Source organism: Mauremys reevesii, linkage group 1 (assembly GCF_016161935.1).
Source record: "Mauremys reevesii isolate NIE-2019 linkage group 1, ASM1616193v1, whole genome shotgun sequence".
Taxonomy (NCBI): Eukaryota; Metazoa; Chordata; order Testudines; family Geoemydidae; genus Mauremys; species Mauremys reevesii.
Genome location: NC_052623.1, coordinates 76,035,796 through 76,107,884, shown reverse-complemented (window position 1 = coordinate 76,107,884; position 72,089 = coordinate 76,035,796). Strand labels below are relative to the sequence as shown.

At 40.4% G+C, this 72,089-nt stretch overlaps 2 long non-coding RNA genes across 2 annotated transcripts; one reads left to right on the top strand and one right to left on the bottom strand.

The window, feature by feature from the left end:
• Nucleotides 1-40,266: 40,266 nt before the first annotated feature.
• LOC120394214 lies at nt 40,267-49,752 on the bottom strand. The gene is made up of 3 exons (XR_005592209.1): nt 49,732-49,752; nt 42,517-42,643; nt 40,267-40,473 (listed from the first exon to the last, which is right to left on the bottom strand). It is a non-coding gene; the product is annotated as an uncharacterized LOC120394214 (long non-coding RNA).
• LOC120394222 lies at nt 43,374-48,956 on the top strand. Its single transcript, XR_005592211.1, has 4 exons — nt 43,374-43,456; nt 43,575-43,636; nt 48,008-48,112; nt 48,825-48,956. It is a non-coding gene; the product is annotated as an uncharacterized LOC120394222 (long non-coding RNA).
• Nucleotides 49,753-72,089: the final 22,337 nt, after the last annotated feature.

The following is a 72,089-nucleotide window of genomic DNA, read 5'->3' as shown; positions in this document are numbered from 1 at the left end:
ATGATAAACTATCTAATGATTTATTATATAGGAAAAGGAAACAACAGTTATTTACAAGATTGAAAATGGTAAACATATATACACACACATGCATTCTAAACTTAAGTTTCAAAAAGTAATAGAAGCTTCTGTGATGAGCAAGCTCGGTATGTCCTTTAGGGATATCCCTGTCTAAGCACTGGAGAACTTTTGCTTAAGCCTAGTAATCCTTGGACTCCCCAGAGTCGAAGCAGCATAAAGATACAATTCCTCCTTGTTAGGGGTGTTTAGTCCCTTCCCTCCATCTCCTTTGAGCTGCAAACTCAGTGGATGGGAGGAATTCACTTGCAAGACTCATCTTCATGGGGAGAAGGGATAAACAAGAAAGGCTTTTTCCTCTTTAATGATTCACTTGAGTCTATCCCTGTTGGGCAGGACATAATAACTTTTGGAGACCAGCATTTCACACTGGTTAACGTCTCTCTCCTGTCTGGTGTTTTACATAGTTATAAAATCTTACAATGCAAATGTTCAGATATTACTGTAGAATATGGGATACAGGCATTAAATGTGAGATTAATGGATGCAGCAACTCACAAACATTCAATAAAGTCTAAACACTAAACACATTCTTATAATTCAAATACCTATTTTAACAATACTAACGCACAGCTGAGCCAGACTGATACCAGCCATGTATTTGTCAGTGTTCAGTTAAGGCATGGGATGTTGGCCTGAGCTGGCATCTGTTCTGCACCCTTCTCTCCCATCAGGTTCACACACACCCCACCCACCCTCTGAGTCCAGATTAAAGGCGCTCTTGTCTGGTGATGTCTACCTCCCTTGAATCCTCTCTGCCCAGAATTCCCAACTTGTTCTACCTAGCTGCTCAGCACCGTAGACCTTCCACTATCCCAGCTCTGGTTCCAGGGCTCTCTATTGTAGCTTAGTCAGGCTCACTATCAGTGTAGCTGGTCTCCTCAACTCCAGCTCAGGGCTACTGCTCTGGCTGCTATACTCTCTGCAGCTCTGCACTGGGCTCTTGCACTCTCCTTCTGCCCTTACTCTGCCCAAGCTGTCCTAGTTCACATAGAGGACAGGCTTTGGTCCCCCAACTCCCTCCTGGTCTGCCCACCCTGTCAATCTGGCAGACTTGCAGTGCTGACCTCTCCCCATTGGCCTTAGGGTTAGAGCTCTTCTGATTTGCCTGGGGACCTCTCAGTCCCAGGATCCTGACTCACTTCCCCTTCCTCCTAGTATTGGGAGAGAGCCTACCAACCCCACTCCCCCCAGAAACAGTAAGTGTAGTATCATGGAGCTCTTAGCCCCTTATACTAACATGGGCTCTGGCAGCAACAGGCCTTCAACTCCCCTACCCCCTACCTTGTTGTTCATCACAGCTTCAGCTCAAAACAAGCACACGGTCTTATGGGGCCCAGTAGGACCAGACCTTCCAACTATACCCTAAGGACTGTGGCCCTCCATGGACCAGGGATCCTGTCAGTTATCTGAATGAGGAAGAACGCCCTGAGACCATTTAAAACTAGGCTATTTATCCAAAACCCTTACTTTGTCTGGTGGTCCCTGAAGAATCCAGTTAGAACTAGTATATGACACAATGCACAATAACACATACCCAATTTCATTTTTAATACAATGAACTCCAAAGATGTTAAAACAAATTCAGTAGGGTTCAGCTTAATTCAAGTCAATTAAGGATATTGCAGGAAATTGTCAGTCTAGCACAGCGGGTTTGGAGATGAAGCAAGTGGGAGCTTGGTGGACAAAATGAGGCAAGCTATTCCTAGCATATGTGGTAGCATGAGTGAAGTTAGGCAGGCAAAAATGGGAGGAGACTATGGAAGTTGCAAGGAGAGAGAGCTGCAGATAGAGTGAATGGAAGAATAAGGAGAAAAAAGAAATGTACATGGGGCAAGATTATGAAAAGATTTGAATGTGAAGACCAGGAGCATGGTGCGTTAAGGGATGGGGAGGATAAATGGTATCTAGGAGGTGATGATGAGGTCAGAATGTCAGAAGAGGAAGATGATTTTAGTAACTATGTTTTTAAATAGGTGAGAATGCAGCATGCTGAGAAGAAAGGAGGCTGGAGAATCAAAGGTTACAGTAATCAAGGTGAGAGATGACCCAGATGAACATGAGTGGAGTTCTGACCCATCTAAGGATCTGCACTTTACTCTGTGAGTATTCCCATTTAAATCAGTGGGATTACTTGCAGAGTAAAATTCTGTTTAGTATGAGCAAAGGTGATACAAGAAGGCTCAGAGCTAGCAATTTAATTTTCTGAATCCTTGTACTGGTTATTTTAATAATAACAAAGAAGTGAAGCTACTTCCTAAGTACCTTACATTAGCTTTTAAATTATGTGCTCTACTGAAACAAAGCAAAAATAATAATATGCTGAATACATGAAATAAATATTCATCCTATAGCTACTTGTCTGCATTTTGGACAGATAGATAATGATATATGTTGTGGAGGACACATGGAGCCTCAGGCAGTAAAGAAAGTTCTACAGAACATATACAGGTTTCTTAATTACTATACAAGTGCCCAAATGTATATTACAGAAATTTCTAAAACTTATGGAGTCCTATTTTTTTCAGAAGGCTGAAAATTGGTATTCAAATCTAACCAACCATGCAGCAGATCTAGAGGCATTGCAATGGCTATAAATGCTCCAAGGAGCCAGATGCTGCCTTTGGAAGAATACTTTCCTGGCCTTTGTATCTGAGATCTGTGATGTCATCCAAATGATTCATATACACTTTAAAAGCTGATATTTTCAAATAACATACTATCCATAATAACTACACTGCAAAGAAATTAGGATTAGATGAAGTTTAAGGCATAAATTGCCTATTTTTGCATAGGAATTGCAATACACATTACATCTCTTAATATTTGGAAGTGGTTCCTTACAAATAGATGCCAATTCTCCATAAAGGAAATGTATGTATTTGTTGTACCTAAGGCTTTTCCTTTAAAATGGCACTCCTAAGCAGAGCCAGGGGACAGTCATGGAAAAATCAAAAGCTGTAAGGTATTATATTGTATCCCAAGTAAATTATACTTTTTAATACAATTAACTAGACTTGGTCATGTGCTGTGATAGCATTGTAAAGACCTGAACATAGCATTTGGAACTGACCACTGGAAACAGAAGCTATCTCTCTCTCTCTCTCTCTCTCTCTCTCACACACACACACACACACACACACACACACACTTTACATCATTCCCTTGGTGTAGGAAATAACCTTCTTGCCCCTAGTGGAAATTAAAGGCCTGCTGCTGTAAGACATACACAAAAGGGAGCGCACAATGGTTGAACTTTTTGGGCAACCTCACCATATATTCCACAGAGGTGGTAATGTTTAGACACTCCCTGCCCTTGCTGGTTGCGGTTGCTGAGAGACCTGAGTCTCTGCTCCTTGTTAAAGGTTTGTGCTGTACCTTTGTATGGACTGAGGTCATAAAGAATCCTGTGTTTTCGAAGGACAGAAGCCACCTTTTGAAGCATGTAATACTCCTGTATCCACTGAAGTTAATGGGAGTTTTGCCACTCCCAGTGAGTTCAGTGGGAACAAAATTACTCCCCTTAAGAGTTCACAGGATTGCTCCTCTGTGTTGCTTCATGCCCTCTAATAATCATGTATGTAGTTCAGGGCTTAGCTTAGCTTAGTTACATTATGTAGAACTGGATAGGAATTTAAAAAAAGAACAACTTTTTTTATTCTAAAATAGTTTAACCTTCAGACCTGGGTTTGAATAGTGTGCAGGATATAATGTGAATATATATTGTATCAGTACTCACCAATGTGAGCAAGATTTTCACAACCCATCCCTTAGACAGAGATAGATTCCCATTTCTACATTCTGTTGTACAAAAAGTGAGCTGAGCCAAGGATAAATAAAATATGAGGCTATTTGCCCTGAAGAGCTTACAGCCAAAAAGCACTAACATATATAATATATAATACATTCCAATACAATGTGAGAAATGTACACCAAACAGAGGGGTGTGTAGCTTTAAACTCAGAATGCTGTATAGAAGAAGAGAGCTATTGGATATTTTTTATGAGAAGAGGAATAGATATAACTAGCAAAATATGACTGTAGTAAGAGCACTGTAGTGTCACAAAATCATTTTTTTCTTATTAATGAGAAGTTATGATTCAAACTTCACAAGGAAGGGAGTATTGTGAGAACCCTTGATGGGAATGGTCAGGCCAATGGGTCAGAGCCATGGCAGACATGCCTTGCAGTCATAGCTGGAATCAGGAGGCCAGAGCAGGACTGGATCAAGTTTAAGAACAGGGCTGGAGAAAGAGCAAGGCTGGATAAGGCTAAGTGTTGTGGTATCAGTTACCGCTATTAGACAGAGGAGATTTCCAAGCCATAAAGTGACATTGAGTAGACCAGGGGTCGGCAACCTCTGGCACGCGGCTTGCCCGGGTAAGCACCCTGGCGGGCCCCACTGGCTGCAGTTCGCCTCTCCAGGCCAATGGGAAGTGGCACGGACTGAGGAATGTGCTGGCCACAGCTTCCCGCTGCCACCATTGGCCTGGAGCGGCAAACCGCGGCCAGTGGGAGCTGTGATAGGCCGAACCTGCAGATGCGGCAGGTAAACAAACTGGCCCGGCCCGCCAGGGTTCTTGCCCTGGTGAGCCGCATGCCAGAGGTTGCCGCCCCCTGTAGTAGACTGAGCTGGTGTTTCTCCTGTGAGCTTATGCAACTGCACTGAGAGTTACCAGACCAGCTCCTGGTTTGTGGATTGGCTGGAGCCTAGCACAGGAATGACTCATTAACACATGTGGCTTACTCAGGGTCTAGTTCAAGGATGATTCATCACCTCTGAAGTATGATCTGCTGGTTAGAATAGAGGACTTAGAGACCTGACTTCACAGGTCTATTCCTGGCTTTTGTCACTTATATCACAGGGTTAAAGCTGGTTAACACCTTTGTGCCTCAAGTTACCAATATATAAAATGTATGCAAAAATATTTACAGCACTATCCTCAGAGGGGTATTATGAGTGTCAATTAAGCAATGTGTGTAAAGCACTTTGAGATCCATAGATAAGAGACAGCATGGTCCATTGGCAAGGGCACTAGACTGGAAAGGCACTGGCAAGGGCACTAGACACACTGACCTGCAGTGTCCCCTTGGGCAAATCACTACAGTTCTTATGCTTCAGCGTCTGTAAAATGGAGATAGTAAATATCACCATCCTTTTTAAAGCTCTGAGATTTATGATAGAAAGATACCATACAAGAGCTAAGTATTATTATTAAAATAACTGTTGTTTTTTTTTAAATCATCTTCTTTGTCCTTTAAAGGAAACATATTTTCATCCATATTGCTTTTTCAATTTCCTTGACATCGTAATACGGTCCCTATAGATTGCCACCATCAGTATCTTACTGCTGTCATTTTATATTGGTATCCAGAGGCTTGCATTGTCATTGTTCCCAGAGTCTTGATACAGTACAATAATGTGCCCTCTTTAGAAATGCATAGCTTCAGCCATTAGAAAAGTTGATTGTTTTCTAAATGGCAGTAGTATAATTAAAATGGTAGGCAACAGAATCATAGAAATTAGCAATGGAAAAGACCTATTAGGAAATCTAATCTATCCCCTACCAGAAGAGGATAGTTCCTTATAATACATTTCCTAGTGCTTTGCCCGATTTAGTTTTAAATGTCTCAAAAGACAGGGCTCCCATTACTTCTCTTGGATGAGACTTCTACAGTGTTTTTAAAAAGATTTTTTGTGAACTATTGTACCTACAAGTTAACATATCTTTCCTGAAAGGTAGGAATATAGAGAATGTCTAATCATAGTATCTGATTATATACTGAATAACTGGAAATGATATTTATTTGGACAAAGCCAAATTAAAAGTTTAATTGCAAATAAAGTAATACATTATTTATGCACACTTTTTGAATTATATTAGAAATAAAAAAGTCAATAGGAAGTTAACCTGTGAACTTCAGAAAACTGGATATATTAGTTATTATCAATGCTAGTTTTCGTACTGTATATTGATATTAATTTACTATTGCCATCAAGCATTATAAAAGAATGACTGATTTATTTATATATTGATATTATACAGCTGTACCGTATCAGAGGTTTGGCCCACCTCTAAGCACAAATAAAGAGTTTTATTTGCATTTTCAAGGAAGACATTTTGTCAATTAAATCTATTCTGGAAAAGAATCACTTTTTTCTTTTTATAAAGTGATTATTCTTCTCAGAAATAAATTTAAAAAATACATAAATACAAATATAAGAATTACAATAAAATAGATGATGTACTCTTTTTCCTTTTTTCTTTAACTTATATTTTTGGCCTACATAGTTTAGGTCATTAACTCTTCATGATGATATTCATATCTATTATGTTTAAGCAATATTTGTTGGTAGTGGCAATACAATGGTTTTAAACTACAGATCCCAAGAATGAAGAAGAGATTGGTAGCAATCTCCAGAAACTGCAAAGGAACCTCATATCTGTAGTGTACCTGGGCTCCTGAATTCCATCCTGAGAAAGAGGTAAATTGATACAAGGAAGGATTTGTGAAAGGAAAATTATTAATCGGGAGAAATAGGAGAGTGGGTGGAGAGGGTGGGGAAAGGTAATTTGAGGCCTTACATGCACTGGTTATGAGGAAGAGGAAGTGGAGGAGAAGTGGCAGCTTCTGCAAGGATGGAATTAAAAAACACAACATAAGAACATAAGAACATAAGAATGGCCGTACTGTGTCAGACCAAAGGTCCATCTAGCACAGTATCTTTTCTACTGACAGTAGCCAATGCCAGGTGCCCCAGAGGGAGTGAATTCAACAGGCAATGATCAAGTGATCTCTCTTCTGCCATCCATCTCCACCCTCTGACAAACAGAGGCTAGGGACACCATTCCTTACCCATCCTGGCTAATATGCATTAAAGGACTTAACCTCCATGAATTTATCCAGTTCTCTTTTAAACGCTGTTATAGTCCTAGCCTTCACAACCTCCTCAGGTAAGAAGTTCCACAAGTTGACTGTGCGCTGTGTGAAGAAGAACGTCCTTTTATTTGTTTTAAACCTGCTGCCCATTAATTTCATTTGGTGGCCCCTAGTTCTTGTATTATGGGAACAAGTAAATAACTTTTCCTTATTTATTTTCTCTACATCACTCATGATTTTATATAGCTCTATTATATCCCCCCTTAGTCTCCTCTTTTCCAAGCTGAAAAGTCCTAGCCTCTTTAATCTCTCCTCATATGGGACCCATTCCAACCCCCTAATCATTTCAGTTGCCCTTCTCTGAACCTTTTCTAATGCCAGTATATATATTTTTGAGATGAGGAGACCACATCTGTACACAGTATTCAAGATGTGGGCATACCATCAATCTATATAAGGGCAATAAGATATTCTCTGTCTTATTCTCTATCCCTTTTTGAATGATTCCTAATAAATAATTTCCTGTTTGCTTTTTTTACAGAAACCATTTTGACTTTTGCCCAACAATTTATGTTCTTCTATGTGTCTGACAATTTTATTCTGTGCTATTGCTTCAACTAATTTGCCTGGTACTGATGTTAGACTTACCGGTCTGTAATTGCTGGGATCCTTTTTTAAATATTGGTGTTACATTAGCTATCTTCCAGTCATTGGGTACTGAAGCCAATTTAAAGGACAGGTTACATACCATAGTTAATAGTTCCGCAACTTCACATTTGAGTTCTTTCAGAACTCTTGGGTGAATGCCATCTGGTCCCGGTGACTTGTTACTGTTAAGTTTATCAATTAATTCCAAAATCTCCTCTAGTGACACTTCAATCTGTGACAATTTCTCCAATTTGTCCAAAGCCGGCTCAGGTTTGGGAATCTCCCTAACATCCTCAGCCGTGAAGATTGAAGCAAAGAATCCATTTAGTTTCTCCACAATGACTCTATCGTCTTTAAGTGCTCCTTTTGTATCCCGATCGTCCAGGGGCCTCAGTGGTTGTTTAGCAGGCTTTCTGCTTCTGATGTACTTAAAAACATGTTGTTATTACCTTTTGAGTTTTTGGCTAGCCATTCTTCAAATGCCTCTTTGGCTTTTCTTATTATATTTTTACACTTAATTAGGCATTGTTTATGTTCCTTTCTATTTACCTCACTAGGATTTGACTTCCTCTTTTTAAAAGATGCCTTTTTATCTCTCACTCTTCTTTTACATGATTGTTAAGCCACGGTGGCTCTTTTTTAGTTCTTTTACTGTGTTTTTTAATGTGGGTTATACATTTAAGTTGGGCCTCTATTATGGTGTCTTTGAAAAGTGTCCATGCAGCTTGCTAGGATTTCACTCTAGTCACTGTAGTTAATTTCTGTTTAACTAACCTCCTCATTTTTGCATAGTTCCCCTTTCTGAAATTAAATGCCATAGTGTTGGGCTGTTGAGGTGTTCTTTAACAGGGATGTTAAATATTATTATATCATCGTCACTATTTCCAAGCAGTCCTGTTATAGTTACCTCTTGGACCAGCTCCTGCACTCCACTCAGGACTAAATTGAGAATTGCCTCTCCCCTTGTGGGTTCCTGTAACAGCTGCTCCAAGAAGCAGTCATTTAACCCAAAACCAGAATCGTTTTATAATCTTCCATTATCTCAACCAGTGCTGGGCCACCATCAGAAGTGAGGCGATGGTGAGGAGAAGCAACTAAGATGATTACGGCACAAATAGTAGTTACCACTGGTGTCCACATCTTCCTGATCTGACTCATGCATGCTTTTCCATTGAAGTTAATGAGTCCTATTCTCAATTCTAAGTTGTGCTCAGTTCAGGAACTGTATTCGAAGTCTAGACAGCACCCTGCCTACCCACCCAGTAGTGCTAAGGCTGTTTTAACTTTCATTTAGTTTTCCATAACCTTCAGTCACATCCTTTTTTTATCTAGCTACCTGCTCCCTGTGCCCTGGTATTGTCCATGGATAGAGCTAGTCAGAACATGGTTAACCAAAATTCATTTTCTTTAAATATGCTGTTTTGTGGAAGATGGAACATTTTGTGAAAATGTATCAATTTTGACAAAGTTTTTGACAGGAATGTTTCTGAGGTCCATGACTTTCTGGTCACATCTGACCAGAGGACGGGGAGGGAGAGGGAGGGAGAGAGACCGAATTTGAAAACCTGCCCTTTTTTATTCAGAAGCAGATAGTTTGAGACAATACTATTTCACATTTTTTTCAAAAGGCTTCATTTTCATTGCACTGTGGAATGGAAACACATTTTGAAACCCTGAAAGCTGTTGGAATTGATATCCTCTAGCCTGTCCTAGCCATGCACTAGATTCACCATCTTTACATATCCTTTACACCACAGAAATGACATAAAGAAACCCTTGGGAATTAGACAATCAGGCTCAATGGGTGTTTTATATTTGTGTGAATAAAGGGAGAAGGATTTCTCTCAGGGCTAGAGCATCACCCCATCCTTGATATTCATCTTCATGAATACATTTGAAAAGTAATTCAGTTGAAGCTGAATATTAGTATTTTGGCTAAAATTTAGCTGAATACTCATTACAAGTAGTGGCAAAGCCAGGGTCTGAGTGATTATAGGAGAGAGTTCAAAGGAGGCTCAAGTTTAAATGCACACATATCCTTGGGGATCTGGATTTATTTTTGATGTTCTGGTTTTAAAACAATGGCATACACTTCCTTTCTTATGTTAACGCAGAGGTTCCTGCCCTCGCTTCTGGTGAGTGGGGAAGCTATCAACCAACCAACCATCCACCCAGGGGAGTAGTCTAGACCTTTTTGGAAGATGCTGAATCTAACAAGGGTTAATACAAGTCAAAACCAGAGATTTAAGGTTGAATACACAAATGCACGCGCACGTGCACACATACACACACACACACACAGAGATCTGAATCTTTCTTGAACAAGTAAAGGAATAGCACTGCTACATTAGAAAATAAAATAATCAAACTGGGTACTCACTTGTACCTTTGATAAGAAAATGAAGATGTACAGTTTGTTCCTAAATATATACAATTCAAAAGCGAACAGTGACTATGCAATTTAAGCCCCCGAAGGCCAATTTGTTTCTGATATCCTGTACACTTCTAGTGGGTAGTGGCAGTGCTAAAGGCAGTGTTACATTTACGGCGGTTTAGAGTGCTGGGAAAGTAGTCCTTTGGCATCATCAATTGGCCTTGCAAACGCATATTGTGAGAATGTGTTTAGGGCCTTCCTCTCAAATAAGGAACAAACTCCTCCAGCCACAGGTCACTCAAAAAAAAAAAAAAGATCCATGGGACAAGGCAGTCCAGCAAGCTCATCATCAGCCTGATTCCCCACGAGAGCACCAGAGGCAGTTACACAACCATTAGCACAGCCAGCAGAGGAGTCACAGACATAGCAGAGCCAGCCAAGCAGCCAGCCAAGAAATCAGCCAGGGGCTTTGCGACAGACACAGATGTTGCTGCTTAAAAATTTATTCTAGACCTTGGCATCTGAGCCCTTTATCTGTCAAACATGTCCTGTGTGATGCCCCAGCTGTTGAGTTTGCTGCTGAAGAAAGAGAGGAGAGGGCAAAAAAAGGCCCAACAGCATTTGGATCATTAGCAATAGGATGCAGTCTAAAAAAGATAGACATAAAAGTTGCACGCATTTACATTCATCTGCTGTAGGTATTTCTGTTAAGAAAATATAAAACCCTACATGTAAAAAGGTAGCTATATGGAGCCACCAATGAAGCCGTTTCTAGACTCTTAGCTGATTGAAGCAGGGACTGCCACTTGAAATATGTTTGTACAATGCCTACTCCAATGAGAATTGCAGTAAAAATACAATTGAAGCTTATAAAGCCACGTGCCACTCTGAAACTTGAAGATGTTTTCTATGAGGAATTGTGTATATGTAGTCATTCTGTGTAGAACAGGGGTCAGCAACCTCTGTCACGTAGCTTGCCAGGGTAAGCACCCTGGTGGGCCGGGCCAGTTTGTTTACCTACCATGTCTGCAGGTTCGGCTGATCGCGGCTCCCACTAGCCACAGTTCACCATCCCAGGCCAATAAAGAGTCTATTTTCTACTATGATAGATATTTCATATAGTATCTATCACAATTAAAATTAAAATCAAAATAAACTCCATTAGACAATATGCAAGAGAACAGGACAACAGCTAGAAAAGGGTGAATATAAGCTGGGTAGAAATAGAAATGCTCAAGTAATCCAGGTCTGGCACGGATCAGAGCAAAACTAAGCACAAGAGAAGACCAGCTTATCTCATTTACTTACCTGGATATGAGCTAAAAGTGAAAATGGTGTTATCCAGAAAAGTAACTCTCCAATTTCACAGGTTGTTATTATAATTCTGCTCAATAACACTTCCCAATAGTTTCCATAAGGCTGTAATGCTGTAGCACTTGCTAGTGGAGTCCATGACTTAGTGAATTTTAAACAGTTAATGTCAGAAAATAGAGAAGAACCCTATCGCTCCAGTGGAATTCAATCACAATATGTCCAGTGACTTCCATATGTTCAGGATAAAGCCTCCTGGGGGAAGGATAGCATCAGTGAAAGGAGGCTTATGGGACAGCAGTATCTGAATTTGATTACCTCATCTATGGTGATAGAATAATTTCCAAGGAAGGAAAGAGGGGTTTGCATGACCGCACAGTCCTATCACTCCTTATTCTCTGGCCTTTGGGAGATCATATTTTGTTTCTCTTCCTACTGTTGATCCAGCTCTCTCATCTGTGTAATAAATTAGATCAAGAGGGTTGACACACTCCTTTCCCTGTCTGCAAACATTTGGCTTGGATTCCTGATAGCTGTTTTGGTTTTGCAGACATAAATGGGTATTCTGGCCTTACCTTTCCTTTCCTGCTGTACTGCTGAGTGTAACCAGCACCTTTCTATGCTTACCATTAGCATCAATTCAGTAACTTTAAAAATTGTGCTTTGATTACAACCACCTGCTTTCCCACATCTCTAAAATAAACAAAATAAAACAAAAATATGTTTGACTATTAAAAATGATTATTACCACCCTGTGTAATCATCTATCATAATTTATTACCATACATTATTATGGGCCAGACGTCATTCAGGTGGGTAAGTTGGTATCAATGGAGCTACATATATTTACCTATAAATAAATATAAACATGTTTTGCTCTTGAATCTTAACCAAACATAGAAAAATTTATAAAAGGAAGACCTTCCCCTTTGCTCCCACTTACCTCTAAACAACAGAACCTCGGGACCAATTCACAAATTATACCTTTTTCACTGTATCCTTTGTCCTGGGGTAATACCTATTTTTGCTCCTGGCTAGCTATACTTTTACTGCTTGTACATCAACTCCCCCACTCTCTCTTAATGACACAACTGCTCCCTGACTCTTCTAGCCCGACATTTAGCTACTCTTCCTTATCTTCTGAAGAAAATCCCAGGGGGAAGGTGGAAGAGAAACAGGGCTTTATGACAGCTTGTCTTTTCTTATCTTATGATGTCCAGGCCTGCCAACGTGTGTGTGTGTGGGGGAAGGGGGAACAAGATGCACCTTGCATAATTTAGGTTTACTATTATGGGTTGGACTAGGCTCAGAGGTCCAGTGCTGGAGGTCTAAGGATCCTGCCACACCCATCCCAAGAAAAGAGTAGTAGAGAAGTCCTCCAAGTAGCCTACAGGAAAGCAGACAATCAGAAGGAGGGTGCAAGGGATTAGCCAATCAGAGGGTTGCAGGCTCGACTATAAAGAGCTTCAGTGCAGCCCAGAGTCAGTTGCTGCTTGGAGCCTGAGAAGTGAAGATGGTGCTCCTAGTAGGCAGAAGTACTGCAGCACCAGGAAGAGTTCAGTGCTAGCAGGGCCCGGGGGAGTGAGAAGGAGCCCCTGGATGGCTGCTGGGCCAGAACATAGAAGAGCCCTGAGGTAAGAATTGGGTGAAAGTTGGGGCTGCAGGGAAGTGACCCAGGGAACCGAAAGCAGTTTAATTAAAGGGGCATGGTGGTACGTGACTGCTATTCTTATGGTCCCTCACTTGGGACCCGGAATAGTGGGCAGGCCCTTGTCCCCCCCACCCTCCCTCCCAGCCACTGAGGAAGTGACCTAGAGTTGGATAGTGATAAGCCCCCTGAAAGTGCTATAAACAGTTAAGTGTAGAGCTGGGGCCAGAACAGACTAGAGTGGGCAGAGTGTCTCCAGGGAGGAATCCCTGGTGACACAGCCCCTTTCCAGGGCCAGGAGAATTTAAAGAGTTTGTTGCATTAATACCCAGAAGGGGTCTGAGTTATTTTCCACGCAGGCTATGTCTGATTTGGCCGGAGGGTTGAGTCACTAGAAACTGCCAGAAGGGATCACTATAGACCAGGGGTAGGCAATGTATGGCACGCGTGCCAAAGGCGGCACGCAAGCTGATTTTCAGTGGCACTCACACTGCACGGGTCCTGGCCACCAGTCTGGGGGGCTCTGCATTTTATTTTAATTTTAAATGAAGCTTCTTAAACATTTTACTTTACATACAACAATAGTTTAGTTATATATTATAGACTTAGAGAAAGAGACCTTCTAAAAACATTAAACTGTATTACTGGCACGCAAAACTTTAAATTAGAATGAATAAATGAAGACTCGGCACATCGCTTCTGAAAGTTTGCCGACCCCTGCTATAGAATGAAAGAGGTGCAGGCACACACCTGAACAAGGGAGCACATGACACTCTGTACCTTGGTGGAACACCCTGCACCCCCATGTTCATCCTTATAATATGATTAGGTGTCTTTGGAAGGCTCATGATGCACTGTGCATTGTTGTTATAGTAATATTATAGGTTGTAATTTCATGTATATAGTTTTGAGGATAAAAATGTGTCCTCATGGCTTAAAACAAGCCCAGGCAAAACTCTCCAGGAGCAGAGGGGTAGCTCACACCTCATCAGGGCATGTATGGGACAAATCCAGCCCAGCCTCCCAGGAACAAAAGGACACTGGCCTAGGCAGCAACAAAGGATCCGTCGGACTCTCGAGTGAGTCACCCTCCTTCCCTTGGTCAGTTTGGGACTACGATGAGGTAATGCTCACTTGACTCTGAAAGGGTGGGAGGCAAAGCCAAGAGGGAAGAAAGAACGTGATAAAAGTGAGAGACATTTACCATGCTCTCTCTCTTCCATCTCCATCTACAGACACCACCACCAAGCGACTGAAGCGCTGATCATAGGGGGGAGCCTGGCTGAAGGGCAACGAGCCAGCCTTTGGTGAGAAGCATCTAAGTTTGTAAGGGCACTGAAAGTGTTAAGATCAGCTTAGAATGTGTTTTGCTTTTATTTCATTTGTCCAAATCTAACTCATTGTGCTTTGATTTATAATCACTTAAAATCTATCTTTTGTAGTTAATACGTTTTTTGGTTTATTCTACCTGAAGCAGTGTGTTTGGTTTGAGATTCCTGTTGACTTAAATGGTTTAGGATCAGGGCCATGAGGAGAAGACTAAAGGAAGGGAGGAGCCTCCGGGATCCAGAGATAGTATCTGAGGTCTCCAAGAAAAAAAAGTGCTTTATTTATTAAACTTTTAAACAAAAAGTTCCCTGCAGTTCCTTTCACTAATTCAGCCAATTCATTCATTTGAGATTGTGCTCCCATAGGAAACAAAAACAGTATATGCAAAATACTGTACTAAAGGCTTGATCCAAAGCCTATTTAAGTGTACAGCAATCTTTTTCATGTACTTAAATGGCTCTTAGATCAAGTTCTAATATTACAAATCAATAAGAGGAAATAAGTTATAAATAAAAATCCTGATCCTGTAAAGACGTACACACATCAGTAATTTTATGGGTAATTGTACCACTCACAGTGCTTAAAATTAAGTATGTGTGTATGTCATTGCAGGGCTTGAATGTGCCAGAACACATTTGTCTTGTACTATTGTTGCTCATGTGGTCCTATGTTTTAGACCAGGGGTCGGCAACCTCTGGCATGCGGCTTGCCAGGGTAAGCACCCTGGCAGGCTAGGCCAGTTTGTTTACCTGCTGCGTCTGCAAGTTCGGCCGATCGCAGCTCCCACTGGTCACAGTTCGCTGCTCCAGGCCAATGGGGGCTATGGGAATCGTCACAGGCCGCGGGATGTGCTGGTCATGGCTTCTTGCCACCCTGATTGGCCTGGAGCGGCGAACCGCAGCCAGCGATCAGCCGGACCTCTAGATGTGGCAGGTAAACAAACTGGCCTGGCCCACCAGGGTACATGTCAGAGGTTGCCGACCCCTGTTCTAGACTCTTAGGACAATGAGTGATCTTAACAGCCATCTTTGACCTTATTTTTTTTTCTTGTTCATAATTTGAAAAATTTCCACACAATCTTATGACACTCCCCCCCCCCAATCTGAAAAATGTTCCATGATCTGCCTCCTATGGCAGGTTATATTAAATGAGGAAAAATAAGAAATATGCCCTTATTTAACAGCCCATACGATAGAAGAAGTTTAATAAAAATCTGTGAATGTATCTCTTTTAATGGAGTGGTGTTTACTTTAGCTTCATTATTATATAAATGGTACTGCACAAAAGAAAACAATCAGCAGTAAAGAACGTAGATAAAACTGAAAAATGGCTGCTACAGCATACTCAGAGATGTATTGGTTCTGATTGCCTATTTGATTGTGTGCTGCATGTATGCAGATGGTATTCTGTTCTTCAGACATGCTACTGAATCACTACAGATACACAAACACATTATAGGAATTGCCACACTCTCTCTTCCCCTTCTGCCCATACACACACATCTTCTATAGCCTCACAGGTAGGGATAGAAAATCTTGGCCCTCAGTCCCATTTAAGAATAGTACTCTTTTCCTCTGCTCACCTTGCTTGCTGTTAACCTGCTCATGGATGTAGGACAGTGGTGATTAGGGGGAGCTTCCTAGCTGGCTGGCTGGGTTGAAGCATGTAATGGAAGCCACTTGACACCTAAGCAGCTCAGGGAGAAGGCTGACAAGCTTTTCCCTTTCCAGAACAGCAGTTCCAAACTTCCCCACCTTGGGCTTAAAGCAAAACTAGATTTCTTGGTCTTGCTATAGGCATCTTGATCTTGTGGGGCTGGCAAAGAATTTTTCTCTCACTGCCAGATTAGCCTGGTTGTCTGGGTGGTTTTTTGTTTGTTTATTTGGGGGAGGGGGAAAGAGGGAGTTGCCTTCCTCTCAGTACAACAGACATTCAGTAGGCTGCAAGTTGTTCATGTTCTTGTGATCTTGTTTATTAGAGGTATGGTTCCCTGATAAACTGCAACTAGATTCCAGATTGGGGAAGAATATCTCCTAAAGTAGTTGAGGTGGGATTGTGACTCTTAATTTCTGGTAGAGCAAGAGACCATTCCTTAGTGCAGTTCCTCAACCCTCATATGAGATGTGAGTGGTAGGATCTCAAAACATTTCTTGGGATTGGGTTAAAATTTCTTTGTCAGGGGGACAGCCTACCCTAGGTGTTACAGATTATCATCAGGAGGAAAGTTGACTTGTATGGAATGAGTTATTGCCAAATAGTTTCCCAGCTTTGTTCAGTAAATAAAGTTGCAACCTAGATAAATCACATTTCTGGTGACTTGCCTTTCTTCCTGAGATGTCTAGGATAAATTGATTTTTTTTCTGTAAAACCATAAGAGAAATTGAAAATGTTGTTGTTTCCATTCATTGCCAATAATTAAAAAGTTTTAAAGAGCTTTAAAATCTTCCTTCTACTCCATCACTTGAATGTTCCTTTCATATTATTAAAAAAATCTAAATGTGTGCTATGGACTTCTGCTCGCATACAAGGTCTAAGAACAAGTGATGAGAAAATGAATTTGAAGTCCATCTTTTTTGCTATCATTATATAATCAATATCTAAATCCATTTTTAAAAGCCAATTTCATTATCTTTCCTATGGGATCATATTAAGAAATGCATGGCTTTGCCATTAATATTCAAATATTTGATTTGGGTTGTCAAAATAATGACAGATAGGACAGCACCCACTAGTCAGTTTGCAGTAAACTTTTTAGGTAGTCTCTGGAGATTTATTAACACATTTAAAAACACAGAAGATGTGAAGTACCCAGACCCATAAATGTTTGCCTTCCCAACCCTGCAGCCACAGTAAATTGAATGTGTATGATTTGTCTTTATGGTCCTAAGAGATAGCCCTTGTTCTTTGCTTAAGAGGAAAGCAAAAACATATATTGGTTACCGCCAGTTACACCATATGGGAATATTTTTCCTGATTCCAGATTAGATTTAATTCTGTGCATGTAACCAGGAATATGTAATTCTGCTATGCAGTAGTTCCCAATAACTGAACAATCTCTCAGGGACTTTTTTCCAACAAAGATGTATTCCTCACATTCTTTAGTACACTGAATTTAGGGCCAGGTTCTGATACTCTTAGTCATACTGACATGGACCTCACTTCAATGAGAACTCTTGTGCAGTAAGGTAGTATTCAACATGAGAGAGGCTAGATTTTGGTATCCTACACTGGGCATACTCCCCTCTTTACTCCATCCCATAACTACAGGGGCAGAGTATTATATAAATTATTCTGGGAACTGCAGTTCTGTCTTAAGTCAACATATTCTAATCTGGTCTTTGATTCTGGGTGACTGAATTAGACTTTAGCTGTTTCAGGCCGAGCACTGAAATACCGAGGCTCCCAAATCAATGGGCACTTTGGAAATATTGTTGTTATTAACCCATAATACATATAACAAACACACCACAGTAACAGACAACTATCTAATACTATAAATGGTCTACAACTGGGGTGGGTTTGGTTTTCTAAAATATAGTCAATTATTGAGTCTCAATCCACAAAGGTACTTAGGTCCTAAATCTCATGTTTAGGCACTGAAATCCCAGTTTTAGGTTCCACAGTGAGCTACAAAACTCCTGTTGAATACACTGTGCTCCTAAACTTATTTGGCACCTACATTTTCAGGGTAAAGTTGCCTATGTGCCTAAGGCTATGCAGGGCCGGTGCAAGGATGTTTCGTGCCCTAGGCGAAACTTCCACCTTGCGCCCTTCCCCATCCCCGAGCCCCCGCCCTGAGGCGCCCCCCCATGGCAGCTCCCCCCCTCTGCCCTGAGGCACCCCTCCCACCCCAGATCACCCCTGCTCCGCCTCCACCCCAAGCATGCCGTCGCTGCTTCACTTCTCCCACCTCCCAGGTGCCGCAAGCCTGGGAGGTGGGAGAAGTGAAGCAGCCATGGCATGCTCAGGGAGGAGGCAGGGCAGGGGTGAGCTGGGGCGGGGAGTTCCCCTGTGTGCTCCCCCCCCTTACTTGCTGCTGGCGGCCCTCCCCGCACTCCTCTGCCCCAGCTCCCTCTGCCCAAATGCCGGCGGTGACCGGGGCAGCCAAAGATCCAGCCGCCGCAGTCGCTGCCAAAGAAAATGCCGCTCCCCAAATCCTAGCGCCCTAGGCGACCGCCTAGGTCACCTAAATGGTTGCACCAGCCCTGAGGCTATTTCTACACTATGAACTAGTTGTGAGATTCCCCTGCTTATGTACACATACTCACATTAAATCTCCTCAAGCTAGTGCAAGTATAAATAGTAGTGTAACTGTGGTAGTGGCTCTGGAGGCACACCTGAGCCATGCTGAGTATAAACCCACCTGAAAATTGTGTGTATGTACTGAGCATGGCTGCCACTGCTGCCACCCATGCTACCATGGCTACAATGCTTATTTATACTCACACTAGTGTGATGAAAGCTAACTCTAGTATGTGTTCACAAGTAGGGGAATCATACTCCTAGCTTGTAGTGTAGAGACAGACTACATTTCTGGCTCTGGGCAGCTACCTCTCTCCAAGTGCTGCAACCTCACTCCATGTGCCCTTCTCCCACATAAGACCCAGAACAATCCAAAAATTGGGGGAAGATAGGTGGATGAACACCATCTTGTAGGTGGGGCCCAATCTGGTAGGCATGTTCAGACGCTACCTATCAGACTGAATTTTATTCAAAATCTTCCCAGCAGAGGGGGTTGCCCAATGTATAACTTTTAATCCAGTGTTCAGAGCACTCACCTCAGATGTGGGAGACCCATGTTCAATTCCCACCTATCCTAACCATGAGGTCATTGTCCTTTTCTCTGTCTCTCTCTGGTCCGGTGATTATTTAAGTATTTATCTGCAGTGGATCAGTCACTGGGCCAGAGAGAGAGAGAGAGAGAAATAGTGGGAATGCCTCTGTGACCTGGTGGGAAACTGAGTCCAGTGCAGTCACTCTTTCATTATTTATCCACAGTGGAACAGCTTCAACAGGGGAGATGGAGGAGCTCCACATCAGAATATCTTACTGCTTAGTGGTTAGAGCACGGGAGGTAAGAGATCCCTGTTCAAATCTTTTCTCTCTCCCAGGCAGAGAGGGGAATTGAAGCTCCTTCTCCCACATTCCAAGTGGGTGCTCTAACCACTTGGCTAAAAATTATAGGGAGGGTGGCACCATCACCTCTTCCTCCTTTGGGTTTGTGTGGCCCGAGGGAAGCATCTGACTCATTCCCACAAAAAACTACTTAGATGCCTAAGTCACCTGACTCCAGGAGAAGGGTTTCCATTCATGGATCTCTGAGCAAAGACAGGTACCTATATCTGTGAGAGGTGCGGGGCTTAGCACGAACCCCTGTCCTCTGCATCTCCCATTGGATTGGCATAGGCAACTCTTTGCCCAGCATGCAGGCTTTTTTAGGTCACATTCTAAGGTACCTATCTCTCCCCATGCATTGTATAGGAGTATGTCTATGCTGCAGCAGGAATCCTGCCTTACAGTCCAGTTAGATAAACACGTGCTAGCTCTGCTCAAGTTAGAATGCTAAAATAGCAGTGTGGATATTGCAGCACAGGCAGCATCTCTGGCTATTTACCCAAGTCCAAGCCTGCTCCACTCCCTGGGTTCATGCTCAGGTGGCAAGTCTGTGTCACTCCCGTCCCAGGATGACCATACTGCTATTTATAGTACACTAGCTCAGGCAGAGCTAGCACAAGTCTATCTACCAGGATTGGGAGACACACTCCCAGCTGCAATATAGACATACCCTAAAAGTTAGGCTGCACAATGGTCAGTATAGGAATATCGAAGTCCCTTTGTGGATCCAGGCCTTGGGCTTTAGTTTTGCTAAAGTAAATGCAGAGATGATTCAAAGCTAAGTCTCATTTCATCCAAATCTCCAAAATTATGGAGTGGTATGTTTGGATAAATGGCTTTGGTTTAGTCTCACCGGAAGTCAGGAAAAAAATAACACCCAAAAATAATTTTGGTTTTGCAAAACCTTGTTGTTCTACTTTATTATTAAATACAACACACAAAATATCAGCCTGATGGACAGATAGATTAAACAAATATAAAAGAAAAACATAGGCTAGAAGTCAGTAAGAGATTAGTCATCAACTAATCAGTACAAGTTTCTCTGGGGCAAGATCCTTTCCTTTTAATCTTTGCTGATTTATCTTTTGCCTCTTTCTAAATGTAAAAGGTTCCTTCCTCTACCTGTAATCACTAGGGCGGAAAAATGTGCAGGCTTTGTCTGCCCCAAATTCTTGCACTGACTGGAGATGAGAATCTCTCAGGAACTAGGTGAAGACTTCAGGTGTTTCACTTGGTTCTCATTTTGAATGAAATTGCCCTTATTTTTATGAACACATTTTAGTGAAGTAAAACTGCTGCAGTCCAGCATGTAAACTGAAGCCTCTGGGTGTTATATCCTTGGGGCAGCCGGGGTAGGAAGCAATCACTTGAGGCCCAGAGAGGCAGGCCTTCAAAAAAACCATTTTTTTTTTTACAGACTACAGAGCTCACACACACGGTTGAAACGTTGAAACCAACCCATAATAATCTAACTCAGTTGCCATAGCAACAAAAACCATGACAACCAAATACCCAACACTGGGTTTAAACTGTTTAGAAATTTAGTTAATCACCATGATTATTTATATGGAGATCAGACGTGATGACATTGAATCGAGCTTTCAGAAATGCATATTAAACAAAAGAACACTGCCATAAACTAAAAGCAACCCATTTTTATACCTTGTTGCCGTTAGCCAGATAAATCAATGACTGTTATAAAAATACCACCTAGCTACTGACACCTATTTTATTACATGATTTGTAACACAATGTCTTGATCACATTTAGTAAGGTGAAACTGACACACAACATCATTACTCAGGTCTTGTAATTTTCAAGGCCCATAATGTTCCTCCTTTTTTGAAAAAAATATTTCCTAGAATTTTCCATTACATTTGCATCGTGGTTTTTTTTTAGACACTGAAGGTTTTTAAACCAGTCTCAGACAATGCTAATGGAATAGTTATGGGAGACCTGTTCCTTGTCAGATCCTGATAATTGTGTTTCCAGGGCCAATGGGATTTCTCATTTCTGTTTATCTCCAATTTGTGTTCTCACTGTCTTCAATATTTGCCTTCTCTCTGATCCCTTTTCTTCTTATACTCAAAACTCCCTCCTTCCTTCTCTGCCCTCTTCAGGCTATAGTGTGGCCACTTCACTAATGAACCGATTAATAGAGATCCCCTTTTTTGACCATGAACAAAGCTGACCCTCAAGACCCTGAATGGCATTCTTGAATTGTTCAAAATCTGTATACCTATGGCAGACACATTAATTAAGAACCACATTCAGGAATGCATAGTTTAGACATGGGATGTACAACACAAAGTCATCCTGCTTCCTAATGGCTGACTCATCCTTATCTTATGGAGAAGTCCTATAGAATGTAATAGATATGAAGCCAATAGGACTCCATATGGTCACAAGAATCTTCACAAGTAAAGTGATAGGTTACCTAAATATAGAGGTTGCTAATGCCACCCCTTATAATATTTTGTTATCATTTTCTTTTAATTTCCATAGGAGTTTTTCATAAGGAGTTATCTCAATGAGTTCCCTTTGGTGATAGCCCAAATAAGACACACCCAGAGAATAGGTAGTTTGGTAGCTTTGCAATATATCAAACCTTTTTTTGTACCAAAGCAATAATTTTATTATAATTCAAAAAATTAATATGGTGCTAGTTAGATTAGTTATAGCATGACTTGTTAACCAGGAAGCATAACTATTCAGATGTTAATGGGCAGGACTACTAACTTTAACACAGGCATGATCCCTTAGCTACCTACATTCATTCCAATTATTTAAAACAGCATTTTGCTCTCTCACAAACCAGTTATACATTTTTTTTCTTGGTCACCAGTGACACACAAAATCAATCACTTCTGTGGAAGACCCTCCACTATACCAGAACAACACACATTCTTCAGTGCATTTTGTCACAAACATTGATGCTTGTATGCCACAAAAATAAAATCTCGCAATTGAAAAAAGGAAGACATAAAATGCAGAGGCACTTATCACAACCAATAAGACTGATTTTTATGGCAGGAGGTGGCTTAGAAGCCAATGAAAGCCATTTGGAATGTCAAAATATATATCGTACAACAATAAAACAGTCCCTGAAATCATTCTGTCTGAAGGCAATCCCAAGGCAGACAAAAGCAATAAGGGACAAACTATACCATAAAGGAATGAAGCCAATTGAGCCCAAGATGCAAGAACTACACAAATGGGAATAACAGCAGCTACCTAACAGCCCTTAACTTTGAATGTTCAGCAGCAAGGTGTGTAAGGGTTTGACCCTCTTTTCTGTGAAGAAATGCACAGAAAGAATTGGTAGGTCTTGATTCTGGAAGAGAAATCTGTTGTCTGTGTAAAGAATACCGCATTAAAAGCTGAGGAAAAGAAGACCAAGCTCTTTGTCCTAACATTACAGTGTTTGATATTAGAAAAGAAAATTAGCCAAATGGGTTGAACTTTGAAACCATCATGATACAGAGTCCAGTGAGGTCTTTATATTATAAAAGTAGTTTTTACCTTTAGAACTGATAAGCAGGGGAATGTCATTTTTTTATGCCCATCATTCACAGTATTTCATTTTGTTCCACATAAGCTGTTTGGAAGTGTGTGGGAAATTTTCTATGTATAAAGAAGGTGACAAAGTCTGGCATTGTGAAGAATATTTTTGATAAAGCTAAAAACATGTTTTACTATCCTGTTATAATATTAGCATGACACCCCTCTACTTTTTGCTACTCAAGGAATTCATTTTAGTAGATAAATCTCTCTCGCTCGTTCTTATCTCACTCCCTTACCAAAGACATATTAGTTAGATTGTAAATCTCTTTGGGCAGGGACCATCTTTCTGTTCTGTGTTTGCACCGTGTCTAGCACTGTGGGCTCCTGGTTCATGACTGAGGCTCTAAGGTATTACTGCAATACAAATAATAAAAAATAACAATACAGGCGAGAAAGACGATAAGAGACAAATAGCACAGAGATAAACAAAGAGTGCCAGCAGTGGTACTAGCAGTACTTAAATATTTATGAACCTAGTATGTTCCATCTATATTGTAAAAGTTTAACATTTGTTGTTGTTTTCCCACACATTTTTATCAGAGTAGGGATAGATGAGCTTTTTAATCTGACAACTATTGTCCTTTTGAAGTGAAAATGAATTGTTTTTTTTTCATTTGAGAGAAGGAGAGAAATGTATCTGAAAAGGTAATTCTAGTAACTATTTTTTTTCATTCAGCAACATTTTTTAATTTGAGTCTTTCTTCTATTTTATGCAAATTTTGAAGTTTTCCTTCTTTAGCTTAAGAAAGAGGGGAAAAAACTGAGTTTGCATTCTCTCATTAAAAACAAAACACTACTTCTTTCTAGCATTAAAAGGTATTTTCACAACCACAAATCTGACATCAGGAATCATAACATTCAAAAAACAGTAGGAGAACACTTCAACCTCTCTGGTCACTCAGTAACAGACTTAAAGGTGGCAATTTTGTAATAGAAAAGCTTCAAAAACAGACTCCAATGAGAAACTGCTGAACTGGAATTAATTTGCAAACTAGATACCATTAACTTGGGCTTGAATAGAGACTGGGAGTGACTGGGTAATTACACAAATTGAATCCGTTTCCCCATGTTCCTCATGTTCTTGTCAACTGTCTGAAATGGGCCATCATGATTATCACTACAAATGTTTTTTTTTCTCCTGTGGATAATTGATCTTCTTAATTAATTAGCCTCTTAGAGTTGGTATGGCAACTTCCACCTTTTCATGTTCTCTGTATGTGTGTATATATATTGTGATAGACTCAGGCCAGTTGGGTACAGCAGAATAGCTGAAGGCAGATATACTGGCCACTGGATTAACAGTTTTCTGTTCCCTGACTGACCAGAGCAGGGGCTGCTCCAGGCTAATGAGAACACCTGACTCTAATTAACCTGTAAAGAGTCAGGTGAGGCCATTCAGTTAATGTGATCACCTGACTCTAATTAAGGCCCTGCTGTTACTATAAAAAGGGCTCACTCCAGTCAGGCAGAGGAGCGGAAGTGTGGCTGAAGGGCTGGTTACTGAAGACACCCTAAAACATCATTAAAGGAGCCCTAAGATAAGGGTGAAGAAGGGAGAAGCAGGAGAGCTGTGGGGAAGTGGCCCAGGGAAATGTAGCAACTCTGACAGTGAAAGGTTGGCTGCCAACAGCTGCTACCATTAGGGTCCCTGGGCTGGAACCCATAGTAGAGGGCGGGCCCGGGTTTCCCCCAACCCACCACTACAGGAACAGCTCCTGGAAGGGGAAGTCAGGTCCCTGTCAGGACAGGAGGCTGAACAGAGACTGTGGGAGTTCTCTCACCAACCTCCTTGCAGCCTATGATGAAAAGGCTCAGTAGATTGTAACCCTGGCCCTAAAGAGAGAAGGGCTACGTGGAGGGTCACAGTGAGCCACTGAGGCTAAGCATAAACCGCCTAGAAGCGCAGGACCCACAGGAGCAAGGTCAGAGCTCTGCCACAATATATATATATATATATATATATACAGAATCGAACAAATAGTAAGAAGATATATAGATCTTATCTATATATCTTCTTACTATTTGTTCGATTCTGTACATCTGATGAAGTGGGCTGTAGCCCACGAAAGCTTATACTCAAATACATTTGTTAGTCTCTAAGGTGCCACAAGTGCTCCTGTTCTTTTTACATTAAAAGATATTTCATTAAAAGCTACACTAAAGATTGGGCTAATTCTTTGCCATAGCTTCATAGATTTTAGTGTCTGTATGAAGTGACTTTTCAAAGCATAAAGCAGTGCAAAATCCAAATCCAGCAGTGATTCCCTCAATTCTTAAAAAAATATTATTACTCAGATTTTTGGTTCAGTATATGGTGCAGGTCTGATGGAGAGACCATGTTGCTTTATTATGTCCACAAACGGATTGTAAAAGTCACATGTCTAACGGGGAATCAATAATTTTTTCTCAACACTGGGTTTATATATCCAGAGATTCTGACTTTATTAAGTATTGCAGGGGCAATTTCTTTGTATGTTGAAGAAATTTCAGTAGATAGACCAGCAGGGAAATGTTTCTGTAATTCATGTGGAAATAGCAGGACAGTGGATATTTTTTATACATCTGGAACTCAGAGTTTTCTTTTTGTTTTTCTGTTAACTTCTCCTCAGCCATTTGTGGGGTTGGGTCATAGAGTAATAGATATGAAGGAAAATTTTACTGGGGTAGAGGTGGGGAGATTGGTCACTTGGGAAAAGGGAGTGTCATGGGACAAGCATGCCCCATTCCTTTTTGGGGCAGGATAAGGGTTGTTGTAGTCCTGTGTCTAAGTCTGCCCGATCACCCTTAGTCTTGAGGTAGTATGGCTGAAGGGCCAAAGTCAATATGGCTTCCCCCTTTCTCAGGGCTGTGTGGCCCAATGGCCAGAGTCATTATAGCTGCCCTCTCCCTTGGGGCTGTGTGACCCAATGTCCGGAGGAAGTATGGCTGTCCTCTTCATCAAGGCTGTGTGTCTTAGTGCCAGTTTGGCAAGTGGGCCACCACTTAGCAGCTGGGCTAGGGAGTCCCAGGCTCTCCCTACTCCACTAGGTCCCATCCCAAGGCCCTGGCAATGGCAAGTGTGCTCGCTACTGTGTCAGCGGTGATCCAACTGAAACACGCTGACACCGCCCAGCACAATGGCTAGTCCACCTGGGCTACTTGTCCCTGATGCAGTGGTCTGGGCATCTCCAGGGTCTCTGGGCTCCTTGGCTCCCGGCAGCTCCAACCTTACTTGGACATCTGTGGGTTCTTGGGTGTCCACCTGCATCTTCATGCCTCTGGCTTCTGTGGTCAGGAGTTTCAGCAGCTCCTGGGCTGGAGACTACAACACACATCCTCCCTCCTTGGAAGTCAGCCCCTACTGAGCCGAGATGCTCCCTTTTATACCAGGTCTCCAGCCAGAGCATACCTAACAGGGCCAAGGGGGCGTGGCCTCCTGGGACCATAGGGCAGAGTTAACCCCTGAACGATCAGTGCAGGCAAGTGCACCCCATCACAATGAGATATAGAGGAGGTGAAAAAAAAATAAAATCAGCAGAAAACATACCAAAAAATCTATACAAGTTATGGTACTGACATGATGCCTATCATCACCTTTATTAGTTTGCTTGTATGTTGCATCACCTTATCCCATCTGCATCCAGATGTTTGTAAACTTTAGGTAGTGAGCTCCTTGAGGCAGGGACTATGCCTTACTGTTTGCTCTATGAGACCTGCTTCCCTTCAGAGCACTGAATACAGAATAATAATAAACAAACCTATATGACTTGTATGCAGACAAAACTGCACAGGTCACATCATGAAAAGATTCCAGAGGAAGTAAAGGCATGATAGTTTTGTAACTTTAGTGCTGTCTAGCTAACACAATGGTTAAGAGAAAGAGCTTTCAATAAAATATAACATTAAGACCACACATTTTGAGAACAGAATGGATATGTCTACTACCAGAGGAACTATCAAAGAGAACAAAAACAACTTTTGCTAGGGAAGATCAATCAGAAAAAGTTCAGTCTTATCATTCCATTTAAGAAAATCCAAGAAGACATCTAAACATGGAATCACAGATGGTCATGATCATGAGGCTATAACTGGGCGTATGTAGTTCTTGACCACCTCCTGCTGCTGCACATTGCGTTTTTCCCACTCCTGGAGCCTCCTGTAGGTGGTCCTCCTTGCCTAACCAGTGTTCAGTGGCTCAGATCTCTGACCAGGTCACACAATCAAAATGAATCTATTCTGGGGTAGCAAAAAGTCCAACAAAAACTGTCTGTCTGCCCTCACCAGGGCTGTGAGCCGCAGCTGTGGGTCCCTTAAATCCAGCCCTTCACTCAGGCTCTAAACAAGCCTTGTCCCCTTCTCGGGGTTTGGGCACTTCACTGGTGGCCAGTAGGGGAACCCGGGCTGACCCACTACTCCAGGCTCCAACCCTGGGACCCTATGAACAGCGACCATGTACTGCTCCCTGTGATTTGTTGCTGCTTTTTCCCTGGGCCTCTTACTATCTGGCCCCTTTACCTTCACCCCTACCTCAGGGTTAAAGTTCTCAGGTCTTCTCTCTCACAAGCTAAGCAAATTCTGCCAGTTGAGATCCTCTGCTCAGAGAGGAGCACCTTGCCCTGTCCCTCTGGTTCCAGCCAAGGTATGCCCTGCTAAGGCCCCTACATCTCTTTTTACCTAACTCTGCTGGGCTGCTTCCATTCAGCCTGTCTAAGTAGGCCCAGAGCACCCATCTTTGCTGCTCCTTGCTTGAAATGCAGTGTAGTAGGACCATGGGGCCTTCAGCATGGGGCCATGAAGGTCTAGTAACCCAGTCACAGAGCCACGATAAAAGCTCTAGCAAGGTCAGTGGGGAGTAAGTGTCATATCTGACTGCCACAGGTTCTGTACACATAACAGCGAAAGCCACAAGCAGAAATGCTGCCCATCTGGGTAGTCAGTACGTAGTGATGCATTTAAAAATTTATTGTTTTTTCTGACTTATTTTTCCATGTAAAACATTCTTCTGAATTCTGCTGGCAGCAGAATACTACTCCTAAGGGTGCATTTAGCTCTCTAGAAAACTTACCAGTGTTTTTCATCTGGAAAAATGCTGTGATGAGCAACTATTTCCTGAGTCTTTCCCATTACACATTTGTTAAGAGCTTCATGTGAAGATCTACTCACAAGAATCCATTTGCAGTTCACAACAAAAACAAGTTTAATCAATTCTACAAATCCCAAGAACTATGCTACATATTCTTGAGCTCCATCTACTGGAGCCTTATCTATTAACTATTTACATGTATTCAGACATCTCTCATTTTACAGCACTCTTATAACAGCTGACTTCATTCCTGATTGTGTCCCAGATGAACTCCCATGTTGCTGCCATAGAAAGGCTAATAATAGCTAGGTGATTAGTGCCTGCATGTGAACCTTATATGCCCACCTAATTCTGGAGACTCCCATGCTCCATATCAGTATATAACTTGAAATACTGTGACAGTAGCAAATCTCTTCCTGTAGCCTTTTGCAGTATTTGGTTTCTTTGCACAGTTCTCTTTTCAGGGCTCACATATACTTGTAAAGCTGGGAAACAGTTTCCCTTTTTTCTTTCCATGGGGAAAAATAATAACTCACGGCATCCTGCCACTTACACTCTTGAGACAATTCAAAGCAAGGAAATCCATTCTTCTCCAGGCACTTCAAAAATGAGTTCAGCTCTCCTCTCTGTTGGGAATTCTTCTCTTTTGTAAGTGTATTGTATGTATAGATTCAAGGTTTTGGAAATTGGTTGATTTATTCCTCTCTCCAGAGATTAACTTCTTCTACCTTTAACAGAACCTGCTTTCCTGAATTAAAAGTACTTTAAATTTCATCATTTTTATTTGCAAAGGTTTGTTCTTGCCAGAGATTTTCTCTCATCAAATGATTCCTATCACATAATTCTAAGTTTCTGTGAGTCAAAGATTTTCTAGATGAATGGCCCATTATAATTGGAATAGGAAAAAAAAATCTTTTAAAGATGACATTCAAAGGGGATAAAATAATGGGATTATGACTTCTTTAGGGTGCTTTTAAAAAGGCATGAAATATTTTATTATAATAGATACATAGGGTTTTTTCTGTTTGTTTTATACAGTAGAAGTTCCGGTCTGATCTACTTTGTTTTTCCTGAAAACTATGTGGGTTACTGAAACATTACCAGGTTTATGAGATAATAGATATCAAGCAAGTGAAACCTGACTGAGAGGGAAAGTTATCTTTATTTTGACTGATTATTAGGGTTGGAAGAGACCTCAGGAGGTCATCTAGTCCAACCCCCTGCTCAAAGCAGGACCAACACCAACTAAATCATCCCAGCCAGGGCTTTGTCAAGCCAGGCCTTAAAACCCTCCTAATTTATCTTTTAACTTTCATAGTGAGATAGATCAAGATGCTAGCAAACTGCTAGTGTGCATCAGCAGCATCCACACAGACAGTCAGGACACAGCAGGCTAGTGGGGAGTAGTCACACCCCATCTTGCCATAAACAAAATTCCACTGATAGGGAAATGACTACATTTTAAAAAGGTGGCATTGAGTACCACTTACACTGTCTCTTTGGACTTCTGTTTGGGGCATTTGTTCTTTGGTTTCCAAAAACTTAATAATTCCCATATAATTACAATCAACCAAACCATCTTTGCACTGAAAAAGAAAAAAAAAAGCACATTGAAACTGAGTAATATGTTGACTGTTTAAGTACTAAATGCATTATGGTTCATCATCTTGAAATAAAATGCTATATAATTAGCACAATTCAGGCAAATACTTAGGACATAATATCAATGGCCTAAATATTGTCATAAGTTAATGGTCTCTTACTGATTCTCAAATGCTTGGGAAATCTGTGATATTTATTTCCAAAGCAGAAGACACAGATCCTATGACAATGTTCTGTTAAAGTGATTTTTTTTCTCCATTATACCAAATGACTTGTAGATGTAGTCATTTTGTCTGATTGATGCTGGTACTTTGGACAACAGTTGCTCACTACTTTTGCTGAAAAGCTGAATTATAATTGACTTATAAAAACATATCAGTTGTATGTCAGAATAATTTATCCATGAAAGTAAAGTTTCCTAAAATCAAACTATCTTTATTAATAAGCTGGTTTCTAATATACTCTCATTACTAGGGCTGCAGTTCAGATAGTAAGTTCAGTGAGGAATTAACAAGCAGTGTGTGTGTGCGGGGGTGGGGAAAGGGGGTGGTCCTGTATGTATGTTTTCGTTTCAGGCTTTTGTGTTTTCATTTTAAAGGTCTCAATAACATCTCAGGTAGCCAGACTGAAGCTTCCTCAAAAGCAGAATAAACAATATTTCCAGTTGTCCTTTGTGCAGAACAGGTCAATGTCATGATGCCCCAAGCCATGAAGACTACTTGCAGAACACTGGACTTCAGGGACCACTTGTAACTGTTGGAAAAGCTCCTGCTAAGATGAGATGATTCTGGACCCTGGGGAAATGATTGGCTATTGAAGTGATAAACTCTTTGATGTAGAACTGAAACAGCTTGATGGCCTCTTGGCAGAGCACCCTGGAGTGTGCTTTCCCCTTGCCTGTTCATAAGAGTGGACATACTGGGTCAGACCAATGGTCCATTTAGCCTAGTATCTTGTCTTCTGACAGTGGCCAATGACAGGTGCTTCAGAGGGAATGAGTGGAACAGGCAATCATAGAATGATCCATCCCCTGTCACCCATTCCTAGCTTCTGGCAATGAGAGGCTAGGGACACCCAGAGCATGGTGTTGCATCCCTGACCATCTTGGCCAATAGCTGTTGGTGGACCTATATTCCATCTTATCTAATTCTTTTTTGAACCCAATTATAGTTTTGGCCTTCACACCATCTCTTGGCAACGAGTTCCACAGGTTGACTATGTATTGTGTGAAGAAGAACTTCATTTTGTTTTTAAACCAGCTCCCTATAAATTTTATTGGGTCACACCTTGTTCTGTGTTGTGAAGGAGTAAATAACACTATCTTATTCACTTTCTCCACATAATTCATGACTTTATAATTCTCTATCATATCCCCTCTTAGTCGTCTCTTTTCCAAGCTGAAAAGTCTTATGAATAGCTTCCATTTGAGGAAAAATTAATATCTTTAATCATTTTTGTTGCCCATCTATGTACCTTTTCCAATCTGAATATCCACAATGACTCCAAGATCTCTTTCCTGAATGGTAACAGCTAATTTAGATCCTATCATTTTATACATATTGCTGGGATTATGTTTTCCAATGTGCATTACTTTCCATTAATCAACACTGACTTTCATCTGCCATTTTGTTGCCCATTCACCCAGTTTTGAGATACCTTTGAAACTCTTCACAGTCTGCTTTGTACTTAACTATCACAAGTAATTTTATTTTGTCTGCAAATTTTGCCCCTTATACAAGATCATTTATGAATATGTTGAACAGCACTAGACCCAGTGCAGATCTCTGGGGTACACCACTATTTACCTCTCTATATTCTAAAAAACTGGCCATTTATTCCTACACTTTGTTTCCTGTCTCTTAACCAGCTACTAATCCATCAGTTACCCCATGCTTGCTTATTTTGCTTGAGAGCCTTTAGTGAAGGTCATTGTCAAAGCCTTTCTGAAAGTCCAGGTACACTATATACACTGGATCTCCCTTATCCATATATGTGTTGGCCCCCTTAAATAATTCTAATAGATTGGTGAAGCATGATTTCCCTTTTACAAAAGTCTTATTTACCTCCAACAAATCTTGTTCATCTACGTGTCTGATATTTCTGTTCTTTATTATAGTTTCAATCAATTTGCCTGGAATGAAGTTAGTCTTACTGGCCTGTATTAACCAGAATTGCCTCTGCAGCCTTTTATTTAAAAATTAGTGTCACATTGGCTCTCCTCCAGTCATCTGGTACAGAAGCTGATTTAAATGATAGGTTTTATATCATGGTTAGTAGTTGCCATGATATAAGAGCTGTCATGGTATCATTGGCAGTGCCAAATGCAATAGTAACAAGGAGTTCTGCAATTTCATATTTGTGTTCCTTCAGATTTGGTGAATACCATCATATCCTGGCGACTTATTACTGTTTAATTTATCAATTTGTTCCAAAACCTCCTTTAGGACACCTCATTCTGGGACTATTCCTCAGTTTGGTCACCTAAAAGGAATGGTTCAGATGTGGGAATTTCACTCACATCCTCTGCAGTGAAGACTGATGCAAAGAATTCATTTAGCTTTCCCTCAATGGCCCTATCTTCCTTGAGTGCTCCTTTAGCACCTTGACCATCCAGTGGCTGAAATGATTGTTTGGCAGACTTCCTGCTTCTGATGTACTTAATACATAATACATCAGTGGTATTGTCAGTAAGTATGTGAACCACTGAACCTTTGGTGTTGTTTAGGAAAGCATGACAGGCATTGTAGATAGCCCAAAACTCCAGGATATTGATGTGCAGCAAAGCTTCCTTCTCCAACCACATATTCTGAAACTTCAGCAACCCCAGATGCACGCCTCAAACTATCAGGGAGGCATTGGTGACAATAGTCCTTGTTGGTAAGGGCCCAGTGACATATTATGCCTTGACATAAATTCCTAAATTCCAGGATCAACAGAGGGAGGTGGACCAAGCAGTCCAAGAGACAAGAGTTGGTTGGTAAACTTTTCTGAGCCAGATTTGTAGAGGAGGAAGGTGAAGTCTTGGAAATTTAACCCCACACATTCATGTGGCCATTTGTCACTTCCAAAAGGAAATTATTGCAGTCTCTTAGAATGGTTTCATCTTTCCATACAGCAAGGGGCAATTAAAAAAAAATCTTTAATTTTGCACCCCCAGTCGTGTGCCTGAAGTCAATGGTAGGTGCTGTTATGTATAGGCATACTGTGTGACTTTGCATAAGATGAATAGGCCACCTCATTGGTATACCTTAAAAAATAGTGGGATGGAAGCAACTATCATAGATCTGTCTTTTTGTAAAAGAACTTAATAAAAAAAATTTTGTTGTTGCACTGGTCTTTTTATTAATGCAAATGGCTGAATTCCAAAATTAACAGGTGCAACCAATTGTTGGCACAATTAAATAAATTAAATAAATACATAAATATAACAAATTTGTTCCTGCAGTTGATTGCAGTTGCATATTTGATTGCTGGTTCAAAATCAGAAGCCTAGTGAGGACCTTTGAGAATGTGTCAATAATTATTAGTTTTTAGATGAGATAATGGCTTTAAGAACCATTTTTTTTCTTGTATAGTCTTATTTGTTAGTCAGCTAATCTCACCAAGCATGATCAACTCAAAATATGATCCATGAGCCTGATGTAAAATTAGAATGATCTAGGTATTTACCTCCATCCAAGCATGTACCCCGGGGCACATCTTTTTCCTACACACAAGTATACTAATGTAGTCTTGTGGTGTGACATTTCCAGAAGTGTGTGATATCAGAAGGTGCCTCTTCTACAGCTGCACTGAAGTTTAATATGCCTTGCATATAACTCTGTACTGTGCAATCCTAAACCTCAATACCACAGAGGACATTCTGGTGAGTTTTTTGAGCACTTCTCACCTTCTTGCTGCACAACTTTGACAATTTATTTAATTTATTAGCATTTCTCCTCAGTGACCCAACATATGGCCTCAGTCGTGTCCTGGCACTTTACTTCTCCTCCATATATCCAGAGCTAGATAAGGTGATCCAGGGCACTAGAAACACCACAACATAAGACCCACCAGCTCCATGTCTGTGACTATATTCCCACTTGGAGTTGCATTGGCAGGGCCTCCCTCCTTTCCAAGAAAGGCACATGGAATGGCCTGGGACCACCTCTTCTCCTTACCCCAAAATATCAGCAGGGCGCAAGGCAGCAGCAGAAGTGGCATCAGCGTGAAATCCTGTCTCAAATCCCTACCTGGAGTGGCTGAGGTGGCAGCAGCAGACCCCCAGTACTTGCTCTAACAGCCAAGGTATTTCTGCTTGACCAGGTGGGCTGGACCCACTACACACATCTCCCACTGCCACGGACCTAGTTCCCTCACAATGTGGTGTTGGCAGGGTCCCCCAGAGCCAGTGACTCTTGCAATCAACACCCCATTGAAATGCATGGTGTAGATCAACTGAATCAGAGCTATTTTTTCAGACTTCTGAAGACTCAGGAAGATGTCCCTGCATCAGTTACACTTGGGTCACATTTTCAAGCTCTTCTTCACAGCCAGGAGTGCTAGAAATGTACTGTTTAAGCCTCTTCTGTCTGTGTGGGTGGCACTTTTCTTGCTACGCAAGGGGACAGTGTTAGGTTGAAGACAGTGAGAATTATGTTACAGGAAATGCTTTAAATTATGACGGTTTGAGCTAGTTATTTTGGGTCTAATCTGGTGTTCACTGAAATTAATGAAAACACTCCCACTGACTTCAAAGGATTTTGTGTGGAGTTAAACTAAACTCATAGGAATTCTCCATTTGAGCTATTTCTAAATTATCCTAGGACATAGTACAAGGGTTGGTCATCTTGTCCACCTAGCCTCAGTGGAAGTTATAGAAACAAAAGGCTTGTGGTACCTCTTTCCCACACCTGATCCCTGGAACTTTATACATATGCCTGATCCCTCCTCTGTAGAAAGGATTTGGGTGGATGGCTACTGCAGAAGGTGGCTGAACTGCATATGCAGTTCAAAACTCCCACTTACAAAACAGGAAATAAGGGAAGAGTGGAGCAGTTCGTAATATTTTGGGTTAACCAGTTATCACCCTACTGCAGGGATCGGCAATCTCTGGCACATGGCTCGCCAGAGTAAGCACCCTGGTGGGCTGGGCTACTTTGTTTACCTGCCGCGTCGGCAGGTTCGGCCGATCAGAGCTTCCACTGGCCACGGTTCTCTGTCCCAGGCCAATGGGGGCAGCAGGAAGCTGCGGACAGCACATCCCTCACCCGCGTCACTTCCCGCCGCCCCCATTGGCCTGGAATGGTGAACCGTGGCCAGTGGGAGCCGCGATTGGCCGAACCTGCCAACACAGCAGGTAAACAAACTGGCCCGGCTTGCCAGAGTTCTTAACCTGGCGAGCCACGTGTCAGAGGTTGCCGACCCCTGCCCTACTGCATGTTACATGAAGGAATTGATAAAAGGAGGACTGTTAAGTTATCTGCATATGATGTTTGTTGTGTCTCTGGGCCTATGATACTGTAGACCAGGCCCTTTTTGAATAAATTGACTGGCCACAAAATTAAGATTCATGACATATGATTCAAAGGCCAACATAGTCATGGCTATTTTCACTGGATCAAGTCCTACAAGTTTATTAAGTCAGCAGGTCAAGGAAATATATTTCTAAATATATTTCATTTATAAATTAAAGGCCCTAGAATAGTGTGTCTGTTATGGAAATTGAAAAGCTGAAAAACTTACACAACATACAGTTGGTAATTACCATGAAAGGAAAAATTAAGTAGCAATACAGCTTTCACTCTCATATATGAAAATATTTTCATACTACTTTTTAAAAGTTAAATTATTATTATAGTAATTCTATACAATTCAGGGTAAAAAATATATATATATTTACTAGACTTTCAGTTTGCAGCAAAGACAGATTCCATGTGGTCAGATTTTGGCAAACAAGTTCTAACTATCAGCAGGCTAACATAAAATCATAATGAAGGAACAGATGAAGAGTGAAAAATTCTATTAACAAAATTGTCAGCAAATGAAGAATTAGACTCTGAATCTTAAAGACAAAACAAATCTGAGCAGATAAATTATCCCATAATGCTGCAATGCAAGAAACAAGTATAGCATTTGCTCATGGGTAATGAAAAAGATGGAGATGAAAACAATAATATAGAAATGATGTCATATAATAGCATTAGGTAAATGTCACTGGTAGCATAAAATAAATAAAATAGTAATGAAAAATGAGTTGTCCTCTGCTAGATTTCAAGGTAATACTTCAGATTCTGTTTTAATAAGGACACCACAGCTATTAATTTATTATAACGAGAGGTTAGTGAATGGATTAAGATGTTTAAAAGATTTAATTTAGACATTTAATAAGTGAATTTAGAAGGGAACACAAAAACATTATAATGAATTGCTAAATATTCAACATATAATTGATAAAAATGCTGAATGGTATATTTAATATCCTGTTTGATATTAGTGATACAAACATATTAGAATCCACAGAAACACTTTTAAAAAAATATCTACCAACATTTGATTTCTATGTCACAGGATTTTGAAGTTTTTATGAAAATCCTACATGCAGTGATGTTGGCATGATATACATTCAATGTTATATCTGTCTAGAAAGCTAGGAAGAAATGGAATCAGAAAAGTGAAAGAACTGTGCCTATGATAAACAAAAATAGTAGCTGAATATAAATTAATATTTTAAATATGTATATTTACATAGAGTGCAATATAGAAAGCTGTTATGTGTTGAAATGTATAGGGTAAAGTAATAATATTCTACTGGGTTTATCTAGATGTGTCAACCTAATTTTTAAGGAAACCAAATGTTTATTACTCTAATTACGAGCCTGATACATTTTACTGAATTAGGTCTTCTAAAACAGAATTTATAAACTTATTGATACACTTGATAGTAACATGTCTTTTGACTATGGTGTTTGTTATAGTTGTCTAAAAGATATCAAATATATAGTAACAAAATACATAAAGCAGTTGCCATATTTAAGAATCCATAGACTCATAGACTTTAATTTCAGAAGGGACCATTATGATCTTCTAGTCTGACCTCCTGGCCACAGAATCTCACCCACTCATTCCTGTAACAAACCCCTGACCTATGTCTCAGCTATTGAAGTCCTCAAGTTGTGGTTTAAAGACTTCAAGGTGCAGAGAATCCTCCAGCAAGTGACCCGTGCCTCACGCTGCAGAGGAAGGCGAAAACCCCCCAGGGCCTCTGCCAGTCTGCCATGGAGGAAAATTCCTTCCTGACCCCAAATATGGCAATCAGCTAAACCCTAAGCATGTGGGCAAGACTCACCAGCCAGACACCCAGGAAATAATTCTCTGTAGTAACTCAGATCCCACTCTATCTAGTGTCCCCATCACAGGCCATTGGGCATATTTACCACTAATAGTCAAAGATCAATTAATTGCCAAAATTAGGCTATCCCATCATACCATCCCTTCCATAAACTTATCAAGCTTAGTCTTGAAACCAGATATGTCTTTTGCCTCCACTGCTCCCCTTGGAAGGCTGTTCCAGAACTTCTCTCCTCTGATGGTTAGAAACCTTTGTCTAATTTTAAGACTAAACTTCCGGATAGCCAGTTTATATCCATTTGTTCTTATGTCCACATTGGTACTGAGCTTAAATAATTCCTCTCCCTCCCTGGTATTTATCCCTCTGATATATTTATAGAGAGCAATCATATCTCCCTTCAGCCTTCTTTTGGTTAGGCTAAACAAGCCAAGCTCTTTGAGTCTCCTTTCATAAGTCTGGTTTTCCATTCCTCGGATCATTCTAGTAGCCCTTCTCCGTACCTGTTCCAGTCTGAATTCATCCTTCTTAAACATGGGAGACCAGAACTGCACACAATATTCCAGATGAGGTCTCACCAATGCCTTGTATAACGGTACTAACACCTCCTTATCTCTACTGGAAATATCTCGCCTGATGTATCCCAAGACTGCATTCGCTTTTTTCACAGCCACATCACATTAGCGGCTCATAGTCATCCTGTGATCAACCAATACTCAGAGGTCCTTCTCCTCCTCTGTTACTTCCAAATGATGCCTCCCCAGTTTATAACAAAAAGTTCTTATTATTAATCCCTACATGCATGACCTTGCACTTTTCACTATTACATTTCATCCTATTACTTTTACTCCAGTTTCCAAGGTCATCCAGATCTTCCTGTAGGATATCCCAGTCCTTCTCTGTATTGGCAATACCTCCCCAGCTTCGTGTCATCTGCAGACTTTATTAGCACATTCTCACTTTTTGTGCCAAGGTCAGTAATAAAAAGATTAAATAGGATTGGTCCCAAAACCGATCCCTGAGGAACTCCACTAGTAACCTCCTTCCAGCCTGACAGTTCATCTTTCCCTATGACCTATTGTATCCCCTTTAACCAGTTCCTTATCCAGCTTTCAATTTTCATATTGATCCCCATCTTTTCCAATTTAGCTAATAATTACCCATGTGGAACCGTATCAAATACCTTACTGAAATTGAGGTAAATTAGATCCACTGCATTTCCTTTGTTTAAAAAAATCTGTTACCTTCTCAAAGAAGGAGAACAGGTTTACTTTGGCACGATCTTCCTTTTGTAAAACCATGTTGTATTTTGTCCCAATTACCATTGACCTCAATGTCCTTAACTACTTTCTCCTTCAAAAAATTTTCCAAGACCTTGCATACTACAGATGTCAAACTAACAGGCCCATAGTTACCCGGATCACTTTTTTGCCCTTTCTTAAAAATAAGAACTATGTTAGCAATTCTCCAGTCATACTGTACAACCCCTGACTTTACAGAGTCATTAAAAATTTTTGCTAATGGGCTTGCAATTTCATGTGCCAGTCCCCTTAATATTCTTGGATGAAGATTATCTGGGCCCCCCGATTTAGTCCTATTAAGCTGTTCGATTTTGGCTTTTACCTCGCATGTGGTAATATCTACCTCCATATCCTCATTCACATTTGTCATCCTACCATTATCCCTAAGCTCCTCATTAGCCTCATTAAAGACTGAGACAAAGTATTTGTTTAGATATTGGGCCATGCCTAAATTATCCTTAACCTCCACTCCATCCTCAGTGTTTAGCGGTCCCACTTCTTTCTTTGTTTTCTTCTTATTTATATGGCTATAGAACCTTTTACTATTGGTTTTAATTCCCTTTGCAAGGTCCAACTCTACATGGCTTTTGGCCTTTCTCAGTTTATCCCTACATGTTCTGACCTCAATAAAGTAGCTTTCCTTGCTGCTCCCTCCCATCTTCCACTCCTTGTGGGCTTTCTGCTTTTTCTTAATCACCTCTCTGAGATGCTTGCTCATCCAGTTTGGTCTACAACTCCTGCCTATGAGTTTTTTCCCCTTTCTTAGGATGCAGGCTTCTGATAGTTTCTGCAACCTTGACTTGAAGTAAATTCAGGCCTCCTCCACCTTTAGATCCCCAAGTTCTTCAGTCCAATCCACTTCCCTAACTAATTTCCTTAATTCTTTAAAGTTAGCCCTTTTGAAATAAAAAAAAAACCCTCTAGTCACAGATCTATTTTTGTTTATCCTTCCATTTAGTTTGAACTGAATTAGCTCATGATCTCTCGAACCAAGGTTGTCTCCTACAAGTATTTCTTCTATGAGGTCCTCACTACTCACCAAAACCAAATCTAAAATGGCAGCCCCTCTTGTTGGTTCAGCAACTACTTGGTGAAGGAATCTGTCAGATATTGCATCCAGGAAAATCTGAGCCCTATTATTACTACTAGCACTTGTCTTCCAGTCTTCATATGTGAAAAACCATGGATGAAACTATGACCCATTAAAATCCATGGGAATTTTTCCATTGAGTTCAATGGGGCCAGGATTTCATTCTATCCCTTTTAAATGCTTAAAGAGAACATCTACAGTTTCCTTGTTAATTAGGTCTGGCCCCAAAACAACATTTCAAATTTTAAAAAATGCTTAGTTTCAACATTTATTTTGTTCCTCACCAGAATGAAACTGAGACATTTTGACATTTTTTTCATAGGTAAAAAAAAGGAAAAGAGAGAGACTCCCCCCAAGAACAGACAATAGACCAGTAGTTAGGACATTTTTTCTTAGATGTAGAAGATCCATGTTCAAGTCACACAGCAGGCAGATGATAAACCTGAAGTTAGATCTTCTATACCACATGAGAGAACCCTATCCACTGAAATATTCAGGGTGGATTTTTGACCAAAAACTCCATCACGGACCTGAAAAACCCTCCTCATGAAAATTTCTGACATGTTTCTGTGAAAAGTTTTGGTTCTGACTGTCATTTTTCCCAATGAATAATTTTAATCAAACAAAAACCATATTGCCAGCACCCCTCCTTATGACTAGTATAAGTGCCACTTCCTAAAATGCAAGGCAAAAAAAATGTTTCTATTACATTAATGTGAAGAAAATTTGTGTCCCACAATGTGTGTCTTGAGCCTCTTTTGAATTCCTTTTGGAAAATAGAATCAAGTTTTATTTATCTAATTGATTCCTTTCTGAAGAAGGGTTAGGAATCAAAGTTACAGAGGAATAAGAATGAAGTGAAGTGGAGAGTTCTCTTTTGGGTGGTGTTTTTTGTTTGTTTGTTTGTTTTTTAAATAACTATATCTGTTGCTATGTGTTTGTTTGTTTGTTTTTTAAATAAATATATCTGTTGCTATGTGTTTACACTAGAGAAGGCAAAGTTAAAGAAAACACCTTGCACTTGGAACAGAAAATGGTGAGGTTTGTTGTGGTCCTTAGTTCTTGGAGGAGTTTATTCCATAACCTCAGACCACAGTTCTGCTGTTCACACACATGAACTTTATTCTTGTTGGTCACTTCATCTGTAAGGAAAATGGCAAAAAGCTCACAACTCAATGCTGTCCCTTCAGACCTATGAACATGTTAGATTTATTTGTATCACCTTAAAACTTGGATTGGGAGTTAAGTATTGTAAAGTGGGTTTATTTTCCCCTTAATAAGGCAAGCCTATACTTCAGAGTTAGATTCACTTTGATTTTAGACTTTCTGGCAAAACTGGAATATTTGTGGATATTTTCACTAAATTAAATGTCAATAGAAACCCACATAATAAACCTTTCCTTAGTGAAGAGCAGCTTAGTTTAAGCAAGATTTAAGGCTAAACTGTGCTACTATGGAATGGGTACTGCAGAGGTCATAGATATGGACCCTATGTGGAGATACTTGTGTTAGGGTTTCCCACACAGTTCTTAGCATCATGTCTGTAGACAGGCAGAAATCTGTAGAATTCTGCATGACCATTTATAAGATAAAGAGCCTCCTACAGCTGTGGATTTCTGAAGTGATCCAACATAATGTTTTTGGGTATATCATAAGTGTTTTTCTTCCTCTGTTTAAAGAAAACAGTTAAAGTCTGGATGCTTGGGGGGGGCAGGAAAGGAGAAAGCAAATGTATATGAACAACTTCAAAGAACAATGTTAGAAAATTAAAAATCCGCTAAGCCTGGAAAAGAGGACAAGGTCAATACCCAAGCTTGTGATACTGTACGTATTTACTATTTTTTATTTGCCCAGGATCATAGGCCCTTTGTGAATTAGAGGAAGAGAGGCACACCCATCCTGTTAAGCAGCTAATTCTGTGCTCTCTTGCTTTACAATTAATGCACCTCCTCTCCCCGCAACAAGGCTGTCTGGACAAGGCATCATTATCATTCTTATGGCCAGGCCTGTATATGCTTGTGAAATCATAGCACTGACATTTATCCAACCACTTGGCAAGCTGCCTCTCAGGATTCCTGAATCTAAGGAGGCAAACAGGGAAGCATTGTCTGTCTTGACCATACAGTTTCTCCCATACAAATAGTGATGAAAATGTTCTGTAGATTTAACCACTTGCTGGGAGTTCCTTTTGGGTAGTGGAATAATTTCACAAAGGAGAACTTAGACTTTTGCTATAACTAGCTATCATCATCTCAAGTTCCTTATGTTTTTGTGTCAGTAGTGCCTCTAGCTCTTGTTTCAGGTCAAGTTTTAAATCCCACTAGCCACTTCTGATTTCTGCCAGTGCATCCACTATTTGTTCCACTTCGGTTCAATAGGAATACCAGCCCACAGTCTCTCTCCTTGGAAACTGGATTCTATCCCTGACACCAGTGTTGCCCCTTTTTGACCCAAACTGCAAGTCAAATTTCGGGGCCCTGGAAATGTTCCAGTTGGAAGTAGAAGTTGATGGAGCCTGGTATTCTCTTTGAGGCGATCTTGTTTATTTACGAAGAATGGACAATGTTCTGTTTGTCCAAATGCAGGAGCAAATAAAATAAAGGCAGTTTTTTAGTTTACTGCTGCAACCCTCACTATGAAACAGCCCCAAATGCTCTCTCAATTTTTTTTTCCTTGGGACGAACTGTGCTCACAGGCTATACCAAGATTTAATCCCATTCACAACAACATTTGTATATATAAATAAACCTGATCAGAGGTTGAAAATCTGATCCACAAGGGTCCCTACTTGGACTAGATATAAAATAAATGTAGATGATTCCTACCAAATCTATAGATCAGGGATTGGCAACATTTGGCACACAGCCCCCTAGGGTAAGCACCCTGGTGGGCTGGGTTGGTTTGTTTACTTGCCGCGTCTGCAGGTTCGGCCAATGGGGGCTGCGGGAAGCAGCGCGGGCTGAGGGATGTGCTGGCCACGGCTTCTCGCACCCCCATTGGCCTGGGATGGTGAACCACAGCCAATGGGAGCCACGATCAGCCGAACCTGCGGATGCAGCAGGTAAACAAACCAGCTACATCACACTGGGAGCTCACAGTCAGCTGATCATCCACTGTGAACCCCAAGTCTTTTTCAGAGTCACTGCTTCCCAAGATAAAGACCCCCATTTTGAAGTATGACCTACATTCTGTTACTAGATATGGCTACATATATACATTTGTCTGTATGGAAACAAATGTTTTTTGCTTGCATCCAGTTTCCAGAGCATCTGTCCTCTTCATTATTTAACATTCTCTCAACTTTTGTGTTATCTGCAAACAGTAAAGATTTTAGGTTTACTTTCAGGTAATTGATAAAAACAATAAATAGCATAGGGCCAAGAACCAATTCCTGTGGGTCCCCACATAAATCACACTTGCTTGATGATGATTCCCTGTTTAAAATTACATTTTGAGACCTCTACCCTGTAGTTGTAGCCATGTCAGTCCCAGGATACTAGAAAGACAAAGTGGGTGAAGTAATATCTTTTACTCGACCAACTTCCTAACAGAAGTCACTTCTGAAGTAGAAGATATTAGCTCACCCACCTTGTCTAATTCTGACAAGTTAGCCAATTAGCCAGTTTTTAATCCATCTGATGTATGTTATGTTCATTTTGCATTGTTCTAGATTCTTAATTAAAATATTGTATGGTACCACGTCAAAAACCTTACAAAATCTAAGCACATTACATCCACACTGTTACCTTTACCAACCAAGCCAAATTATACACACAGCGATAATTGCTTGAAATAGGCAATTTCCAAATGTACAAAATACTAACTGCAGTTCATCATGTACAACACAAATATAAAGAGTGAGCCCCACTTCTGCAGGTGAGTAACTTTTCATATGCGTACAATAGGGCTATTCATATGAGTAAAGTTACTTATGTATGCAAGCATTTGCAAGAATTAAGCTAAATAAGTAATATACTTATCACAGTCAGACCAAGTTATGTGTGTTTGATGAAACTACCTTCTTTTTGTAGGATCCATGCCAAGCACATGCCCGCATATCTTCTCACCCATTACTGTTCATGGGAATTTTAGGACTGATCCTGGAAGATGCTGAGTAGGTCCCAGGTCTGTATCCATTAAAGTGAATAGGAGTTTGAAACTGACTTCAATGGGTGCAGGATTGGTCCCTTCTACCCCATCTGACTTCCATTTACATTAATGGCAAAATCCCTGTTGATTTCAGGATCTTCAGTTCAGGATCTTGGTCTACTAGTGATAAGAATTTTCCTTATAACACCCTTTCAGGTGAGAATTTGCAATGTATTAGTTTCTGTGTGAGAGCATTAAATGTTCCATGTTTGCATACTTGAGAAGATTGTAAAGTTTCCTTAGTAGGAAAGTGTGATGTTCATATTTAAAGTGGTGACTTCCAGCATGTAATACTGATGGGAAACCATTTTGTTTCAGTGTCTTTATTGTTCACCTGTCTTCCTTAGAAATCTGATTCTAAACATACATTATAGATTATACATTGCTACCTGTGATCCTCAAATAACGTATCTAGGACTCATCTCTTAAGACACATACAAAATAGCAATGAAACATGGGTTGGAAGATCTGTACATCTATAATTATGCAGTATGTTTCTGTTTTGGAATACTGGCATGTAACTTTGATTTCTTTTATCAGTTTTTACACAGTTACTGAATTTTTAGAAGTAAATGTTCAAAGCAGTACGGAAATTTAGCCACCAGATATGGATGGGAAGTACTAACACATCTCGAGCCCTGTGCTCCACTTTGAAAATATAGTCCTCAGAGATTAGCCTTATTTTTTTTTTTGCAGATCAGTTTTTGATGCACTCCTTTTTCAGTTTTACTTCATATTGAAGATTTTCTTTTATTTGCTGAAAACTAGATGATAAAACTAAACTAATAGAAAAATCACAAATGCTCAGCTTGGGTTATTGAAATTTAATTAGAAGTGACAGCTGTGTACAGTTTTAGTTTTGGCTAAGAAGACATAATTGGGGGGAGGGGAGGGAGAACCTAAAGGAACTGTTCTACTAAAAAAAAATTGGACACAGCTGTCCCCTGCCAATCCAAACAAAACCCAAAATTCCTGTATTCTTGGTTTTGGATTGTAGCCTTAATCTTTTATAATAAGGTTAACAGGCACACTGTATTGTTTCAAGTGATGTACTGTTTTAGCAAGAGCAGCTCAAATAAGTACCTTTACATAAGCTATGGTATTAATATTTTAAAATGTCTTTCTTGTTAGTTACACATTTATAGTGCATATCATAAATCTTTGCTAGTGTTTTTCCATTTTTATTTGTCACATAAGCAAAAGGAAAACATTCAGTTTGAACATTTATGTGACTCCATTTCTTAGACGTGCACATTGGACCAAATTCACGCAGTGGATTAATACCAGAGAAGAATTTGATAATTTTGTATAGCATATTTTATTTGTTATATTGTTGTGTAGTGACAGATTTTGACAAATTACAGGATGGTTAGTATTGGCCACTAAGGGTATGAATTCACTGCAGGCTTAATCGGAGTTCTTATCTGGATTTTAACCAAAACCCCTCTACTCTCCATACACAAAACTCTTAAACCTGGGTTTATCTATGCTTTGACCCGTAGCTTGCTTGCCCCGGTAAGGTATAGGTTAGAACACAGTTTTCACTGCAAGACAGGTTCAAACTTGCCTACTTCACAGTGGGAACACATCTGAAGCCCAGGTTACAGAAGTCCTCCAATGTCAGCCCATAATTCCCAAGCCTGTATTTTCTGGTCGTCCTACTTACTCACTTCCCACTCGTTTCCTATACACTAGAACAGGGGACGGCAACCTTTCAGAAGTGGTGTGCCGAGTCTTCATTTATTCACTCTAATTTAAGGTTTCGCATGCCGGTACTACATTTTAATGTTTTTTAGAAGGTCTCTCTCTATAAGTCTATGTATGATATAACTAAACTAGTGTTGTACTGTAAAATAAACAAGGTTTTCAAAATGTATAAAAAGAAGCTTCATTTAAAATAAAATTAAAATGTTGATCTTACGCTGCCGGCCCACTCAGCCTGCTGCTGGTCTGGCGTTCTGTTCACCTAGGCCGGCAGTGGGCTGAGCGAGGCCTGCGGCCGGGACCCCGGCCTACAAGGGTCCGGAAGCCAGAACCCCAGACCAGCAGCGGGCTGTGCGGGGCCGGCGGCCGGGACCCCAGACCGGCAGTGGACTGAGCAGCTCAGCCCACTGCCACTCAGGGGTTCCATCCGCCTGCTCCTGCCAGCCGGGATCCCGACTGCTGGATCCGCTCTGCCCGCTGCCAGTCTGGGGTCCCGGCCCTCCCCACATACAGTGAATACCTACCTTCTCCCTGGTTCTGGCCATTCTCTTCCTCTCTCTGCACTGAGCTAAGGGTGGGAGTGCACTGAGCACAGTGCTCAGGGTGGGGGTGGGGATGTGGCGGGTGCATGGGGTGTGGGGGGCTGGGTATGTGGGGGGTGCAGGAGTCAGGGCAGAGGGCAGAGGGCTGGGGGCAGAGGCTGGAGTCAGGGCTGGGGGCTGGGTATGTGGGGGGGTGCAGGTATCAGGGCTGGTTATGTGGGGGGGTGCAGGTATCAGGGCTGGTTATGTGTGGGGGTGCCAGAGTCAGGGCTGGGGTCATGGTGAGGGGATGAAGGAGTCAAGCAGAGGGCTGGGTGTGTATGACGGAGGTACAGGGCTCAGGGCAGGGATCATTTCTGCCTCCCAGCAGAGCCAAACACTGCCCCATGGGAGCGTGCAGTCCCGTCCTCCAGAGCACTGCACGCATAGTGGCTGGGCTCCAGGAGAGGGGAGAAGGCGAGGTAGGGGCTGGCAGCTTGCTGTGCTCAGCCCGGCTCTCCGCCCCAGGAGTGCGGACCCCGTGGTTTGCCATGCTGGGAGAGTGGGGCTATTTGCCCACCCTGTGCGCACGGCTATGCTTCTGCTCCCTGCCCCAGCAGGGGGAGTGGAGGGCAGTGGAGAGCGGGCTGGACTGGGCAGGATTTTTAATGGCATGCTGGAGTCCCGACAGGCCCCAGCGTGCCATTAAAAATTGGCTCATGTGTGTCTTTGGGACACATACCATAGGTTGCTGACCCCTGCACTAGAAGCTACCCTAATCGTGCAATTGCTCAGGGTGTAATTAAGCCTTCTTCTCCCAGGTTCTCTCATAGCACAGTATGGTTTCATGATCAAGTGCAGTAGAGAGTAGACTGGGTTGCATAAAATATCAGTAAGCACAGATACCCAAATTATAGGCATGCTATTGGGGGTGTATAAATTCCCTTCTTTCCAAACTAAGAAATGCCAGATTTCCTCAGACCCTTGGTGTCATATATCTCACATTACTGTTCCTGAACCTGCCTTTGTGGTTGACCGAGGACTACATAACTTCTGGTTGACATATTCATGTGATCCTTGTGGTAGGCAAACAGTGGGTACATGGCACCAATGCAGTTCGGGAACCCCATTCTCTCAGAACCACCTATTATTTCTGGCACATTAGCTGTGTCCACCATTGCACCTCTGGTTGGCATTTAATTTCCCAACAAACCTCTACCACTGCAGCACTGGTGCTCGCCGAACCAACCTGGTTAGTCACCAACCCATGGCAGGCTGGGGTAGACAGATTCCAGATAGTAAGAGCAATCTATTTCTGTACTGGTAGGGCCTCCTTCATTTGTGGGTCCTGGCAAGGTTGAAGGTTCATTTGAAGGTTCAGGGCAAGCTTTTCAAACAGCTTTATGAAGGAGACATTCCTCATGCAGAGATAATGGAGACCTGGCTAGTATCCAGGTTTGCATGATTATGCTGCCCTGTACCAGAAGTGCCACTCTATATACAGGGAATCTGAAGTGACTATAACAAGTATCATCTCTCTCTACCCTGCCACTGCCTTCTGAGGATCAGAAACTACTCCTGAAATGTCTTCCACTGTGCTCCATCCTGTCTAGCTACATCCTGCTTTATAACAACATAGCCAAAGCAGGAACAGCATCCAGCTGTGCTGGTCCATTCCTTGGCACTGTCTAGAAAGGGCAGAAGTGATGAGTGTGTAGAGCGGGAAGTGCCTCAGCTAAATATGTTAGCAGGCTAAAAAGACTTCCACACAGAAGTCTATGAAGGACAGAAAAGTTATCCTGCAATTCACTACGAAACAATTCCTAGAGCATCTCAAGTCAGTGAGACACTAAAACCTCTGGGACACCCAAAGAAAAAAACTTTGTGCCAAAGCATGGCTATTTCTGCAGTGTGGATATTTGCTGGTGGACTTGGCAAGCCTGGATGCCCAGACACAGATAAACTCTGCAGTGCAGACATAACTTGAGTGAAAGTTGCTCTTAGTCACTGAAAAAAACTTTCTGGGATTGGGAAGGTAGGATATGGAGGAGCAACATATTCTGTTTTCATTTAACACAGCTTCATTCACTATATGTAAAATGTGTTGTGATGAAAGGAACATGCAGCCATGTCATTGTTTTATGGTGAAAAATGCTAGTGTTATGCATGTTATGAGTGGTTGGTGTATAAGCATTCAGGATAAAATTCTCATCTCACCCAGACAGTTGTTAAAGAGATTGTGTAGGTTAAAGCATCCTTGGTTGGGAAATGAAAACTTTTTTATGTTTTCTTTGTGCTACAGACTCAGACCAACTGGATATAAGGAGTGCTACAGGCCAGGATACCTTAAAGGACCATGTAACTCAGAAGACTCGATCTTTTACTGATGAGACCTATTCACCCAAGGGTATGTCTACAGTGCAGTTAAACACCTTCAGGTGACCCATGCCAGCTGATTCAGGCTTACAGGGCTTGGGCTAAGGGGCTGTTTATTTGTGGTGTAGACGTTTGGGCTAGGGCTGCAGCCCAACCCTTGGGAACTTCCCACTTTGCAGGGTTCTAGAGCCTGGGCTCCAGTCTGAGCACAAATTACACAGCCCCTTAACATGAGCCCCATGAGCACGAGTCTGCTGCTACAGACCAGCCACAGCTTTTTAATTGACATGTAGACGTGCTCTAAGAGAAGGCCAGGAACTGAGACAGGGAAACAGTGTGCTAAAGCAGTGAGATTCCAGAAGAGGCCAGGTGATACAGGGGACCAAAACATTTACTTCTTAGTAAAGGAGCAGTGATGTTTAAGATGAAGTTTCTACAAGGAATCACCTGTATGCAGTTTGTGACCACTTCAGTTCAAGAAAACAGGATTTATGTACATTTTGTAAACAAACAAATCACACTAAAAAATACCCGGATGCTGTGACACTCATTTCTCCTAAAACAGTAAATGCACCTGAACACTTCCCCGCCCCCCCCGCCAAATCTGCATATGTTCAGCAAAAGGACAAACACACACACACACACACACATACATATGAGATAAGCAAGAAAAAGACTGGGGGGATGGGAGGAGGCAAGGACTCGCCTTTGTGTTTAAAAACTTATTTTTTCTTATTTTACAGATTCGTATATTGAAGTACAAATAATAGCTGTCTCCAATGTTACACTAAAGGGTACAGTTTATTACCTCACTACTAAAACAAAATTGTGGTGTACGTTGGACTATGCAAATAATTCAGCAGGTTTTTTGATCTTATAAATAAATTACTCTATTTCATTTTCCTCTTTTCACACAAAATTTTTTTATTCTATTTTTGGTATGTTAAAACTATATTCCAAAGTCTGAATATTGAGGCAGAGAGAAGTATTAATCTCTAGATGGGGTTTTGAGTACTAATGGGTTTTTCAGAGTTTGTGTGGTTTATTACTAATTTAAGAGTAACTACATGTGCTGAATGGGAAAAAACATAGACACACCAAGCACCCAGAATTCCCATTGACTTCAGTAGGAATTCTAAGGTGTTAAACACCTCCCAGAATCTGGCACTATTTTATGAATCTGTAACAAAATTAGCCTAAATCAAGATCATAGTCTTTGATCTCGCTATTGAATCTTTCCTGGGCAGCTTTCTTAATTTCACTCTGTAATTTTATTTTTCCTGTTTATGCTTGAGTAGCAATTTTAATGGAATGTGCACAGAGTGTTATATGCAAACCAAAAGGTATCTGCTACTGTGGGTTGTCTAGCTTTGGTCACCACGTAGAGTTATTTCAGGGGATTCTTACATAGATAGATATTACAATTTCCACTACAGATAGTAGCTCCACTTTCAATTGCCATGTGTATATATAGAAGTTGCTATATTGTCCAAGGATACGGTATCCGAGCTTGTTCCAACAACACACAATGATATTGTTATTTGCCTAAATACCATGTAATTATATGGCTTTGTTATGTATGTGTTATCTATGTATATATGCATTGGTGTGAATGTCATCCTTATTAGGCCAGCGAGATGAACAACTTACCCCATGCTCCTGTTATTTTCCTGCTCTGTTATGTCAGTGTTTAACAAATATTCTTATTCATCCTGCTTATTATGATGCACGTGAATTCCAAAGGGCAGATGGAATGCCCCTCTGTGTATATTTTTATAAGATGGCAAACATCTGATTTAGACCCATATATGGTGAGACCAAACAGAAGGTCATATTTCATTATCAACTTTAATATTCATTGAGCAACTGGAGCAGTATGTCAGCTTCATAAAATATATGGAAACTGATCCTAAGCCCATTAAAATCAATGGGAGTATTTCCATTGACTTCAGTGAGCTTTGGATCAGGCCTATGGGGAAAAGTCCTCAGTTGCAACACCTTCTTGTAGGCAGTTTTTTTTTTTTTTTATTGTATCAGGTGATTCTGTGTTGAGGACAAACAAATGAGTGTGAGGGGGCAATAGCTCTGCTAAATAATTCAAGATGAGTAGAAATGAGCTGTTTTATCTGGATTCGTCATATTGATGCAAGGCCAAATTTTGATACCCCTTTGGCAGCAGGGGAGGCAGTGTGTCCTAGAGAATAGGGTGCAAGGTTGGGATTTAAGAGATCTGAGTGCTATGCCTAACTCAGCCATGGCCTACTGGGTGACTTTGTGCTGGTTACTTCTCTGTTTTGTTCCACACTTTTCCCATCTCTGGAATGGGAAGATAATGATATTGACCTCCTTTGTAAAGCGCTTTGAGATCTACTGATGAAATACACAATACAAGAGCCAGGTAGTAGTAGCAGTATCACTTTAATCCTCAAATAGTTCCATTGGATTCAGTGAGATTACTTGAGGAGTTAGGTACAAGTAAATGCAAGTAAATGTTTCCAAATCGGGCCTTAAGTGACCCCTATGATATTAGCGAGTCCAGGTGGGTGAAGTAATATCTTTACTTGGACCAGCCTCTGTTGGTGACAGAGACCAGCTTTTGAGCTTACACAGAGATCCTTTTTAGGTCTTCAATTCTAAAGCTTGTCTCTGTTACCAACAAAAGATGGTCCAACAAAAAGATATTATCTCATCTACGTGGTCTCTCTAATATCTTGAGATCAACATGGCTACATTTACCTCATGATATTGACTGATATAGTTAAAGGCAGTTGCATTTTAGCCTTAAAACTCCTCTTTCAAATCTCATAATATAATTTGAAAAATAAAATAAAATTTAATTTAAAAATAAAAATCCCCATGTTTTGATCTCACTGCTGTTATTTGTTTATTTGTTAGAGAACAATAAAAGTCACAAGCTAGGTGACTCAGAATAATTTGGTATTTCCCAGAAGTTACCACATTGAGGTATATGACATTGTCATTTTTTTTCTCTATGCTTTGAATAGTAGATATCTGTGATAACTGGTAAGTATTAGCAAATATGGATTTTTAATCTTTCGATAACATAGTATTCACCCTTAAAAAAATCCAGTTGTTTCTTAAATAAACAGATTCAGCTCCTTGGTGTTTAATATCCCTACACTTACCAATCATCTTCCCTACCTTAAAAATGACATTGACAGTGAAATCAATGTTATTTTGTTTTTCAAGTACCGTATTAAGTAGTTTTCTGAAAATTATGATTCATGTTCCTAGTGTACTTGATCTAGCTTTGCTATATTTGGGACAATGGTATCTAGAGGCAATATTCGTCACTATTATTTCAGTGCCAATATTTATTGTTGACAAAGACCTATAACAGATGTTCTTTCTAGGATTTTTATTGTGTTTTGGTAGCAAGATTATTCGTTTATCAAGGCAGTGACCATTTTATGTCTATGGGCTTTGTTATATATTTTAGGCAACTATTCAATGACATTTTTTCTGCTGCAGATAAAGCATAATTTCTAGTTACTATTTTCTCTTGTACTCTGCTTGCCTCAACACAACTCTCAATGCATAGTAAGTAAGAGCTATCTAAAGACAGAATGAGACATAAAAATGCCTTAGTACATAATGTGCTGTATGTTGTATAATGATTAATTAATGTGCAGATGATAATACTAATTTAATCTGATGATTGGAGGCTTTTCTATCCTATCTAATCTATCTATCTATCTAAAATGCAGCCAGTGTTTTATCTGTTATTTTACATGAAATCAATATAAAACATGATCTCTGTGATCAGGAACACTATTTTTGCTTAAGTATGGGATGTTTCCTCTATTTGTTCTGTTTCTCTTGAGGCGAATATACATGCAGAACAAACATGCTTTATTTCCAGTTGACATTTAAAGCACACTTTTGCCTTTTGTATTTTTCTGCTTGAATAAAACAGTTACCCAATAAAATAATAGAAATTTTTCAATCTCAGTCTTGCTGTGTTTCATTGGGACTATAACAGAAACTGTCAGAAAAATGAAAGTAAGAAAAATAGCACACAACAGATTGCAGAATAATTGGTGAGAAAAATGTATAGGATAAAATATTTTAAAATACCTAGCTTTATACAAAATGTAGCCAAAATGTCAGTCTTTAGCTTTTTATAACACCGTGTAATGGAAAACTTAGTTAAAATAATGAGCTATAAATTTCAAGAAATTTCTTTTCCTGTGAGTTGCTGCAAAACTCTTTTTTTTTTCAGACTCAGGCCCAGTCATGCTTTCAGGTCAGTTGAATACTCCTTTTGATACCAATGGGAGCTTCAGTCCCTTGTCTACAGCAAGAGGCAGATGGAAGAATATATTTTCAAAAATGCCAATTAAGTTGGGGTGCCTGTATTTTTGATTGATCAATGTAAGGCACCTAATTTTCAGGTGTGCTGAGAATATGTAGGCCACATTCATGTCCCCCATACCTCCCAAATCTTTACAAAATATCTCAGTATTGTTTATCCTGTCTTTGTATGGAGATGCACTGCATGACTGATATAAATATATACATACACACAAATAGATCATATAATCATATAAATTAGAGGTGGAAAGTTCCTGTCAATCCTGCAGTTCATCTCCATGCAAATACAGGATTGAGCCCCATACTTCTAATGTGTTGTCTCCTCTTTGTCCAGTCTCAATTCAAAGTTTAACCCCCTCATTCAAATCCTCATCATATCCCATCTTGATTACCAAATTACACATTCTATACAGTTTCTTATACTGCACTTATAACCGTAGTATCCTAGTGCCTTCCACTAGTGTGGTAAGCAACACGAGTGTGTGTCTGTCACATGCTGTTTTTTTTCCCCACTGTGGTCTCCCTAATATCTACATTGTTCCTTCCAAACCATTGAAAATGATGCTGATATGAACATTTTACCAAATTGCCCCCTAAACATTTTCCACTGCTTCAGCTTTAAGCTTCTTGTTCTCACTAAAGGAACTTCACAATAATACCACTCATTATTTATCTGCTCTTGTTTCTTGATGCCTCATGTTCTCCATCACAGAATCATAGAATTGTAGGACTGGCTAAGTAACCAAGTCATAGATCAGCTGAAGTGTGTCTACACTGGGCAAATAATATCTTTCAGTGGATGCTTAAAGCTAGCAACACAGGCATGATCACCTCCTTAAAAAGAGTGAAGAGGAACTTTCCCTGCAGCTACAGGAAAGCCTACTCCCTGTTGATTGGTTGACAATGAGGAACTCCAAAAGGAGTACAGAACAACAGGTAGCCCTATTGCTGCAACCATGCTCCTGGAATCAATGAACTCCTCTGAATAAAAATGATAGACAAAAGTTATGCAGAGCCTAGAGTTCACCCACTCAAGCAGAAAAGCCTGGAGGCTACTCCATAATATCACAGGTGCACCTGGTGCCATTGCTACCCAAATATTTCTGAATTCCAAGTCTCAAACAGATCATCATCACAAAAGAAAAATGAAGAAAAAGCTTTATCACTCCCTACCCAACCACCCATTAACATCAAATCTGTCAAAGCCATTCACTAGAGAAGAAGTGCACAAAGCCATTACATTCACCAAATTTGGAAAAGCTGCAGGTCCAGATGGCATTTATGAAAAGCCTAAATTAGCGTGGCCATGACTAGCCAATGCATTTCTTTACCAATGCACATGCTTCTGGCCAAATACTCAAGATATGGAACAGGAAAAGTTCATGATCATGAACCTAGGGAAAGCAGCAGATGATTAGAAAAACTGCCAGTTAATGTTATTACTATATATAATATGCAACCTCTTAGAAAGGATACTACTTAAGCGGCTTACACACATCTTTGAGGACTAAATACCTAAAGAGTAATCTGGGTTTAGACTGGGTATTGCACTGAACAATAAAGGTATTGCACTGGTGACCTATATCAAAGCTGGCTATCAATGCAGACTCAAAACAAACAGCAGTGGCCTTTGTGAACCTGTCCTCAACATTTTGGCAGGATGGCCTGCTTCTGTAAGTGTAAAAAATAGCACTGTTGCTGAAGAACACTGCACCTACTGACAGTCATGCTTATCAGTTGGAACACTTTATCAAGGGTTGTGGTGGATTCTCCATTACTTACAATTTTTAAATCAAGGTTGGGTTTGTTTGTTTTTTCTAAAAGATATGCTCCAGGAATTATTTTGGGGGTAGTTCCATGTCCTGTGTTTATTCAAGAGGTCAGACTAAATGATCACAGTGGTCCTTTCTGGTGTCAGAATCTATAAAACTGTAAGTTTCACATCCATCTAATGGAACAGACCAGCAGACCTCATCTACTGAACAATTATTTCCACAGGGCTCAGTCTTGGCACCATTATTCTTTAATATTTATATCAGAAATATGCCATATACCCAGTCAAGAACATTTGGAAGGTGTGGATGGTCTTGCACACTCCATCCATGAGAGAATACAATGCTATGTGATAACAAAGCCAGACTTGTCCATCTATGATTATCTATAAATGCACCCTCCAAGATTCCACCTTAAGTGTGGGGACACCTTCTAGTTAGTGGCCAAAGTTCTTAAAACCTCAGGACTGTCACCAAAAGACAAATGACAGGGTCAAGAATCAAGACCTGATCACAGATCCTACCGAACAGCCATTTGGCTTCACTTAGGGGAATAAAACAGCTTCCATATGAGGAGAGATTAATAAGACTGATACTTTTCAGCTTCAAAAAGAGACAACTTAGGGGGGATATTATAGAGGTGTTTAAAATCATGACTAGTGTGAAGAAATTAAATAAGGAAGTGTTATATTCATTCTCATAATAGAAGAACTAGGGGTCACCAAATGAAATTAATAGGCAGCAGGCTTAAAACAAAGAAAAGGAAGTATTTCTTCACACAACACACAGTCAACCTGTGGAACCCCTTTCCAGACGATGTTGGGAAGGCCAAGACTATAACAAGGTTCAAAAAAGAACTCGATAAATTCATAGAGGATAGGTCCATCAATGGCTATTGGCCAGGATGTGCAGGAATGGTGTCCCTAGCCTCTGTTTGCCAGGAGCTGAGAATGGATGACAGAATGGATCTCTTGGTGGTTATCGGTTCTGTTCATTCCCTTTGAAGCACCCAGCATTGGCCACTGCTGGCAGATAGGATACTGGGCTAGATGACCCAATATGGCCGTTCTTATAGTCTATGCCACATGAGATATGGATCACAAAGAACCATATCTGAACCTCAAATGAGTGTTGAAATTACCTATGTCACAAATGGAAAATGAAAGACAACCTAGTATGCAAATGTGGAGAAGACAGACAAACTATGGAACATCTAGTGAACCACTGCCTTCTAATGTCCTTCTCCAGAGGGACAACCTTGTTTCATTCCAAGTCAATAGAAGCCAGAGAATGGACAAATGTTGACCTTTAATATTGCTTTTCATGTTGCTATATGAAAGAGGAAGGAGATGGGGGAAACAGAAATAAAATGTTGGGATGCATGAGGAATAGGATGAAGAATAATAGAAAAATATTATAATGACATTATTGACATCTATTGTATGCCCTAACCTGGAATACTGTGTTCAGTTCTGATCACCCCACAAATACAGAACTAAAAATAGATTACTTTAAAGAGGAAGTGGATAAGAGGGGACATGATAGAAGAAGTACATAAATAAAGAACAATATGAAAATAGATGGGGAACTTCTTTCAGGCTCTGTCATAATAAAAGAACAAGGAAACAATCAATGAGAAAGGTGGCGTACTGAAAACTGACAGAAGGAAATAAATGTTCACAAAAGTTGCTCCCTTTTCCCTTTCCCAGAGAAAGGGCTGGAGGAGAAGCCTAGAGATATTCAGGAGACTACAAGCTTTGGGGTCAGCTCTCAGAGGACAAAAATACTCTGTTATGAGATAATAAGAATATCAAAAGTTTGTATAACAAGTAGGGTTGTCAATTAATTACAGTTAACTCAGGCGATTAACTCAAAAAAATTAATCACAATTAGCTGAATTTTAATCACAATGCTAAAAATAGAATACCAATTGTTTTTTTTAAATATTTTAGCTTTTTTTCTACATGATAAAAGTGAACATGCATTGGTCTGCACTGCTTTGGAGCGTTATCAAGCAGAACCCCTTATTAGCATGGACTCATGTCTTTTAAAATGGTGGTTGAAGCATGAAGGGACATAGGAATTTTTAAAGCATCTGGCACATAAATGTCTTGCAATGCAAGCTACAACAGTGCAAAGTGAACACCTGTTCTAATTTCTGGTGACATTGTTAACTAGAAGTAGGAAGCATTATCTCCTGCAAATGTAAACAAACTCATTTGTCTGAGTGGCTGACTGAACAAGAAGTAGGACTGAGTGGACTTGTAGGCTCTATAGTTTTACATTGCTTTATTTCTGAATGCAGTTATTTTTTATACATAATTCTAAATTTGTAAGTTCAATGTTAATGATAAAGAGATTGTATGACAGCACTTGTATGAGGTGAATTGAAAAATACTATTTCTTTTGGCTTTTTATAGCACAAATATTTGTAATATAAATAAATATAAAGTGTGCACAGTACACTTTGTGTTCTGTGTTGTAATTGAAATCAATATATTTGAAAATGTAGAAAACATCCAAAATATTTAAATAAATGGTATTCTATTATTAAAAGTGCAATTAATCGCATGATTAATCATGAATAATTTTTAATGGCACAATTAATCGCAATTTTTTAAATCACTTGACAGCTCTAATAACAACTATTACAAATAACCAAGAGTTTTAGAAAGGATAAACCTCCTTATGCTTCAGGGCATAAACCAACCTTTAGTATTGGGAATTAGGAGGAAACTATCTCTGGCAATAGACTATTCCTCATCTGCTTTTGACAGGGTTTCTTGCACCCTCCTCTGAGTCATCTTGCATTGGCCACCATCAGAGGAAGAATACCATACTAGTAAGGAAATTCCTGCCTTCCTATGTTTTAGTTGTAGCTGTGTGCTTCAGGTCATTGTCTCATCAGAAAAGAAAACATAGGATATAATTAGTGATTGTGCTCATGATATTCATTCACTGCAGCAGAGTAACCATATTTTTAATTTCATTGGTATAGCATGGTACAAATTGCATTAATCAAGAATGATGTACAACATAATTCATTAGAAATATCATACAAAAGGCTTTGTCTTTATGAAGAAGACTGGTACAAACAACTGTGAAAGATTTTTATCTTCTACAAACAACCAGATACCATAGGCAATCCTTTGGATCTATTAGTATTTAATATAACAATACTTAAGCAGGTAGAAAAACAGAGGTGGAAAAGACAGAAATATGAATGAATTTTTAATGTGCCTACCATGAACAAAAATCTGTGAGGGCTGACTACATTTCTGCAGGGCATCACAGCACTGTTGATGATTTTCTGCTCAAGGTATGTGAACTATACTGTATCATTGTGTCTAGCACAGAGTTATAATGTCAGCCTGTTGATATTAGTGTTTGACGTGTAAACAAGTGTAGACAAATATACTTTTCTGACTGTTTGATGTGTACCAATTAATCCTGAAAACTTAATATTAGAGCCTTTTAAAAACATTTCACAATGTTCTAATGTGACAAAAATAATAACAAGAAAATTAAAGGGCACACACTATATCATGCCTTCATACTCATTGAAAGTTTGTGATTTGTGCCATCCTGTTTGCCAATACCCAAATAATTATTTTTAACAGTTAAGTTAAACTCAATACATATTGATTTTTGTAATACATTAAAATTAATCTGTCAAATTTCTTCATTACGTAAATTAGTGATGCTGCTTCTGGTAAAGCCACAATTTTATATTAAATAAGTTTCAGAGGGGTAGCCGTGTTAGTCTGGTTCTGTAAAAGCAGCAAAGAATCCTGTGGCACCTTATAGACGACAGACGTTTTGCAGCATGAGCTTTCGTGGGTGAATACCCACTTCTTCGGATGCAAGTGGTGGAAATTTCCTGGGGCAGTTGAAGTGTGAAAACCAAGGGAGGAGAAACTGGTTTTGTAATTTGTTCATGATGACAACAGTACCTCCTTTATCAGCCTCTTTGATTATAATGTCAGGATGGTTTCTGAGGCTGTGGATGGCATTGCGTTCTGCACGACTTAGGTTGTGAGGCAAGCGATGTTGTTTTTCCACAATTTCTGCCTGTGCACGTCGGCGGAAGCATTCAATGTATAGGTCCAGACTTCCACCAATGTAATATATGCCATCATATGCCAGCAATGCCCCTCTGCTATGTACATCGGTCAAACTGGACAGTCTCTAAGGAAAAGGATAAATGGACACAAATCAGACATCAGGAATGGCAATATACAAAAACCTGTAGGAGAACACTTCAACCTCCCTGGCCACACTATAGCAGATCTTAAGGTGGCCATCCTACAGCAAAAAAACTTTAGGACCAGACTTCAAAGAGAAACTGCTGAGCTCCAGTTCATCTGCAAATTTGACACCATCAGCTCAGGACTAAACAAAGACTGTGAATGGCTTGCCAATTACAAAACCAGTTTCTCCTCCCTTGGTTTTCACACTTCAACTGCTAGAACACGGCCTCATCCTCCCTGATTGATCTGACCTCGTTATCTCTAGCTTGCTTCTTGCTTGCATATATAAACCTGCCCCTGGAAATTTCCACCACTTGCATCCGAAGAAGTGGGTATTCACCCACGAAAGCTCATGCTGCAAAATGTCTGTTAGTCTATAAGGTGCCACAGGATTCTTTGCTGCTTTTATTAAATAAGTTGTTAATATTGTTTTCAACCTCTTCTTAAATTAAAGTATTGGCCTCCAGTCCTCCAGACACATATGCACATATTTAATTTTAAGCATATGAGTCATCCCAACATGATGACTCACATACTTAAAAGGTAACCATGCACTTAAACAGTTTGAGAATCATATGACCAAGCCTTTTTTAGTGTTGGTTTCAAACCTATTAGTTTTTATTTCTTCTAGCACTAAGTACTATTAAAGTTCAGGTATCATCAAATAAACTTGACAAACTACTGTAGTTTTATGATGAAAATGCAAAATGAATTTTGAAATAAACTTTTGAATATTGAATGTCACATCCATCTATTTTAATCAAATCTGTTCACTCCCTTAATGTATTTTCCATCACTTCAGTTCATGTCAGATCATGTGCAGTGGCATATCTATTTACTTATCTATAGAAAAATGGCACAGTGGAACTTATCATAGAAATTAATACATATTCAATAATAAAAGTTTATCATTACATATAGGTAGTTTATGAAATCATTGTTTCACATGCATTAAAGTGAATGAAAAATTAAATAATTTACCTGTCAAAATATTAAGAAAGAACAATGTGGTTTTATGTTTCGGAACATAACTTAATGCACTGGACCACACAGGGTTGGACTTAGACGATGTAGTTAAAATAGAAATATGTTACAATGTAAACAGTATACACGTATCAAAATGTGGACTAAGTATACTGTAACAGTTGAAGCTGCATCCCTTGATTACCTGATCATTCCTCACCCAAGAAGATAAACACATGAGGAGAAACAAGGAAATCAGTGTAAGGACAACTCATCTGAGTAAGGAAATTTAGGATTGGTCCCCTGATTAAGTCATAAGTATGCTGAAAACATTAATATAATATTATACAGAACAAAACCAAAGCATTAAAGTATTGTAAAAATGTTATCATCTAAAACCTGGAAGTTGAATCTAGATCTTGGTTGAAATCCTGGCCCCACTGAAGTCAATGACACTTTTGGCATTGACTTAGGCTACGTCTACACTACCCGCCGTATCGGCGGGTAGCGATCGATTTTTCAGGGATCGATATATCGCGTCTCATCTAGACGCGATATATCGATCCCCGAACGCGCTTCTATCGATTCCGGAACTCCACCGCCCCGAACGGCGGTGGCGGCGTCGATATGGAGAGCCCCGGACATCGATCCCGCGCCGTGAGGACGGGTAAGTTATCGATATAAGATACTTCGACTTCAGCTACGTTATTCACGTAGCTGAAGTTGCGTATCTTATATCGATTTTTCCCCTTAGTGTAGACCAGCCCTTAGTTTAATCAGGATTTCACTAACTGATCTTCCACTTGACAACAACATTTAAGGAAAAAAACCTACACAAAACAAACAAACACCACCCTACACGTTTCTTTTCAAGACCTAAGTTCAGGGTACTATATTTCTCTCACCATGGATAATGTCTTCAGAAGGTAAGGCAAAACAGGAACTAAATTCCTTACACTGCTTTAGGTATTACTGGTATCTCACCTATTGCAAAAGCCACACTTATCTAATTGTCAGTAAGCCTATGTGAACCCTGCATTATTCAGTCCTAAGGAACTGGCAGATATTCAAACCCTGCTGATTTGCTTGAAGGCTTGAATTTGACTAATCCAGATGGCTGAAGTTTCCTGCCCTTGACAGCAGCATTCTCTTCTCCACACAAGTTAGACCAATCTGCTCTGCATAACTTAGAAGTTTTAAGGAGATCTCAGGGAACTTTACAGGAGAAAACTGGGGCTGTTAAGTGGGGGCAAGGAAGTACAAAACCTAGGGGAACTGGGGCCGTTAAGTGGGGGAGAGGAGGGTCATCATTTTATGAGGGCTGAAGTCCAAAACCTAGGGGAACTCAAGGCAAGGTTGATTTTGTGTACTTCTGCAGTACCAGTTGAACACGGCTCTATTTTTAACTGCCTTGTGTAATGCAAGCAAAGCTATGGATGAAATCCTGACCCCAGTGAAGTCAATGGCAGTTTTGCTATTGAGTTCAGGAGGGCCAGGATTTCACCCTAAGTTTATAATGAAAAGTGAAAAAAATGTTTAATTTTGTATAGTTGTACTATAATGTGAGAGCACTGCATGTTTCTCCTCTGTTAAAATGCTTCATCAACTCCATCACAAAATAACATTGCCCTCTGGAGACAGGCACTGTACACAGAAAATATTGCATAGCTCTTTATACCACATACAATTAAGGTATACCGTATATTCTATTCATTACAGTATCAGCTTATGATGTCAGGTAAATGTGAATATTTATGATGAGTCTTACTGCACAAATATTAAAGCTGAGAGGGTGCTGGGTGCTCCAAGTTCCTATTGCTGCATGTGATTATTGTTAATGATTATTTGATTGAAAATTCAAGAATGTGAGAAGAGGAATATGGGAAGAAAGGAATGGTTAAACAAGAATGATTATAAGATATACTTGGAATTGATCATACTGCAGTTCATTCAGGTAGGCTAGTGATCATAAATTGGACTATTTTTCTGAACTCACTACCTGCACCAAACTATTTGATTGACAACCTTCGAAAGTTGGTTTTTTTCTCTATATTGATTTTCAGTGGAATTGTCATTCCAGCTGATGAATTTGTGTAGGTATGTGGAGCAAAGATGTTCTCTTTTTTCTTCCTAATGTGAATCCAGTATGAACACCCTTGTCCCACAATCACAGGACAATAGGGAAGAAAGTTAAAAAGATGAAGAATAATGGAGATCAGAACATCTCAAACTAGGGGTTGGGACCCCTCAGGGGGTCACAAGGTTATTACATGGGGGGTCGCGAGCTGTCACCCTCAACCCCAAATCCCACTTTGCCTCCAGCATTTTTAATGGTGTTAAAAGTATTCTTAATTTATAAGGGGGGGGGGTCACACTCAGAGGCTTGCTATGTGAAAAGGGTCACCAGTAAAAAAGTTTGAGACCCACTGTCCAAAAAGTAAGGAGAAACAGAGGATAAAGAGGTACAAAGTGGAAAGAAGCAAAAGGGAAGGTTTCACATTGCTATATAGATATTTTAGTGAGAGCAAGGGATCATTAATTTTGTTCAATATTAAGATTTTCTGATTTAAAAAATGATATTTGTTCTGGGTTTGTGTGTCTGTGTTGGAAGCATCATGTAGTGATATATCCTACTGTCTAATCCAAGAGCCCAATAAAGTCAGTGACAATGTTTCCATTGACACTGGTAGTGCAGGATGAAGCCCTGGGATGTTTTAAGACTTAGGCTATGGGTGCTCTTCCTTTTCAGACACTGTAGCATAATGCAAGCTTCATGCAAGCTTCATTTTGCCACTCTGAATTCAGGCCCAACCACAAAGCTTGAAAGGGGCAAGTGCATTCCTAATATTTAAATATCTGTGAGGATACCGCCATTTTTAAAGAAAATTACAGTGCATAAAGTTGCACATAAGTGATTGCAGGAACATATGAGACAATACAGACCTTCAGATGTCTGAGATAATAACTTATTTTCATAAATACTTTAATTTTTTGTAAGCAGCTCAGTCATTTGTTTCTTAAAATTTCTTCAAAGTTTGAGTGTATAACATACTGTCTTGGTGAGTTGTTGCTCTTCAGTTTTTCAGGTTGTTTCTTCATCTCTTTTTTGAAACTTAATCTTCTCATAGTATCCTTTAAAAAAAAAAACCTGAAAAGAAGCTTGCATTAGGCATCTCTACAATATCCTCTGTGGTGAAGATTAAAGGAAAAAAACTCATTTAGCTTCTCCACAATGTCCTTCTTCTTAATAGCTCCCTAGCAGGCTAGCAGATCCACAGAGTCTCTCACGGGCTTCTTGCTTTTGATATATTTAAAGGATTTGTATTGTCTGCATTTGATTTGGTTTAGATTGCCTCTGCCTTTGAAAATGAACCCTTTATTTTACTGTTGCATATTAACAAACCTAAAAAAACGTTTTCTAACACAAAGAATCACCAATATTTATTAGGTCACATTCTCCTTAAGTTAGTCTGAAAGACTAATACTTTAGACAGTAGATGCTTGTCCATTTGTTTTGCTTGGAAACACATGGCTGCTGTCTCATTAAGCACTTCGTTCTGTTAATCTTTGTTTTATAATGAATGCCTCTGCACCACAGTCCATCTCACATTACCTGTTATATCTTCTCTCAAAGCCCCACCTTGAGTTCTCCCTTTAATAGGACAGTCTGGTCCTGAATCCCAATTCTCAATCCTATAATAAATGTTTAGCTCCTCTTTTTCTGCTTCATTACCAAAACCTTTCAGCTTCCTAGCCTATGCGTTCAGGCGGGTCAGCAGGAAACTTTCTGACTCATTGTCTCAGTGGGAGAGTGCTGTCTCTGAGCCAGTCAGAAGGAAAAAAAAATCCTCATGTCTGGTATTCTTCTTGTATTTGAGATTCTAATTAAGCCTCACATTTACTATTAGCATGCACTATCATTATTCAAAAGTTATATCCCACTAAGGTTTTGTTTTGTTCTGTTGTGGCATAAGAACTTTCCTGATAAAAGGCTAAAATGTGCCATATTTTCTCCCATTTAGACCTTTCACACACAAGTACTCCCATTCTTCTTAATGTATGCTCCTCAGGTGGCACATGACCAGGATTCATCACCGAATGTCGTCCACTGTTTGGATCATTAGGTTCCCCAGCTTGGACCAGCTATTGATGGGGAGTGCGACGTGAGCCCTGATCCATGCCTCCTAAGTACTTGCCAACATGAGTAGAGTAGGCACAATTATAGTTCAAAATCAAGAGGGTAGACAGCAGTGGAAGCAGCTGAGGTGGTTCTACATGCACAAAAAAATACATTTCTCCAAAAGACACCATGTTATCAAAGTCTGCAGCCAATTGTATGAACCAGGCCCAATGGCTGCAGCATTCCATGGTTTCTTCTGCAGTGTTCACCTCTCCTCTATTCAGTCCTCTGTCTGCAGTTCTCAGAGAGCTATCATGTGAAAATTTAGATCTAAAGGTGGGATTAACAAAAGTTATTTAGGTGCCTAAAACCCAGATTTAGGTATGTATGTCTGGCACTTAACCCCACTTTTGGCTCTCCTGTAATCCACACAAATCCTGCCCAACCCTGTAGGCACCTAACCTCACAAATCCTAAATCCCTTTTGGGCATTCAGGCCTAATTTACCATCCTTAAAATAAAAGAAATTATTGCCAGTAACAGTGGCTGGAGCATCATTATTCCACAGAGAAAAAGCTGCTGCACCAAATTTGGCAAAGAAGAGTTTTCTGATACATCATTTCATCAGTAAATTTGTAGGTCTGGTTCCAAAGATGCCATAAGTAATAGTAGCAGGGAGGATTACTAGGACAATGATTAAGAGAGTTGATGAAATAGAGGGGAATTCATCTCCTCCTAGAGTATACTATTAGGGCAAGTGCTTCCTTTGATCAGTAGGCAGAGCAGCAACAGAAGCACCTGCAGAATCCACACTGAACTACTGTTTCTGACAATGCCGAGACTTTTACACTACTGTTGCAGTTTGCTGTCTCAGTTGTTATGGGTAATAGTGTGGTACTACTTTGGGACAAGAGCAGTGAGGGAGACTATTCTGATATGGCTATATCTGCTGTAGATGTTTTGTATGTGCAATTGTGTATGTAGTTTATCTTCTAAACTCTTTCTGCCTTTTAAATCTTCCTGCTGCTTTTATTTGCCCTGCCGTGTTTTTCTTCTATACTGTACCCTACTGGCCTGGCACAAATTCTACCATGCCAACTACTCAACCCTCTTGTTTTATATAAAGATCAACAAAAATGCTTGAGCTCTGTTTAATGTAATCTCATGTACTGCCTTTGAGAAGCATGTGGGAAATATAATCCATAAAAAACAATCTCACAAGGTTCCTCTAAACAAGTGTGAAGCAAATCTATATCCTATTGAAGTCAATAGCAGATTTCCTGTGAACTTCAACTGGGTCAATGTTTGGCTTTATGTGTACAAGCCCTCAGTGGGACAGTTTTGGCAGTGGAAACGTGGACAGGAAGAATAGGTAGGTAAGAGTTTGTTCCACAGCAGCAGCAAGGAGTAGTATTGCATGCAATCTGTTGCACAATTTGAAAGAGGTGATAAATGAATGGTTGAACAGATTCTTCTTTCCCCTGGGTTTGTAGGTTCAGGAACAAGTCCATTTTTGGACCAGAAAATGGATAGCTACCATTTCTGAAAGATTTAGTAAAAAACATGCTCTCACAGCACTACTAGCGTTCATGGGAACAGTGTAGCCATTCAGTTTTAGGCCAGTTTGGATACAAGAAACATCATGAGAAAGCAATATTTCAGTGCACCCAAAATGGAAAGGTGTACTTTTTCATGTCAGTTTAGGCTAAAACATTTTCAAACACTTTAAAAAAAATTCACCTCTTTCTGGTAATGAGAAATTTGCAAAATGTGGATTCTTCAATATATTGAACTATTATATTATTCCTGGAGGGGCTGGTCATAAATTTTCTATGAGAACTATTTTACAATGGGAAAAAAATGGGTTTTGACAAAATGAAAGTTTTCATAGAATGGGTCCACTTTCTCCCAAAAGTTTTGACTTTTTGTCAAAAAACTCACTCCCCCCCACACAGAAAAAGTTTTGTCCAAAAACTCAGAACTTTTCAGCTAAAAAACTTTTTTTTCCATATTTGTGAGGGTTTTTTTAAATTAAAAGTCAAATTTTCTGTAAAAACATAAATAAAAAATCTTATTTTCCAAATGGATATTTATCATCCAAAAATACTGGCTTTTAAAAATGAAAACAATGAATACTTTTTGTTAATGCTTTAAAAATTCTTAAAATCTGAAGTGCATGCATATTCTGTAATTTTTTTGTATTCTGAGTTGTTTGCTTTAGCAAAGATTTAATTACAGTTTAATTACAAAAATGGTGCTTTTTTTAAAAGAGAGAACTAAAAGCATATATATTCTGCACAATTTCAACCTGATGTATTGTCATGTTGTGTTACATCAGTCACATCACAATCATTTCCAACAATATGATGATGAGACTCACTAATAAAGCTGCATAGGAATAAGAAATCCAGTTATAATTGTATATATTTGAGGAGAAAGTGCAGCCAGAAAAAAATAACAAAAAAAATAACAAAAAAAAAATGGAACATCATGGAGTTCATTTCCTTAATTACATTGCTAAGGGATTCTCGGAGGTTTCTTTCTGTTGATCACAGATGCATTCAGTCAATTATTTTTCAATCTTGGCATTAACTATCTTTAGGAAATTCTTTTAACTATAAAGCTCAGCAACCCAATGAAGACATTTACAGCTAATTTTTGCCCTTAGGTATGCATGCAAATTGCTCTGCATCTGATACAGCAGCCTTTACTCAAGCAAAGCTGCAGGACAAAGCCCATTGACTCCAGCGGGATGTGTGTGACTGCTGGCTTTCTGCTTGTTGGATAATTAGAGATACAAATAATCAAGAAAGCAGCTTTTTACTAAGAGTATTCTGGATCCAGAACATCTCAAAAATAAATACAATATGCCAGCATATAATGAATAGGGTATTTGTTTTCCTGATAAATTACCTGCTTACAAGATAGTTCTTCAAACTTTCAGATGAGCCAAACATGTGAAAACCTGACTCACATTTTCAAACAGAAGATGTTTCAGTTTAGAATCCAGACAGAGCCTAATTTTCATGCAACATGACAATCTCACTTGCTTAAATAGCTGCTAACATTTTGGATTTAGTTTTTACCACCTACATTATTTTAGTATTTGCTGAAGAGTGCTTTTATCAGAGGTATCAGCACAAAGTCAGGTAATAAGTTTAAAAGCTTTAATGTATCACTAATACTAATGGACCTATGTCTGATCTTGCTTACCTTCAATTTATAGTGGTGTAGCTCTTGTAACTTCAATGGCGTTACTCCCAATTTACATCATTATTTGTAAGTTAGAATTAGTCTCAATATAAAGAAAACAAGAGCTTTGGGACTCAAGTTGAAATGGACTGTACAAATGCATGTATTATTTATTACCAGAATGCCATGTTCTCCATCTTGTAACTAATTCTACAAATGTATGGAGTTTTACTCCCATTGGATGAGGGAACTGGGACGGTGATAAGAAGCTCAGCTGCATCCCAAATTACATCATGCAGAAAAACGTGGAAAACTTAAGTTGAAAATGATTTAAAGAAAAATAGCCTTTACTCAATTTACATTTTAAAAATATTCTTTTCATGAAAAACTGGTAAAGTCTATACAAAGGTGACCCAAAAGGTATTTTAAATAGTCACTTTCCAGAGTAGAACCTGAGTTAAAAAAACCCAACTCCTTACCTGACAGATCTCTTTCATATATATATTCAAAGTCATTTGCTGACTTCAGTGACAAAAGTCAGTTTTTGCTGCTTTTTATTTCTACTAGCCCTACCCAGCCATCACAGCTAAGAATGACTAAGCTGCAGTTTCTATTCCATTTTGTGCATCATCAACAAAATTGTTTACTAAATTCCAATTAGTTACATCTGTGAAAACCCATAGATGGCAATGGGAATTCCAGCTGTCACTAAGGCCATAATTGGAAAGCAATGGGGTAGCTCACAGCCTGATTTGACCTTCTGAAATTTATTACTGGTGATGATGTACATGATAGAAAGAATCCTGTTTGAATCTCAGAGCCTCAGTTCCACTTCCAGGGCTGCTGGTTAGAAAAGAAATCCTTTGTATTTGTAAACTGAGCTCAGAAATCACTGCAGGATGTGAGTTCCCCATAATGCTGTGTCACTACTTGGAGTATGTATGTACTTTAAAAGACTATACTCCTACTTACTACTCATATTCTTAGGACAAAGTCTTCATGGAAATGTCCTAGGACTTTCTCTGCAAATGCCACCCACCCGTATCAATGTGTGCAGAAACTTGATGGGACCAGTGATGAAAGGAGGCCAGTCCCAGCAGCAAGGGAAGGAGACACTCGCCAAGGGATGATAGATAGCTCGTACCCCTTGGAGTCTTTGGAACCCTTTGACAAGCTAGGGGAGAGGGGTTCTGATTGGTTAGCATTCCCCAGCTCCCAAGATTTAACCTAGCCTGGGGTCCATGTGAAGCATCTTTTGGCTCTGTTCTAGCAGAGAAAGCTCCCAGGAGCAGCAGTCTTCAAGATTCAGAGGCAGGCCAGTGCAAATTCTGAGTCCCTTTTCCAGAAGGGCAGAGGGTCTGCCCTGGTGGGGGGGTCTCGTCCCTCTGTGGGGTTTGTATCTCTGTCATTCCCCCTGAATGGGGGCTCTGCTCACTATCACAGCAGGAGCCCCTTTAGGGAGGGATACCATGCTGACTCCCCCGTCCTTCATACAGGTTGGGCAGGGGCCACATAGTGCTGCTACAGTGGCTGGCATGATCCTGATAGAGCTAGGTTTTTTGTCACACACCCCTCACTTCTCCTGCTAGAAGAGAAGGTTGTTGGGGGGCAGGGGAGGGAATTAAGTTATTCTGCTGCAGGGGCTGGGAAGGGCCCTATGTGTCTGGGTGGTTCTGCTAGAGTCAGGCCTTTGGCACTGCCCCCCCCACTAGCCTCTGGGGAGAGGGATGGGGGTCACATGGTGCCACTATAGTGGACAGTGGGTGGCCCATAGGTTGGGCAGCCTCTCAGATATCACAGATTTGGGATGGGGCTGATATCCTTCAAGGGAATATGGAGCAATTAGGGATCATCGTTCCTAACAAAACATAGGCAGGGGACACGGCAGCTATTTCCACTAGAGCTTTTGAGGGACCATCTCCCACTTGGGAATCATCTGTCTAAAGGGGTTAAGGAAAATATGGGAATTTGTGAATTTATTTGCCTTGTTCTGGGAAGACCAGATAGAGGAGAGGGCAAATAACACCTTCCACCCCCCCACAAAAGATGAGGACAAACCCCACGGACCTAAGGTGCCCTAACTCTTGAAGTGATCTGCAACCTTTTACATTTACACAATTATATTTTGTGTGAGGTGCCCCAAGACGTGTATTTTCTTGTTCGGGTTTGAGGACTTAATAACAAGGATTTATGCTATATATGGTGGGGGTAGCATGGTTAAGGTATTACAGAATTTAGGCAGAGGGTTTCAGAGAAGCCTGATTACCAAAGGGTAAAATAGACCAGGAAGGAACTTCAGGTGGAGATATGACTCTTTATCACCTTGCCCAGCTGGCATTCATGGACAGTAGAGTAGTACCAGACCCAGACCTCATTTTCAAACTGTAGTAAGATGAGGCCCTGAGACATAAACCCTTGGTATCAGAGGCCGGTATGAGGCCTGAGGCCTGAACTAAAGTAATGGTCAAGACATTTCTAACATAAAGCAAAGTTAGGCTGTGAGCTAGAGGCAGGCCCTGCTCACAGAAGTTGGCAAGAGAAAGGCTGCTAAAAAGCACATATACAGATGAAAGCACTAATAAAATGAATGTATGCCAGATTGGTAACAGAACAGCCTGATACGAACACATCCCACACAGATAACAAGGAACAGGCAGACCCAGCCTAAAGACAGTATAAAAGGACAATATGATGGATAAACAATATGATGGATAGACAATATGAAAGGACAATACAATGAATAGACAGTTTGATGGGTACTTATTTGTCCTGCATGATTAGAAAGGCAATGCCGTAATGCATAGAGGGGCTGTACCTCAGTACATTCAATGATGCATAACATGTTTGTACCTGTGTAAGAATGCATCCCTGAGTGGATGTCCTTGTCTGGCCTAGGGGGCAGTGGAAAGTCCCACCACTGACTGAGCCAGTCCATTGCCAGGGAGCACATGTGTACTAGCAGAACTGTAGATATCTAATCCGGGGAGCTAGAGACTGTGTTTCTCTTAGACAATAAACCTGGCCAGGTGCCTTCATACCTTATCGGAGTCTGTGGTCATTGGGGGTTCTCTCGAGGGTCTACTGTGTCAGCTATCTGTGCAGAGCCGTGGCAGCACACAGAGGGAACACACGCATGCAGCCGACTGATATCAACATTGAATAGAGCAGAGCACCACACCGGTAGCATCTGACGACACAAACTACAGATATAAAAGTCACTGTGTACTTTGCATTAACGATGGAAAATATTTTTGCTCCCAGTGCAGGTATAAACACTGCTGGAGAAGGTGCAGGGGTCAGCATAGTGCACTCTCCTGTTATGGGGGTAAAGGGCAGTTCAAACAGGGCAGTTGGAAAGGGAGTTTACCAGGTCCCAGGGCTTCAGGAGATGCTACAGAGGGAGGCAGCAACCATGGGAAAGGCTCCTTCTCCAGCTGAGATAGAAGGGTTATGGAATTTGCTATTGGACTCCCCCAGCAAAAAAGAGAAGGGTTATTTATGGAACAGATTTCCGGCTGGCTGTCAAATCCTATATGGGAACATGAGGTGCCACTTCTGGGCAGAGAACCTGAAGTCCACTAAGGCTTTGCGCATATAGGGAAAGCAAAAATCACCTTAGAGGTGGCAGCATAAGAGTGGCAGGACCCTCCCCTGGCATTCTAATGCAAGAATTGCACGTTTTCCTCCTGGGTGTGGTTGTGAAGCAGGCAAAGGAGGAATACAGGCTAATCCATCACATGTTGTACCCCTGGGCAAAATTATCGGTAAAATGATTATATTGACCACCAGCTGTGTTCAGTGAGACACTTGTCATGTGATGCTGTGGTAGCTGTGGTTAAGGAATGTGACACTGGAGTGATGTTGGCACAACATGACATCAAGTCTGCATTCAATTGCTTCCAGTGCATCTTAGGGACTTTAATTTGCTTGGGTTTTAATTTGAAGGCTACTACTCTTCTGATAAAGCCATGCCTGTGGGGTGCTTGATGTCATGTGCTGCTTTCAAAATATTGAGTTCCATGTTGTGCAATTGTGTGTGAAACTGCCCTGCATCATGCAGTGAACTACCTTGATGACTACTTATTTGCAGGAAGATTTGGGACAGGCAGCTGTGAGTACATGCTTCAGGCATTTCAGAACCAAGTTGAGCACCATGGAAAAAAACAATGTATGTGGGTATCAAACTGGACACAGTTTAGGGTGTCTCTAGGTTACCTACAGAGAAGCTGGAACCAGTCAGGACACTGATACAGGCTCTCAAAAATGCAAAGGAAATTACTCTGTGGGAACTATAGGTGGTCATGGGGTACCTAGACTTTGTGTGCTGGGAGGTGGCTCCCAGTCAGGCAATTTGGGTTCATCTGGCATCTACCACCTCTGGAGCGTGAAAACCCCACCATTTTATCAGAATGACAAAGGGAATAAAGGAAGATTTAGAAGTGTTGGAAAGATTCCTGGAAGAGTTTAATGGGGGTTTCAACATGTTTGGACTGGTTGCTCAAGACTGAGCTGCAGGTACAATCTGACACCTCGGGAAATGTAGGTTTTGGGGTTTACTTTCAAGGTGAGTGCTGTGCACAGAGGTGGCCAGAAAGCTCTGTGGCTAAGGGTATTACAGGGACATCACCTTCCTCAAGATTTTTTTCCTGGTGGCAGGCATTAGTTGGGCAGAACATTTTCAGAATCAACAAGTCTGTTTGTGTTGTGACAACAAACCTGTGGTCCACATTGCAAATGGACAGTCAGGTAAGACTGTGTAATGAGGCTGACGAGGGCTTTTGTTCTACACTGCCTGCAGCTACACTGCATGAAAAAGGATGTTAATGTCCTGGGAGTGGATAACATTGTTGCTGATGCTTTTTCAATTTCATGTCCACAGAGTTGAGGAATTCTCCAGTAGGCATCTGCTATCCAGTAGGGATCTGCAGGTGATGCCCCAAGAACTCTGTATCTTTGGCTCATAACAGATGTAAGACTAGCTGAGGACTCTGATGACATGCAGATTCTGAGGGCCTACAAGGCCAGCCTTTCAGAGTTTGTGGGATTTAAGGGATAGGAAGTGCTTCATCGTGGGTGATTCATAACCGCACAACAGGTGGTGCAACGTGTTGCCTTTGACCCACCATGGGTAGGCTCCCTCCACTATTTCTGACTGGCTAGTGGGACTGTCCTCCTGGAGTAGGTCGGTAGCTTTCCCGGACTTATATGGGCATTTCATAGTACAGAAACTCTTGACTTAGAAGGTTGGTCCAGAAGGGTTGGGTACTGAAGGGATAACAGGTTACCCATAACATTGGAAACATCATCAAAATTATCAAAGACTCTGCCCAAGGCTGCAGCTTGTGGGTAGAGGCTATGTTATTTTAGGTGGCATTTG